The sequence below is a fragment of the Lycium ferocissimum genome, chromosome 2 (genome assembly GCF_029784015.1).
Source record: "Lycium ferocissimum isolate CSIRO_LF1 chromosome 2, AGI_CSIRO_Lferr_CH_V1, whole genome shotgun sequence".
In the NCBI taxonomy this organism is placed as follows: domain Eukaryota; kingdom Viridiplantae; phylum Streptophyta; class Magnoliopsida; order Solanales; family Solanaceae; genus Lycium; species Lycium ferocissimum.
Window position 1 is genome coordinate 67,779,802 of NC_081343.1, and position 71,111 is coordinate 67,850,912.

A 71,111-nucleotide genomic window follows, 5' to 3' on the forward strand; every position below is an offset into this window, starting at 1 on the left:
AAATAGTTACCATCAAAATGGTTTATTTATTTGGAATCATTAATAATTCGTGAAGTTTTATACATGTGAGATTATATCAATACATGGATTGAAAATTATGATTAATAAATAGGGTCTACGAAAGTAGTTTATTTAATTGAGGTCATTAGAATATTCTCAACATATCTTGTGAAAATTATCCTTGAATAAGTGTATATTAGTAATGAAGGTTTATTTACTTGAGAAAAGAATTACCTTTAGATACTAGTAAAATTATATTAATTCATGAGAAGAGATATAGAAATTTTCACCCGAAAGGGAGAAACATAATATCTTGGATTCTCAGGTGTATTAATCGAGAGGTCAATTTGTTATAAGTAAGTGTGGTGTGTCTTATTCAAAGAAAGGACACAATGTATGCCTTGTGCTCATGGATAGTTATAGAAAGAGAATAAAAATATAAATCAGATGATTTAATCCTTAACTATGCCTAAAGCAATTACTTTTCAAATTCGGTCATAGTTTGATGGTCATGAACTTCACTATCTTTGATTGACACGAAATTTGATGGATTCATCGGAAACGACTTAGTAAGCAATATATAGTCATTGCTGCCTTGCAGTGAGCGATGTCGTTTGTTTTCGGCATTTCAAGGTCGTTTAGATGAGTTTTAGATAGTTTGTAGGATTGAAACTTGATTTAAGTACGAAAAATGTTATTCTTTATGTCGAGTTTTATTTATGTTAAATGGAACATGATTACACATGATGATTCAATGTAAATTGATATATGATAAGGATATAGATCAGTATTATGTTTTCCTTAAATCGCCTAAATCGGTTATTTTTGGTTGGTCATAGTTTTGGAGATCAACAATTTTACGAACCCGATTGACCCGAAATTCGATAGAGTTCATCGTAAACGGCCCATTAAGAAATACTCTTTGCTATGCAGTGATTCATGTCGTTTTTCGGCAATTTGCGGTTGTTTAGATGGTGTTTTGGGCATTTTTTTTGTTTTCTGAAAAATTAGTTTTTTAGAAAAAATTACTTGGCTATGATCTAATGGTGATAGAGATTCTTCCTTATGGTTTTCATGACTAAATACTAGTGAAATAATAAATTTATGTGTTGACTTTAGGTCTTCCTTCCCCATCGGATAGATTTATTATGGGTTGTCACTAGGTATAATCACTAGTTATTGATAACTTGTATTCACTCTCCATCTAAGCTACATGTTGGGTCAATGGAACTAGAGATAATGATAATGATATTCACTTGGCTTAAATTAGCAGCATACTCTTAAGATTTGAGTTAGCTCTGGTTTTAAATTTATGGAGTGAATATCTTGCATCACATGTATATGTTGCATGAATTGTTCTCATATATTGAAATTTGTTGTTCAAGATGCATGGATATCTTGTGGTGTGTTTTGAATTTTATATTCAACGATTACCTAAAATGCTAATTTCGAAAGCAACACGAAGATTATGTAAACATATTTTAAAATTTGTTCGTTGTTCTTGATTCATGTATATTAGTATGCTAATGATGATATGTGATAAGAACTCTTGAACAAATGTATATGTTCTTAAATTCTATTTTTTTGAAAACAAAACGGAAAAAAAAAATCGAATTGGTCATGGTTTCGGAATTCGATTTTGACGAACTCGATTGACTCGAAATTTGGTATGTTCATCGGAAACGACTCACCGAGCAATACTTACGGATATCTTTGTGACCAGGGGCTTTTTTGACCATTTGGGGTCGTTTAGATGGGTTTTTGGGTGTTTTTTTTTACGGAAAAATTTTGTTAACTAATTTTTTTTATTTTAACAAATAATGGTGTTAGGGTTCATTCTCTATGGTCTCCATTGTATATAGCGATTGATATAATGAGTTTATGTGTTGACATAGGTCTTCTCCCCGTCGGATAGATTCATTATGGTTAATTACGTGATTTCTAGTCCTAGTTAATTGATAGCTTGTCTTGACTCTCCAGTGAGTTACACGTTGGTTCAATGGAACTAGGGATAATTAAATGTGATATTTACCTAATATAAATTAGCAATTTACTCTCCATCTGAGTTGGTTCTGTTTCTTTATGGGGTGATATATCTAGCATGACTCATATATTTTGCATGAATAGTTAAGTTTCCCTATCGAATCTAACTGTTCAGTAAGCATGGTCATATGTGTGATGTGTGGTTTGAATTTTATTATTCATTCAGCATAACTAATGATCTATTTAATGATTATATCTCAAATTCTCATTAGATTTTATTCAGCCCACTTACTACTAGTCAGGAATTTCTTCTGATAGAAATAAGACCTTAATTTAAAGGATGCATTATATGTAACTACATTAGAAAGAATTTATTTTCAATTTCTAAAGAATTTATTTTTATTTCTAACCAAACAAGAGATGGATAGTTAGTTTATTTTTCTTGTAACTCTTGTGTTATTGAGTTTGATAAACATTTTATCTCTTGTGGTACATTGATGCGTGACCTTTTAAACTAATAACTCTTCTGAACTGAATAATGTTAATCCGTCCCATCAGAGAATTTTTTTTTTTTCGTGAATTGGATGAACTTATCTGTGACACTTGTATCTAGGTCATTTTAATCTGAATAGAATTTCGAAGTTGGTCAAATGATGAACTTTTGAGGTTCATTGAAAGTAGAGGCACTACCAACTTGTGAGTCTTATTTAGAAGGAAAAATGACTAAGAGACCTTTATATTAAAAGGAAATAAAGTTAATGATAAGTTAAGCTAATCCATTCTGATTTGTGTGGTTTAATGAACTTCAAGGCAAGAGGTGATTTTGAGTGATACGTGACATTTATAGAAGATTACTCATGATATGAATATATTTATTTGATGCTCTATAGGCCCGAATGTTTTGAAAATTTCAAGGCATTTAAGCAAAAATGAAAAGCGTCAAGAAAAATATATTAAGTCACTGCGATTTGATCGTAGTGGCAAGTACCTCTTTGTAGAGTTCATTAGTTACTTATTAGATAGGGGATTGCATTTTTAATTGTCTACACCAAGTATTCTACAATAGATTGGTGTAGAAGAGAAAAGAAATATGACTCTTTTGAAGGTGGTAAGATTAATGATTGACTTATTTATATTTGCTTTTCCGTTTTGGGATATGTCTTAGAAACTGCGAGTTACATTCTTAATTTAACTCCTTCTAAGTTAGTACCTCTGATACCCATAGAATAGCGGATTGGATGTAAGCCAAATCTGCAACATGTTCGGATATGAGGTTGTCTAGCACATGTGTTCAAGGGGAAAACAGACAAGTGGGAATCAAGAACGGATGTATGCATGTGCATGTTTATTAGATATCCAAAGGGAACGAAAGGAGGTTAATTCACTGTCCTAAAAGAAAATAAGGTAATTGTTAATACAAATGCTAGATTTTTAGAAAAAGACTATTTAATAAACCAAGTTCCTAGAAGTAAACTAGTTTTATAGAAACTGAACAAAGAAATAGCAAATGAGTCATCTAAAAAATTCAGAAGTTCAAGAACATCTAACCGACAAGTCAAGGTTGACGTTCCATTGCATTTAAGTAGTGGGAGAAACGTTAATAGGCGTAAGGAAATTCACTACCTGTAAGTAGTGGGAGTGATGTTGAGCAAATAACCGTGTATGAAGTCGTTAATATTTCAATGCGAAAGGCAATGAAGATAATATTAAGACTCAAGAATATGTTAGTATGACTATAATAGTAGTAGTACTTAGTCGTAGTGGGAGAATAATAACCAAGATCGGTTCGGTGTATACTCTTGGGAGAATTGCATGATAGGATTCCCGAAAAGAAATACATTTTTTTAGAGTTTCATGATAGGATCCACAAGAACTTAGTACGGAGGCCGGTCGATTCTGACGAAGCCTACACTACTAAACGAAGTGCATCGAGAAAACAACTTGGTAAGTTAATTTTTGCAAAAAGCTTAGTCGCTAAGACTTTTGGTAGTCGTGCAAAAGGAATATATGTGAGAGTTGTAAATGCATGGTTAAAAGTCTAAGTGGGAGATTGTTGGGGTATATACCATTAACCATGCGTTTAGACATGGTATATTCTAACAATTGTCATGGTTAAAAGTCTAAGTGGGAGATTGTTGGGATATATACTATTAACCATGGGTTTGGATATAGTATTTATTATAGAACAATTATTTATTCATTGTTTAATAAAGAATTAAATAGATCATGTACTAGTATGTGTGTCCTTTACTTATATAGTAGATGATTTAGTGTATAGAGTTTAGCTTATACACGGAAGATTAAATCATCGGTTCTTATAAGTATAAAGTTTATATTCACAATCTAAGATGAAATTTGGACAAAGCAATCGGTATGATTGTAGCACAAGATTAATATAATGTATCTTCATTATGGGAACGGTATAGTTCCGTCTTAACTATGTTAGTACATTTTGTATGTATTGAACGGACCAAGTAGAGATAAGTGTTTTTGTCTTGAATATATAAAACAAATTCTCTAGTTCATTAAATGTACTTATACTCTTAATCTTGATATAATTATTATGATCAATGTGATTTGTTCATTATTTTGATTTATTAAAAGGTACGACTCAATTGCGGGTCTATGTATTCTGGTAAATTGGATAATGGAAAAATACATTTGTGAAATAATAATTAGTTGATAGAATCCATGTCTCGACTTTGAGATTGATGATACCCCTTTATGGATGCTTATAAGTCTCATGTGAAAACCCTGCGAGTGGATTTTGTATCCGTCACATGATGTAAGTTAAGCAGAAATATAAAGGATTAAATTAGTCAATGAATTAAATTGTCGGTAATTTAATTTATTTGATTGGTGTACGTAATCTTAACATGGGGAGTTAAATAAGTTTTCAATGAAGGATTTCGAAATTAAAGCAGAGAGTGCAATTACGTTTTCTAGTGGAATAAATTGTAATTTATTGTGGTAGGATTAATTTATTCATATTCCGAATTAATACCACAATAGGATGCCTCGTTATTAAATACGTAATTGGTCCATCTTTGTGAATGAATATTCTAAAACAAGGAAAATAAAAGGAAAAATAATATCCTTGGTGGGTTAGGAAAGGGCTACACATTTTTGGCTAGGGTTTACCCTAAAAACGTGTGTATATAAAGAAAGCCATTGAACCCTAAGTGATGATTGTTCCTTTAGCCGAATACTTGCCGCTCGCAAAGTATTACGTTCGTAGAAGTTCGGGATACACAAGAGAAGACGCGTGGGTGGAGGATGAACGTGTGGATGGTTTTTGCTCGTGCTTGAAGGCTAGATTCGAGGTTGCTTTCACGCTGCAAGAGATAAGTATCAATTTTATGTTTGATTAATATCTTAATTGTGTGTTGTCTATATTACATGCAAGTTCGATCCTGGCTATTTGCTTCCGCTGCGTATGCCTCATTTCCATCACTAACATGTATCTTGCAGAGTTAATAGCAGGAAGACTTAAAAGAGTCTGACAAGCTTGCCCGGATTCTGCTCTACGGGTTCAGGGCGTTTAGTCAAATTAGCCTGAAATTTTCATAGTGCTTTTGTTTCTTCTGGAAGTGAAATCAATGTACGTCCAACTACTCTTCAAATGTTAAGTATGTCACATATTCTTTTCAGCCTTTATGGTTGTTATTTATAAAACAACGACTGATCTTTCAAATGGATAAACAAATTAGTAGGGGCGAGAGTGAAGTTGGAGACTTGTCCCAAGAAGGCGTAAACACTAACCAAGTAGACTTTGTTCTGCTGCTAATTAAGTGGGAGAATACATGAGATTTTCCTACCCAAATTAGAGGACTCGTTCTCAAGGCGTTTCGAATCTTGAATTATTTGTGGTGTTTTATTTTATTTAATGTGCTTTAAGATGGGCGAATCTGTTTTAGTTGAGAGAAAAGATTAGGCTTTGTTCTTCCATATCTTGTTCAACTCTGCATAAGTTATGGATTGTGGCTACCGGCTACCGTTGAACGGTGATCGCTCTTTGTTCCACTGTTTCTTAAAGTGTGTTCCATGTGATTATGTGAAAGAGTAATTGTAGATGACGAATTTTCATTAAAAGTAAATTCACAAGATATATTAGTCCAAACAAATATTATGGGCTAATATAATTGGATTAATTGCTTAAGTCCAATTGGTATGGATTTAATTGAAAGACCAATTCAATTGGGCTAGCTAGTTATCTTGCCGGACTTTGTGAACTTTGACCAACGTACAACGTGTCAAATTTTCGTCAAGTCGACCAATAAAATCATGCCACGCATTGGAACGTAAGCTGTCGTCAATTTCAATCAAAGTTTTCAAATGACATTTCAACCAATCATATACAAAGTGGTATTATACTATAAATAGGAGTCTTGTAAAGCTAAGGAAAAAAAAATACATGGAAAATATGGTCTTAATACTAAGAAGTTTCGCTCCAAGTGTTTTGTATTTTGTGATTAAAGCTCACCATCATTCGAGTGAAATGTCAACAACAAGGATCCGTCCATTCAAGAACAAGCAAAGCCCTTGATTGACGTATCGTGAATATATAATTTTCTTCTTTCTTGTTATTTAACACGAGGTAAAGATTGTAACCCCGCACAAATTCTTGAAATCAAATATTATTCTTTGTCGCTATTTTTCTTGGTCTTGATTATTATTTTCAGGAACGAAAGATTAGTCGTTACAGTAATATAAAATGTGTCTATGGCTAAGTGATCATGTAACCAGCTTCTGGCCCATGACTGGATGCATGAATCTCATTAATTTGTTCTGATCTACAAGTCTTATCTTCGTTGATATTTGTGAACTTGACCAGCTAAAGATTTTTGCAAAGTCGAATTTCGACAAGGTGTTGGAGCGTAACGCTACTTTTCAATCAAGGATTTTAGCTAGATTTCGGTATTAGAGTGGTATTATCTTTTGCGTGATTGTCTTTGGGAAGTGGATAATATGGCTAATTACGTTATGTGTTTTTGTATTTTTGTTTCACTATCTTGGAGAATGTAGGAAAATGGTATCCGTCCCTTCTACGTCGTAATATATAATTTTCTTCTTTCGGCCTGAACACGAGGTAAAGTACAGGATGCATCATTTTTTTCATTCACTTCTTTTTACTCATTTACAGTAATGCGGTAGGTGTACTGACTCAAGTGTTAAGTAGCTGGCTAATAAATATCTATGCTAACTGTTCAAACCTGAAATGAGTGATACCTGGAGAAAAAGCTAAAAGTTGATAGAGCTACTGGAAAGTGAAAGAAATAGGGATTAGAAACAAAAAGATGGAGCTAAATTTGCTTCTATTTTTCATAAAGCAGGCTCTTCAGCAGAGATTAAAAATTAACATGAAACAATTTGTTTCTTAACCGATTGGAACGTATTTATGCATGAACATTTCTTGTCTTACTCTTAGCGTATTCAGGGCCTAAATCTAATTGTCACGCTAAGTGTTGGATTAATGTAAGACATAAACTTTTTCCAAACATTGCGGAAACACTTCAAAAACTATCTGATACTTCCATTTTATAAGGGTGGTACTTAAGATACGCAGTTGAAAGGGAACAAACAACAGAGATTAAGAACTGAAAGATGCCATATGATAGATTTAGATCTATGCATCGAAAAGATTCATGTGTAAAGAAAAATGTGAATCTAATAAAAATTCCGGAAAGTCGATATTCTTAACTGTTTGTACGTGATGATTGCTTATGATAGGACGTGCGGGCTTTAGCCTTTATGTTTAGATACTATGTCTCTTTTTTGCGATCTGATCAAAGGCACAAAATTGGTGTTTGCCCAAGCTTGTGGACTACAAATCTTGCAAACAATTGAAATCGACATCAGAACTACCTTATATATGAATTTTTCCGACAGTGATAAATGTTGTTCACAGGCTGCTGGGTTTATGCACATCCCTCTATGTGTTTACCCTTTTCGAATTGTTTTTATGGATGACTTACCTAAGAGAAAGTGTATAGACATTTACACTGATTTTGCATCTAGTGCTACGAAAATATAGTACGTAGTAGCTAGTAGTTGGCACTTTGATAGGGAGTGGTAGTTCACTTATTTCTGCTGTTTTTACGTACAGTTGAAGTATGGTTATACGAGATTATTTGCCGCATACGTTCAAAGGTGGCATAAATTCGAACATCTATATTTAAAAATGACATGATAAATAGAGTATAAAACATGTAGTAAAATATGATTACTGAAAATGGAGCAGTGGAACGGTGAGTGTTATGAGATTTGAAGATACGAACATAATGAAATACAAATTTTAGAGGACAAATGCAATACATAAATTTTATATAAGAGTGATATTGGCTCTACAAGGATCAATACATCCATTTGATGAGCATCACATTAGATAATACCAGAAAAGATTACATTCAACACAAAGTTCAAATAGTATACGTGGAGGTTTATAATAAGAAATGGTGTCTGACATAGTATTTAGTCATTTCTTATATATTTCTAAATACATTTCCAGATAAATTTGAAACAATTATGATAATTGAATATGCTTAACGTTAGAGATAGATCTACATTTTGTGAAGCAAAAGAATTCACATTAATTAGTCAACTATAGGATTTACCCACGTCAAAACACTTTCAATTATGTATATGACATTTTTAGGAATCCTTTTATTGTTTGCTCAAAAGATTCGTTGGGTGAAAAGTAGAAAACTCCTAGTTTGTGTTTAATTTGATGTTGACATGAAACAAATTGGAACCAAATCACATAAATATCATAAAAAAAAAAGTAATAATATAGATATTGAAAATCCATTTCACTAACTCCATTAATTAGTTAACTTTAGGATTTAGCCACTTTAAAACACTACCATTATGTGTGTGACATTTGAGGTATCCTTTTATTATTTATTCTAAAGATTTGTTTGGGTAAAAACATAGAAAACTCCGAGTTTGTGTTTCATTAGACGTTGACATAAAACGGATTTGAACCCAATCATATACTCCCTCCGTTTCAATTTATGTGAATTCATTTGATTGAGCACGATATTAAAAAAAAAGTGAAGACTTTTAAAACTAGTGGTTCAAAATAAGTCTTGAATATTTATGTATTAGAATCATTTAATAAAGTAAATTTATTTAAATTAGAAAGGATCATTTATTTTGAGGATTTAACTAAAGAAAATAGGTTGACATAAGTTGAAACAGAGGGAGGGAGTACAAGATATTATTCGAAAATAAGAAAATAAGCAAGTAATAGCAATAATATAGAGATTGAAAATTCAGTTCACTAACTCCATTAGTTTAATATTGGTAAGGCATCGTAATGATGTAGCATTGGTCTAAACAATGAATAAATATATGACACAAAATTTCATAGGCGAGTGGGAAAAGGAAAAGAAAAGGCATGTTGTCTTGACCGCACTTCTACGTTTGGGACAAACTCTGCATCTTTCTCCTCTTCTTCTGCTACTTTGTTCACTCACTCACTAAACCTTTGCTTGATCTTCCTCAACAACTACATTTTAAAGGGATTAAAAAAAAGTATCTCAAATTTACAATAATTGCATTATTAGGGCAAAAGATTTCGAGAACCGAGACGATTCAATCCAATCAACCATTCCAGATCGAACGGACGAACATTGATCGCATTTCAGATCTGTATCTCCTCTCCAGCTTCTTCTACTGGTAATGATTTCTCTTTTTTATTCTTATTTTTATTAGTTAAACTTTACGTGCTTCAGATGCCTACATTATTGTTAGTAGTAATACTTATTGGAGTGTTATTATTATTTTTTTCCTGAATTATGTTTTTGTGTAATTCACATGCTTCCTTCAGAGATAAGTTCTTTTATCATTCATTTGTAGTTCATATGCTCTGTTTTAGCTTTGTTTTAATCTCGTACAACTTTTAATTAAACGCCATTGCCTGTAGGTTTTTGAGAATTTACTTATGTGCTTAGCTGTGTGGATTATATTCACTATTCAACATTGGAATAATGCTGATTTGGGCTCACTGTGCTGTTTATCATTAGTTGTTTGAAGTATATGCCTAGTTTCTAAGTTTCACTTACAGAAAGTTAATTAAAGAAAAAAGTTTCTAGTTGAAGTTGAGGTAGCTACCAATTTTGGTTCGTAAATTTCTACATTTCATGCTAATTCCATTCTCAAGAGTTATAAGAAACAGTAATATCTGTGTGTCTATTTTACTCAAGTTGTACTTTCTGGATACTAAGTTACTAGCAGACGGCTCAGCCCTTCTTAAACCCGGACTAGCCTCTACGCCATTAACATGTCTCTGAATCTTCTTGAGGCAACCAGATTTCGCTGGATAATTTTGTTATTTTGCATTTCATGCACTGACCAGATGACATTATTCATTTTGCATGTAATTTTCTGTTTGTTCACATCTAACCATTGACTGACTATAGACGTACTCACAAGTCATATATAATAGTAGTTGCTTTTGCAATCTGTAGCTGCAGTAATTGTGTTTGTTTCCTTATGTCATACCTGTTTGCTCTTCATCACTAAGTGTGTTTATTTCTTGTTCTAATTGTTTTGTCAAAATGAGAAGTTCTTATAATAATTTTTCTTAAGAAAATGTTCCTCACTTTATCGTATATTTCCAGATTCTATCAATCCCAGTTATGACAACAGCATATTCAGAAACAGATTTGGCTCATCATAAATCATCTTCTAATGAATAAACAGCAGTTGAACTGAAGGTGTACCTCTTATCTGCGAAAATATCACGGACTTGTGTTGCTTGATTTTTGGATTGGAAGGCATCTGTCAGAAATTTAGCTAGATTGGTGGAGGCCTGCTAGCCAAATCGCAAAGTGGCAGAGAAGAAAAGATGAAGATCAGCAAACAACTTGTGTTGACGTATATATATCTGCTTGTCTATATACTGCTTTCCTCAGGAGTTATTTTGTACAACAAGGTATATCATTTTCTATACTATTCAGTGAGTTTCTTTGGCTTCATTTTTTTTACATCTTTTTTGGTACGGAACACTGTTTATTGGTTCGGATATTCTCATATTTTAGAGTTTCAACTCAATAGAACATGTTCAGAACTTAAAAAATGACAAGAGCAATTTAGATTAACACTGTGGTTCAATTAACCTACGAGAAGGACAACCAAAAGTGACAAGCTGTTATGTCACCTATAAAAAACATAGTGACAAGCTGTTATCATTTACTTCCTCTGGCTTGCAAGGAGTAATTAAATTAAGTTTGCATGTTGTTCACTCTTGGTTGAGGAGTGAGCAAGAAAAGTAGGGGAAGTTCTGATCAAGCCATTTGCTATCCATAATCAACTTTTACAATTAATCTAGATTGAACAAAAATTGGAAAATAGTTTCTTATGTTCCATCCAATTACACCAAAACACATGGTGAGAAGAGAAAATATCTTGGCGGGGAACCGACCACAATGTGAGTAATCATCTAACTGTCTCTTTTGATGTGAAAACCAGTGACGTCGGCTGATGATTAAATATACTACATGTTTGGTCTATGTTTCATTGAAAGATAAACATTTTTCTAATATCATGGTTATTGAAGGTACTAAATGGGGAGTCTATCTCTGCATATAGGAATAGAGACTGTTCACTTAAAAAATATATAATACTAAAGCAGTTGTTGTTAACTTAAAAGTATAGAGGATAGGTTTCACTCTAACATTTAGTATTATAGCATTTTCCTCTAATTAAAAGATAGTCCCGCTTATCTTGTGTTATAAGATACTCGTTGCATCTCAAACTTTCAGAACTGTAGAAACCTCGACCCTCCACTAACATCAATGTTAAAATTGAAAGCACCCGTTTATTTACTCCTTTCTAAGTTTTCTTTTTCCTCCTTATTTCCCTCTTGTTCTCTTTTTTCCAGCCTTTCCCATTTTGCTGGGTAAGTTGCAGGGAAAAATTTTAATCAGGGGAAAAAGGGACTGACTACATTTAAGAGCTTCAGTTTTCTGGTAAACTGGTTTAGAAGGAGGGCGTGGGAAGGGAGAAGTAGACGAGATATGATAGATGGTCTTGGGAAAGCCATGCTCTAGGATAAGTGACATGTTACTAACTTCCACTTTCTCGCTTTTCTCTTTCTGTATGGTGTCGTTATTTCTCCGCTGCACTTACGCAATGTAGTTTTAGGAAAAAGACAATACTGCTGTTCAATTCATTTTTCTGTATCATTCAGGTTTTATTGTGTATCTCAAGTGCCATTAGTATGCTAATGAACCTTGGTCTGGTTTCTTTTTTTTTTTGCAGTGGGTACTTTCACCAAAATATTTCAATTTCCCGTTACCAATAACACTTACCATGATTCATATGGGCTTCTCAGGCTTAGTAGCTTTCCTTCTTATCCGTGTCTTCAAGGTATTGTATTGTTATTGGTAATTACAGTAAATAATTTTTTTTTGGTAATTACAGTGCTATGTTTCTTGCAACATTTCATGCTCTGCTCCTCGATGACAACTTCTTGCTTATCAATATTAATTGTCGACTTTGTTGTAGAATGTTTTCTTGTTTGGATCATTATGTATCATTTTAATTTTACCAGTGTCGCGGATTTTGAAACGACTCACCACATGTTAATTTTCAACCTTCGTCACTTTTGTGCTTTTGATGCTATATGCTTTTGATGCGACTTTGTCTTTGGGCTTTCTTCTGAGCAAAACAGTTGCTATTTAATGATTTATCGTATTTTTTAACCCGTTGAGGCCTGAAGAGAGGTTTTTGCGGTGATTTCTTTTTTTTTTTTTGGATAATCGTGGTGTTCGGGCCAGCTTTCGCGCACCTTGACTAATTCCACGAGGTACTTGCTACCTCCCACCAGCTGAGATACCGGGTAACTCTAAACTCGCTGCAGTGATTCTGAAGAACCACTTGTAGAATTCCTCATTCTAGATCCAGCTGGGCCCTGTGGAGGGCTCTCAGCAGATATATTCATTTTTATATTTATTCATGTTTAGATATCTAACTTGGCATTTGGCTGTCTTTAGCTTCTGAATTTTGATTATGGCTCACTTTTCATCCACTGGAGGGAAAATTAATATATATAGACAATTTTTCATTCCCCTTGATGCATAAGACTAGGGATCGACTGATTTCCTTCCGTTCTTGTTAATTTTCTGCAGGTTGTATCTCCTGTCAAAATGACGTTTGAAATGTAAGAGTTTGCTCCTTTGGATCCACATTGCCTTCAGATGTAATGTTATCTTATTTAACTGTTTATTGCTGAATCTGCAGATATGCGACGTGTGTGATTCCCATTAGTGCTTTCTTTGCTTCAAGTCTTTGGTAAGGTTCTACTTTGATGAACTGAAAGTCCTTGCTTGCCTTTGGTTAGAATGTTCAAGTGCCTTTTCTATGGTGTTATGCGACCTCATAAATAGTAAATGGTTCAGTGATGGGTTAGCATGAACTGTGATAAATGGATTAGTTATAAATGCATGTTGGTGATAGATGAGAATTGTCCTTTAACCTATTATGAATGTCTAATGCCTACTTATCATGCACTAACAACGAAACCATTTATACCTTTGAATCTAACCTAAAAGAGTACTTTTACATGATATTATGTTATCTGCTCTTATGTTAAAAGAAAGATATGTTAGATTGGCACAAATTTTGCTCATTGTGCATGTGTCCAACTGACCAGGCATTCTTTTGTAACTAGCTACTGGAAAGCGCCAAAAAAGAAGAAGAAAAGAATGTACTCTACTGTTCCTGTTTCCAACGACACAGGAGACCTTGACTTTTTAGGATTATCTGATTAATTGTGTTTAAACTAGTCCAAGCAGTCTGGACATTTGAGATTAATGAACTAGTTTTGAGTCAAATTAAGCATGTATTTAACATTGTTTGCCATCTACTATGATGGGTTTATTGATTGGTTTCAAGTATATTGGCAAATGCTTTTCCTCTATTTGACTAACTGTCTCGTAGAACTAGCTGTTTTGCTATGACAGAGGAAGAGTTTTGGCTTGTTAGATTTCCTTTTCTCCTCCTGGACACTTTTTACTTCTCTCTGGTAAAGTAGAAATGGAGTTATAACAAAGCTATGAGACTTGGGGTAATAAGAAAATATGGACACTTTCATGCATAATTGATGTTCTCTGTTCTTCATCAAAAAAAATTGATGTTCTCTGTTTTGGCTGGGTAACTGATGTTTTTGATGTACTTTGTCTACTTGTTTGTCAAAAGAACATTTTCTTTGGAGTGTGTTTTCCTGTTTGTTTCAGTTGCTGAGTTGCTATATGTTTCATTACTTGCATGAACATGAGGTTCTAAAAATTGTTTTTCTAAAAGCAGCATATGTTATTTTATTGCAGGTTTGGAAACACAGCTTATCTGTTCATTTCTGTAGCTTTTATCCAGATGCTCAAAGCTCTAAGTATGCATGGGTAACAATTTTCTAATTCTCCATCCTATGTTTGCGAATGTACTGATTGGCTGTAGTTTTGTGTTGAAATTACAGTGCCAGTGGCCACCTTTGTCATGGCTGTTATTTGTGGAACTGACAAGTTACGATGCGATGTATTCTTGAACATGCTGTTGGTCAGCGTTGGTGTCGTAGTATCCTCCTATGGAGAAATTCACTTCAACATAGTTGGTACAGTTTATCAAGTCACTGGAATATTTGCTGAGGCGCTTAGGCTGGTCTTAACTCAAGTTCTACTTCAGAAGAAGGGATTAACTCTGAATCCTATCACCAGCCTATATTACATAGCTCCATGCAGGTATGTAGTAGAGGATCCTATCTTGTGGAGTTGAGTTATTAGCTCTCATGTGGCGGAGGTGAATAGATGATCCTATGTTGAGGTCTATATGGTTCCAGTTAGATCTTATGCCTTTAGAAAAACTAAATCTAAAATAAAAAAGAGACTCCAGTTAGATCTTGGCTTATAATGATTCTAAACTTCCTACCTTGCTCATTCCACGCTTGGGGAAAGGGAGAAAAGTAAACAAAGAACACATACAATAGGAAACCTTTCCCATACATTTGGTTCTTGTCATACATCTACCTTTCCAGATGGGCTTGGAGCTAGTTTTTCATCTTTTTATTCTTTAGCATCAATAAATGCTCATTTTTTTCATGACACTATGATTGCAATGTACCTATCAGTTAATTGCTGATATAAAAAGTGAAAGAGGCACTTCTGTATCACATTTTTATTAAATTTGTCGTCATTCGAATTGTTTGAGAGTATGTGCTTCGAAATTTTATAGCTCAAGTTGGAATGTATTTCTTTTGCATGCAATTCTACATATATATAATAAATCTTTTTGGAAACAAGTGACCATACTTTTTATTTCCGTTAGCATGTAGTCACGTGTTAATCTGTGTCCCGTATCTGGCATGATTTATTAGTTATTACTGTGTCCTGGGCTGGTCTGATGAAGTGAAAAGAAATAGAAATGATGCCAGGGGTTGGTATTTGCTTGTTAGTTCTTTTACAGAAAATTTGTTCTCTGCACACATGGATAGACACATACTCTGCTATGCATGAACTCCTCTCCGTAGTTATGTTTATCTCACTCAGCGAGAGATTTTCTGCAAAGTGGCAATTGCTGCTGTATGTCACCTGGTAATAAGAAAGTACGAGAGTGATCTCTGTACTCTTAACTGTCTGTCTTTTATTTGAGTTTTGAGTCTCATGCAAGTGCTGTCATACTGTTTCTTGGGGTTACTTATGAGAACTTGTTTCAACACGCAGCTTTGTCTTTCTTTTTGTCCCGTGGTATCTTCTGGAGAAGCCTGAGATGGAAGTCTCACAGATTCAGTTCAACTTCTGGATTTTCTTTTCAAATGCACTTTGTGCTCTTGCTCTGAATTTCTCAATCTTCTTAGTGATTGGTAGAACTGGTGCTGTAACCATCCGAGTTGCCGGTGTCTTGAAAGATTGGATACTTATTGCCCTTTCAACTCTAATTTTTCCAGAGTCGACAATAACCACTCTTAATATTACAGGCTATGCCATTGGTAAGCTTACTATTCCTTCTTACTTATGGGAGCTTTATCCATCATCATCTTACTGAAATATTTCTGTTTTTGTACAGCATTATGCGGCGTTGTGATGTATAACTACATAAAGATCAAGGATGTTCGAGCTGTTCAACTTCCTGTAGATAGCGTTACTGATCGAATAGCTAAGGTCTCACCTAATGACTTTCAAGTTTCAATTTCAGAATTTGCACCTTTTTGTTTTTTTTTGAGTTTGTGTTCTTTTTCTTTGTTCATCATTTTCTCATTCTCAATTTTTCCCAAAAGGTTTCCAATATCAAGTTCCCAATATGAAAATCATCCTTGCATGTCTAGAAAATAGTTTCCTAATGAAGAGAAAAAGAAATACGACAGGAGCTCGAGAATAGGCTAAATAGATAATCAACAGTTAGTTTCCTTTTCTTTTAACACAGTTTGAGCTTGCATGGTTGCTTGATTATGTCTATCTCAGTTCATCATGGAGTCTTTAGCTTGCATGCAAAATTTTCTTCTAGTAAAGATGGTTTTTATTGCAAGCAGCGCCAATTTTTTTCCTTTCTGCACTTTGCCTCTGACAGGAACTTAAGATGGAGAAGAAGTCATCTGATCTCTATGTGCCAGACGATATTGCTAAGAACAGTGGAGGAAAAGGTGCAAGGAATGGGTCTCCCGATTCAATAGTGGATGAGGAAGCACCCTTTATTCCTTCAAGTAGGGTCTCTCATCTTGGGCGAAGCCCACTTAGCAGCTACTCAGCGTGAGAACCGTTATTTCTTTTAGGTGTCATTTCGGGTTCATTTTTTAGAATCACAGTATCAAGCAGATTGATGAGATCGTGTCTTGTTCATACGCCCTCCACCGTTTAGTAAGAATTGCATTTCTTTGCAGGGTATCACTGCCATTAAAGTTGATACTAGTTATTTATTGTAATATTGTTTTAGGCTTGTTATATTCAATGAAATATTGATAGGTAGAGTGTATGCTTATGCACGGCATCCATAGTTGAGTTATTTCTCACTATGCCTTGGCAAGGAAAATCTTGATCATAGATTTTAGCTGAGGCAACTTTCTGGGACTCTGGTGTAGAAATTGACAGTACTTCAGGTTCTTTGTACGGTTTTCTCACTTTAAACTGATTCATGGATCCAATTCTTTTCTTTGTTTCCGGAGAGACTTAACTGCTAATCTGGGTTAACGTATAATGTTAAATTTTATTTTGCTAAGTCATCTATTCTATTTATTGTTGTATGATTGTATCAGCTATCAGCATTTAGATACCACCACGAAGGAAGTCGATAGTAGATACTGAAGTGAAAAGCAAGACTCAGCTTGCATATCAAAATTGTATTTTTGTAGAGGCTTGTAACCAGTGGCGGCGGATCCAGAATTTTCACTCGGGAGTTTGGAAGAAAATAACAAAAGCTAAATATAAAAAATAATGTTGTCCCTATGAATCGAACCTATGACGCTAGAGACAATTTTGAATATCCTAGACCACTTGAACCATTTGTTTAGGGTATTCAAAAGTTAATATATGTACATAAACACAAAAAATTTATTCTATATATACAATGTAATTTTTTGTCGTAGGCTTTTGGGTGAACACTCTTCTCACCCTCTAAATCCGCCCCCGCATACAACCGCTAATACATAGCTCTCGGAATAATCCTTACAAGGGTTTTCAAATAAAATGACGAATAAACATATTACCAGATAGCAAGCTTGTTTTGTTGTTCCTTCCGAAAGACGCATATAAATACCTCAACTACGCATTAATCTAGTTATATGGTAAAATGTGGATTTTCAGTATCAAGATACTGTTTGGTTGTCAGGAAAAGAAGTATAAGCGCAAGAAATCACCTTTTTCATATTTGCAGCTATTTTCTTATGAAAGAACGTTTTTAGCTACTTTCATAGCATCCAAACAATGACTGAGGTATCAAATCTCGTTGATTTCCCTTTTCTCAAATTTTGGGTGGAAATTGATGTTATTAGCTGACTAAACTTGAATTTATCTTATCCGTAAAAGAGGTGCATTGCTATTTTGATACAGCTCAGAAAATTAATAGGGAATTTGGGGAAAAATGAGAGAATGCTCCTAAAGAGTAAGGGATTGACTTACTCTTGAACAGAGATTCAAATGTGCTCGAAAGCTATGGGGGAATGGGAGAAATGTAGATACAGTTAGAGAAAGAATTATATTGATTCAAAATACTGAAATTGAATGCCTTACAAAAGTGTTTGGGATCAGATTATATGCTATGGAAATGGGCGGGAAAATTTGTTATCACCGTCAACTAACTTCCGAAGCATGTGCCGATCACGTGCCTATTTCTAACTAACTAACTCCTTAACTACTTTCTTGAACCTTAATAGCTACTAATTGCCAGCTAATACAATTGAACTGGAACAGAAATTACAACAGATTCTCTTTGAATTACAATTAGGATCATATCAATACCCCAACGTTAAAGACAATCCTTGTCCTCAAGGATTAAACTGAGGAAACCTGTTTGTAAAGTCCCGCAACTCCTCCCAAGAACTGTCTTCAAGTCTTTGCATTAAGCCACTTAACCAAAACTCTAGTGATGGCTCTACCATTCTTCTTAGCCAATCTCCTCTCTAAAATAGCTTCAAGTGTCAACAATAGATGACCAGAGTCAGTGTGAACAACAGGCAAGGACACAGATGCAACATGAGAGCCTAGTTTCTTTTTTGGGTTGAGAGATATGAAAAGTAGGATGAACCTTAGAACCAGCAGGTAAAGCCAATGTGTAGGCAACAGCTCCCACCTTAGCAATGATTTGGAAAGGACCAAAATACTTAGCAGACAGTTTTTGAAAAGAATGATCTTTCAAGGATAGTTGCCTATAGGGTTGTAGCTTGACAAATACCCAATCACCAACAGCATAAGATCTCTCAGTTCTGTGCTTATCAGCTTGCTCCTTCATTTTATTCTGAGCCTTTTCCAAATGGAATTTCAACTTCCTGATAGTAGCATCTCTAGCTTGGAGGCTTCTGTCAACTAACTCCAATTGAGAATCAAAAGGAAGGTAAGGAAGTAGAGAGGGTGGTTTTTGACCATACACAACTTCATAAGGTGACATCTTGATAGCAGAATGGTATGAGGTGTTGTACCACCATTCAGCCAGACCCAACCAATAGGGCCAATCCTTAGGCTTATCAAATGTCATACACCTCAGATAACACTCTAAACATCTGTTGACAACCTCAGTCTAGCCATCTATTTGAGGGTGATAGGAAGTAGAAGTTAACAAGGAAACTTTCTGCAATTTAAACAGTTCCTTCCAAAATTTACTGAGGAATACAGTGTCTCTATCAGACACAATTGTCTTAGGCAACCCATGCAATCTAAATACACCATCCATGAATGATTGAGCTACTTCAAGAGCAGTATAAGGGTGCTTCAAGGCCATGAAATGAGCAGCTTTACTGAGTCTGTCTACCACAACAAAAATAACTTCCTTGCCAACAGCTTTTGGAAGACCCTCAATGAAATCCATTGAGATGTCATGCCAAACTTTATCAGGAATTGAGAGAGGTTGAAGCAACCCAGGGTATGCAACATTTTCACCCTTACACCTTTGACAAACTTCACACTCTTTAATGAAGGAATATATATCTTGCTTCATTTTCTTCCAATAAAACTCTTGCTTCAATCCATGTAAGGAAGCAGTAATACCTGAATGACCCCCAGTGGAGCTAGCATGAAATAAGCAAATCAATTTTTTCCTCAAGGTAGCATTAGAACCCACCATGATCTTCCCCTTCCTACTAAGAATGCCAGCTTGAAATCTGTAGTAAGGTTTGTGGTTAGCTCCTAACTGAATGGACTACAGCAACTTCTGTATGTGAGGATCATTGAGCCAAGATTGTTGTACTTCAGTAATAATGTCAGCTTGCACACCAGAAATGCTCAATAGCTTAATGAGCTCCCCCTTCCTAGATAGAGCATCAGCAGCTAAATTCTCTTTGCCTTTCTTATACATGATTGAGTAATCATAGCCAAGCAGTTTCACAAGCCATTTCTGCTGACTAGGAATAGAGATTCTTTGCTCAAGTAAATACTTGAGGCTATGATGATCAGTTTTAATAAGGAAATGCCTGCCTAATAAGTAAGGCCTCCATCTCTGAACTGCTGTTACCAGAGCTAATAACTCCCTTTCATAAACTGAAAGAGCTCTATTCTTACTAAACAACCCCTTACTGAAGAAAGCAATAGGTTTACCATCCTGGGCCAACACAGCACCAATGCCTCCTCCTGAAGCATCAGTTTCAATAGTGAATTCCTTAGAAAGTCAGGCAGTGCCAAGACAGGAGCAGTAGTTAATGCCAGTTTTAACTTTTCAAAGGCTGCATCAGCATCCTTGTTCCAATGAAAACTCCCCTTCTTTAATAAATCTGTCAATGGTCTAGCAATGACACCATAGCTTCTGATAAATCTCCTATAGTATCCAGTTAGGCCTAAGAACCCTCTCAAGCCCTTGAGAGTTTTAGGTGGTGGCCAATTCATGACAGCTTCAACCTTAAGCCTGTCCATTGCCACTCCTTCTTCGGAGATCACATAACCTAAGTAGTCAATTCTAGTTACACCAAAATCACATTTGCTCTTTTTGACATACAACACATTAGCCCTCAAAATTTGAAAAGTCTTTTCTAAATGGATCAAATGGTCAGTCCAATTAGAACTGTATATTAAGATATCATCAAAGAATACAAGAATGAATTTTCTGAGATGGGGGTGGAAAATTTTGTTCATTAAACTCTGGAAAGTAGAGGGGGCATTTGTGAGGCCAAAAGGCATAACCAAGCACTCATAATGGCCATGATGAGTTCTAAAGGCAGTTTTAGGGATGTCACCTTCACACATTCTGATCTGATGATAACTAGATCTGAGATCCAGTTTTGAAAAATATCTTGCACCATGCAGTTCATCCAATAGTTCTTCAATAACTGGAATAGGAAACTTGTCTTTCACTGTGCAATTGTTCAGTTCTCTATAGTCCACACACATTCTCCATGTACCATCCTTCTTCTTCACTATGACAATGGGTGAAGAATATGGACTAGTGATGCTCCTAATAATCCTAGAGCTCAACATCTCATCCGCCATTCTTTCAATCTCATCTTTCTGTATAGTAGGGTACCTATAAGGCCTGATGTTTATAGGTGAAGTGCCCTCTTTGAGAATGATTTTGTGATCATGATCTCTAGAGGGTGGAAGTTCAGTAGGAGGTTCAAACAAATCTGCATACTTGTCCAATACCCCTCCCAAGGCTTGTGTTTCATCCTCTCCCACTGCCTGCCCTTCTAGTGAGAATAAACTTGCCTCTACATCTTGTCCCTCATTCAAGAACATGCCCAAATTAATCATACATAGTTCAGCAGGTTTAGCCAAAGTTTTATCCATTTGTGCAGCTCCAATCATCTTTACTTTAGCAGGTTGAATGCCTCTTAGTGATACTTTTTGACCCCCTAAACTGAATTCCATCTTGAGCTTCCTAAAATTCCACATTATATCTCCAAGAGTGATTAACCATTGGATTCCCAGAACCATGCTGCATCCCTCAATGGGTAATATCAATATATCAGAATCAAACTGCACACCTTGCATTTTCCATTCTAGTTTCTTGCATATGTAGTGACTCTTGACCTTATTACCATCAGCAATTGACACAGAAAATGGAGTTATAGCTGTTAGTTTGCACCTTAATTTCTTAGCAATGTTAAGATCCAAGATGTGCACTTCCTGTGTCTATCAAAACTTGTACAACCTTGCCTTTTACTGAAATTGTCACTCTCATAGTCCTAAAGTCATACACACCAATCATAGCATGCATGGATACTCTAGGTAATATTGATCCTTCAGCATCAGTTTCTAATTCTTGTGCCATGAGAGCTAGCAATTCACCAGGATCTACCATTAATTCTTCCTCCACTTCTAAGGGTTCTTCTGGTTCCTCTAACTCCATACAGAATAGTTGCCTTTTTTTCTTACACACATGCCCATATGTGTACTTTTCATCACAATTATAGCACAAACCCTTGCTTTTCCTTTTCTCCATTTCAGTAGGTGTAAGTAATCTGGGATTTTTGTAGGTTGGCTTAGAACTACCAGTCTGAGGAATGAAAGGTTTTGAGGTTATGTTAGATTTGTTTTGTGGTTGGCTATAGCCTTGTGAGGTTGATGGTGTGAATCTTGTCATATTTCTGGGATTTGCTAAGATAGGAGTTTGAGTGAATAACTGTTTTTGCACTAAAATAGTTTGCTCTTGAATCCTGGCTAAACTAATGGCTTTAGCTAAAGTTCTAGGACCTAGCATCTTGACAGTCAATCCAATCTCAGGTTTTAATCTCTAACGAAACAACTAACTTCATACTCATCTGATAACTCCACTCTAGTCAATAGTTCATCAAAGATATCCACATAGTCTTGAACAGAATTTACCTGTTTAAGCTCCTTGAAATCCCCCATTGGATCATCAAATAATTCAGATCCAAACCTGGAGTATAACCACCTGACATATTCTCCCCATCTAGGCCAATCTCTGGTCAATCTTTGCTTCATATAGGCCTGATGCCATTGTATTGCCTTCCCTTCCAACCTACAGGATGTTATCTTGACCTTTGAATCATCAGGTATGTCTTTCACATCAAAAAATTGCTCACATTTATACAACCAGTCTCTCAAACCAGTACCATCAAAACTGGGGAATTGTAGTTGATAATTGCGAGTGAGTTCTTTGGTTATTTGCAACTCTTTCATTTCTTCTAGCTCTTCCTTCATTTTGTGTTCCATCTGCCTCCAAGTTAACATGAGGTACAGGACCATTATTGGTGTTTAGAGTTCCCAACAACAGCCTTTTGATTTCCTCCATTGCTTGAGCTACCTTAGCATCAACAGAATTCTGCATTTCTGTGACAGAATTCACCACACCTTCCATAGAACCTTTCAAGGTGTCAACCTCTCTTCTCAGTTCTTGCATATGAGTATTATGGTCACCCATGATTTAGGTCAGAGGATCGTACGCTCTGATACCAATGATACAGCTCAGAAAATTAACAGGGAATTTGGGGGGAAAATGAGAGAATGCTCCTAAAGAGTAAGGGATTGAATTACTCTTGAACAGAGATTCAAATGAGCTCGAAAGCTATGGGGGAATGGGAGAGATGTAGATACAGTTAGAGAGAGAATTATATTGATTCAAAATACTAAAATTGAATGCCTTGCAAAAGTGTTTGGGATCAGATTATATGCTATGGAAATGGGCGGGAAAAGCTGTTACCGTAGCTATCAACTAACTTCCTGAAGCATGTGCCAGTCACGTGCCTATTTCTAACTAACTAACTCCTTAACTACTTTCTTGAACCTTAATAGCTACTAATTGCCAGCTAATACAATTGAATTGGAACAGAAATTACAACAGATTCTACTGAATTACAATTAGGATCATATCATATTTCAAAAGTTATTTATGGTTTTGTAGTCCATCACAAATCTTCTTTCCGTAAAAGATTATTAAAGAGTAATATCGGAGATTTATGAATAAAATAGCATAGAAGATCATTTTCTCTTTTTCTTTATATGATCAATACAAATGTTCCACGATGAGTATAGTTTAAATTAACTTAGAAATGTGCGTACACTATTCTAAGCATAGTAGGCAGGAGCATGTGCTCTTATTTTATACTATTAAGAGTTCACATTGCTCCCCTTAAGTAATACAATAAGAAGGAATTGGAAAAAAGAATTATCAAATCTCCTAAAAATCTGCGTTTCGATTATTTGCTAAGAATGTTGAGTAAGGTATGTTGAATGCATAATGTTAAATTTCAATATGCATACACCAAGCGATAAGAACAAACTATTATACGGAAGCAAGAAAGCTACTAAAAGATTTATTTCTAAGTAAAAGATTTGAGATATTCGGACAACTACTTTCATATATTTGATCAATTCAAAACGTCACACAGTAAAGTCAAATTGATGATTCATATACATATTCAACAGTTTATAATGGAACATAATCTGATTGCATGATAATTCAAACTAATCCTAAAAGAATTGATGTAATCAGCTATAAATTGCATAAATCAAAAGTGATACTACTAAATTAACTGGTATTTAATATTTTGTTAACTTATACATACGTAAGTAGCGGTAAAAGAAAATATTAAAACATTAATTTGAAAGAACAAATCCTTACATTAGATAAGTTAGAAGACTTAAAATCTAAAACTCGAAAAAACTCTATATCATTAATTAATGTCGTTGGTATTTTAAAACAATTTGTGTCCTTATGCTGAGGGTCTAACGGAAGCCGTCTCTCTGTAGAAGTAAGGTTTGTGTATACTTTATCCTTCCCAAACCTCACTTTGTTGGATATATCGTTGTTGTATTATTTTAAAACAATTTAAAAAATGAAAATACTGTAATATAAATTCGGTATAATGAAATATATCTGCCCGGTTATAAATCCACTTGCAGAGTGGATGTCCACTTGAAGTGGTGAATATCAGATATGTCTTGCCATGTCTAGAATTGGGTTGGTTTTGAGATTCGTAACATGCTTTTGACAAGTTTTGTAACAAACCTTTTGTTGCTATAATAAATAAGTTAATTCAATAAACTATTGAATACACCAAGAAAGATTTCTTTCTAAAGCTTGTTGTTTAATTCTCTAGCATTTTACTTATTTTATAACATGCTCTTTTATTCCTTGTATATTTTCAAGTAAGTTGGAAAACGCGCCCATATATTGTTAAAACGGAAATCAAATATACGGCCGACCAAGCTCCCATATACAAGCCGAAACAGGGCATTTGGGTAAAACACAAAGAACGATAGTGGGAGCAGTTCAAATTCAGTCTGTAAGTGCTAAGTGAGAGAGGCATAACAAAACAGTTAAAAAAAGAGAATCATTTGAACAGCTAGTTTAAATGGCAGTAGAGTGAGAGAGAAGAACCCTTACGGCGTGTAGTTAGATGGCCGGTGCCGGAGACGGATTGAAAGCAGCGGCGGCGGAAGCGCAGTACGAGGCGGCAAAAACATCGGTATGGTGGGATATAGAGAATTGTCAGGTGCCAAGGGGATGTGACCCTCACGCTATCGCTCAGAATATAAATGAGGCATTGAGGAAGATGAACTATAATGGACCTGTCACTATTTCTGCATATGGAGATACTAATGGCATTCCCTCGTACATTCAACAAGCTCTTAATAGTACTGGAATCGGTCTCAATCACGTACCGGCCGGTATAGTAAATTAGTAACAAACACTCTTTTATACTTGCTACATTTGCTATTTGAAGATAATTCCTTTTGGTCCAATATTTTTAGTAGTCGTTTAGCCCTGTGAGAGACTTAACTTCGGTCTTATTTGTTTTCATTAAAATTAAGACGTCTGAATCTGAATGATTTGAATAATGTATTTATTTAGACATAATAAATATATAATCCAAGTAGGCGTTTGGCCATAGATTCCAAATATTTTTCACTTTATTTGCAATTTATGGAGTTGGAGTTGGAGATAGAGTTGTTTTTGGTTATACTCTTTGCGAAAAATAATGTTCATGTTTAAAGGCACTTCTCAAGTTTGAAATACAACTTCAAAAGTGAAAAGTGAGTTGGAACAAGTTATAAGTTGTTTTTCAATTTTGAATTACTTCAAGTTGGATTTGGAATTTTCATGGCGGAACACTTGTTTCAAATAAAGTGTAAAATTATTCCAGAAAAAAATGAATCATTTTTATGGCCAAACAGGTCAAACTTGCTTAGTGCTGGTAGTAGTTGTTGACTTGTTGGTTACATCATTATTTAGTGTTTGCATGCGAAGTACAAATTCATTCATTAAATTTTGTTTGATGAACAGGGGTTAAAGATGCTAGTGATAAGAAAATATTAGTGGATATGCTATTTTGGGCTGTAGACAATCCTGCACCGGCAAATTATTTGCTCATTTCAGGAGACAGGGATTTCTCAAATGCTATTCATCAGTTACGCATGAGGAGATATAATATTCTTCTAGCACAACCTTTTCAAGCTTCTCCTGCTCTTGCTGCTGCTGCCACGAATGTGTGGCAATGGACAAACCTTGCTGCTGGAGGATCTCCACGAGAACTTGCTTTTGGTACTAACACATTACGCCAAGAATCAATACCAATACCGACTCCAATTACTCAACCTATATCCGCAAACACACCTGCTTATTCCAATGCAAATGCAAATGCGGATGCAAATGCCAATGCCAATGCCAATACCAATACTATTGCTTCCGGGCCCCAAAAGTTATCTAATCCTGTTGCTTATTCCAATGCAAATGCCAATACCAATACTAATGCTTCCGGCCCCCAAAGGTTATATAATCCTGGACGCAATGTTAATACTAAAACTAAAACTATTTACGTACCTAAGAACTTGAATCAACTGAATATCACTGGCATGTCAAGTATGCCAGCTAGAATTGAAGAAACTAGTAGCAGCCATTGCTCACAAAAACCAGTTGTCGCACCAAAGCAGTTTGCACCACATCATTTTTTTGCGAAGTCTGATAGTTCAGTGAACCTTAGCAGTAAATTCATAGAAAATAAGGATGCTCAGCGTACTCAATCTCAACCTCCTCTTGTTCCAGATAACTTTGTGAAATTAGATTCTCGCCAGAACAGTTTGCAGCCTGCACTTCCACAACCTGAAGGTTCTGCTGATTTTTCTACACCATTTGTACGCCATCCTAATGCTGGCATGGGTAATTTATCTGATAGCCCCATAAACTTGTATTACACTCCTACTTTTAAATTGACAAAATATTGAAGTGTTGTGACCGAAACTGAAGTTTATTAAGTCAGATAGTTTTCTTGAGGCAACTAATGGTGTAATTTGATTGCAGGTAGGGGTGATTTATGTGGTTCTATGAACAAGAGTGATATATGTCCTGACTTTTCCTTACTTCCATCCTCGTCCGGGGTTTCTAAATCTGTGTGTGGTAATTCAGATTTGGGTCTCCAGCTGCCTGAACACATTCAAGTTCTTATAAGGGTCATCTTGCTTGCATTGAATACTTTGAAGCTTGAGAAGCTTGTGCCTACCAAAGAAAACATTAGTAAATGTATACGTTTTGGTAACCCTAAATATTGTCATATTGATGTTACAGTAGCCTTAAAAACTGCTCTCGAGCAACAGATGATATTAAAGTTAGGACAAGTTGATTTTGAGCTATATGTTGGTAGGACGGAGAGGATTTGGAAATGTGAGAATCCCCTTGGTGGCAATCCTAACCAGTATCGAGATGCAACTTGGAATGCAATTGAGAAATATCTTTGTTCAGCTGCTGGACGTTCAGCACTAGCAGCATCTGAATGCAGGTAAACAATTTCTGCTGCATGGTTTTTAGTGATTCTCAGAGCTTTTTCTCATGTTCTGTCTGCCTTCCAGGTATGAAGCCGCTTTGATTCTTAGAAATGCATGTCTTAAAGACCTTACATTGGGTGAAGTATTTCAAATCCTGAATATGATTATCAGTCTGAAGCGTTGGATTAAAACTTCTTCACCCTCTGATTGGCAACCAATTACCATCACTCTTCCAGAAACTAATAATGATAAGGAAACCAGAACAGGTACCTAGTTGACAGATGCTTCAGTATTTTAGCATGTCGTAGTCAGAGAAATTTTCACAAGTAGATCAGATATATCTTGGAGTTATGGATTTTAAAGGAAGCTCAATTTCGTATAAGATGGTACATTTGGTGCCTACTTGATGACACTAGCATAGGAGTGAGGTCGTTTTTACTTTTGTGGGCTGCTTTTCCATACACTATGCAGCTGATATAGCGGGCAGATTTCTGCACCATGGCTAACCTTATGTTAAAGGGATGGAATTGTTATCATGCTTCTATCCACCTGACTATGCTGATGGATCTCTTAATCTTTCATTCCAGCTGCATGGTTGCTACTATCCTCAATTTCTTTATCTGAAAATTTCCCTTTCGCCGGAAATTTTGTTTACATCAGAAAGTCTACTACTGCTTTCACCTTACTAGATTTGAAGCACTCAGGAAGAATGTATTCTTGGTTCCCTGGTGAGTAGAAAACTGGCAAGATTGGGTTGCAGATTGACAAGAAATTTTGTAGTCACTGTCGTTGTTCTAGCTAGAATATAAATCTAGAAGAGCGGTTTAGAATACAGATCCAGTAACCTTGTTTTTGGAGCTTATGATCACAAAGAATAAAGAACTTTGTCAAATGGAGTATGTAGATTTACTTGACAGGGATTTTCATATGTTTCCATAACCTTGCGCTTTCGGCTCTTCTTTTTGTTTCTTGGAGCTTATGACTGTAAAGTGCTTTGTCAGATAGAGCATTTGTAGATTACTTGGCAGGCACTTGCATTTGTTTTCGTATCATGCTTCCCCTTCTTCTCTTCTGTCTCATTTGTGTGTTATTATAGTTAATAATTTGTTGGGTGGATCATGTCGTTGGACGGTATCTATTTTCGGCAATCATCCTCGATAAACTACTGGGTTAAAATGTTTCTGTAAGTTTCTGACAGGTGACTAAATCATTGTTCAATTTGCTTTTTTCCTGGGGGCACCAGCATTCGTGGTATGGATTGTTGTCTTTGGTGTTAACACTATAACGCGGTTGGGAGCAAATTAACCTGCATTTGGAACGAATAATTTATTAACATTTTTGAAAACGCATCAAGTTATTGTATTCCTTAAAACAGCTCATCAGTGCATTTTGTTGCTTGGCAGAGTTATCGGAAATCTACGTTTCTGCTATACTGGAGCTTTAATTGCATTCCATTAATCCAGCCAGTAGAAGTGTGTGTTATTGATCTACTGAAATTTTTCACCTTGGACGAAGTAACTTGTCTTTTCAGGGTTTTGTTTTGCTACGGTCCTCGAGGATGGATCCTTTGTCCTTCTCTACTTAAATAGGTAGGGGCCTATAATTAGTCCCAGCAACATGCGAATTATTTCTACTTTGTTTTATAGTCAGTGCTGCGGTTGTCCATGGATCATGGACTAGCATAACCTATATATTTATATTTAGTCTATAGTTTAAAATAATTATTCATAGCTAATAATTATATGTTTACAACTTATACTATATATATATAAAAGTAAAATACCCCATCATCAGATTTTTATTTGTGGTAGCTCTCTTCCCTCTTTCCTCTCTCGCCCATCTCTCTTCTCCCACAATTTTCTCTCCTTTTCCCTTCTTCGCCATTGGAGCAAAGTGAAGCTAAAATCACTTTTTCTTCAATCAAAGCTTGTAGGAAAGTGTTTTTTTTTTTTCTTCACTTTTTCTTCAATCAAAGATTCGACATGGTGGAATGAATCCATGGCCACCGCCACCATCGTCTCACCATCGTCAAATCAGATTTTTTAAGATTTGAGTGTATTTTCTCAGATCTAAGCATATTTTATTTTTTGTATCTTAGATCTGGATGTATTTTAAGGGTTGTTGTTGTTGTTGCGAAATTTCCGGCAGATCTGGCGAAAATCGTTGTCATACCGCCGGTGGCTTTTCCGGTCAAAAATACCGGATCTGAAAAATCACGATTCTTTTTCAGTGTATTCATTAATTTTTAGCATACAATTCATTGTATTCATTAATTTTTTCGTTGTATTTGTTGTTTATTTGTCGTGTATACAATGTTTTTCGCTTGTATTTGTTAATTTTTGGTGTATCTATGTTGTATACGATATTTTTTCGCATGTATTGTATACATATCGAGAAAATATGATGCATTTGTGTAATTATTGGTGTATATGTATTCAGTTTTTTACTTATTGTATTCATGAATAAAATAAGCCAATTTATAAATACAGATAAATATTTCATGAATACACCGTCCAACTTAAATAAGTAAAATGTTGCTATGTCGTATTTTTAACCTTTTAGTCAACATTGGGTAAACTGAAAAAATATCGATATTTTTTTATTGTAAATATTCTTTTCAACATTTTGAGAAACTAAAAATATCAATATTTTTTTGTTGTAAATATTCTCTTGCTCATGCTTTTTTAAATAAATGGTGTTTTGAAAATCAAATTTAAATAGTTTTTGAATATAAAAAAAACCTCAAACGTATTCTTTTACTCAAAGTAATAAAAAGTAGTCACTGTAAATATTTCCTTATAAGTTATCCCAGTACATAAATTATATTTAAAATTATTCCGAAAAGTAAATCAAAAGAAAATTAAATGTTCATTGACGTAATGAATAGTGATTTTGTCAGATTCCTCTCTTTTACCCCTTTGTCTTATTTATATATTTTTATGTTTGTCTTGTACATAACTAAGAGGGGCAAACTTTTGTTGGATATGGGTGAGTCTAAAATAGGTTAAACAAAAACGGAAAAGCATAGACCCTCAGGAAAAAAAATTAAAACTTAAAAATAAAAAATTACTAGTACAATTTTTTTAAATAAGGAAATAAAAAATTAAAAAAATTAAAAACTAAAATAAAAATATTTTTTTCTACAAAAAATTAAAAAAATAAAAATTTTAAAAAAATAAAAATAATTACAAAAACAAATTTATATAATAATTAAAAAAGAAGCTAATCATGTTTTGTAGCTTTTGTTCTTATAAATGGAGGAAAATTGATTGGTCTGTTTGGGCTCATTTGATGGGCCAGTTTGGGTTGAGAATTTGTCATTTTTTTGCGCGGATTTCCCTTCATTTGGGGTGGTCTTTAATTTTTGCCCTTCAAATTGGTAGTCTTTAAGTTTTGGCCTTCGCCTAATACCCCGAGGTTGTGGATTCGAACCCCAGCTTAACCAAAATATATATATATATATATATTCTCAAGGTAGATATTTGAATTCGCAAGGCAGACTTTTGCTTCAAAACTCTTAAGGCAGAATTTCTAGACCCAGAGTTTTGAAGGCAAAACTCACTCTAGCCCAAACCCATTAAAGCTTGAGCGGGTCAAATGGGTTTGGGATTGTTTTGCCACCCCTAGTTCAAACCGTGACATACAGAGGACCCACTTATCATGCATTGCGCACTTGCCACTAAACCAAAGCCCTCGAGCGTTAGTACTCCACCCTATAGGGGCTATTATGCACCCCCAATATTGTCGTGCTTAACATCATTAAAGACTGAACTAATTCGTTAATGCTATTCACCCGTGTGTAATATATGTAACACCGAATGCCCTCACATGTATTTCACATGGCAAAAGAAAATTTACAATTTACCGTGAAGACAGTTCTAACTTCTAGGAGTCCTCCTTGATCAAGACCAAATGAATTAGTATTTCTTGCATACATACAAAGGACAAGGATAAAGCCTGTATTAACAACATCGAGGCCAGCAAGAAAAACAAGAAAACCAAGTGGTCGCTGCCAGTTTAGGCTGTGACTCTGGTTGTTTTGACTCTGGCTTCGAGTGTGGCTGTGATTGTACCGGTGATTGTGGCTGTGACTTTTGAGGTGATTGTGGCTGCATTTCTGGTTGAGGTTGAGGTCTCTCCATTTTCGCAGAGGGAGCTTTGAGTGAGCCAGTTTTCCCAGCATCGTTAAGCAGTCTGCAACGAGCCAAAAGTAATTATATACAGTTCAAATGCTTTCATGCATGGAACAAACTACTACCAGAGCAAATTTCATCCAAACAACCAACAAGATAATCTCAAATGTGAACCCTTAGCAGAATGAGAAGTGAATAAATCTACGTACAACTTCTAGATCATTGAGCACCAAAATATCTATAAATCATGAAGCAAGTCACATGGTCCATGAAAGAGTTTGTGTTTGTTTAGAATCGGAACATACAGAAATGATATGTAGGATAGTTTTAGATGCAATCTGCTAACATGATACCCCAACACATATAGAAGCAAAAAAGAAAACCATAGTGCATTGCATGCCCCCAAACTTGTTAAGGGGGAAAAAGTATGTATTTTGGAGCATATTTAGCACATATGGAAGTGGTGAAAAGGAGATCTTACACCGGAAAAGCAAAGGAACTGCTGCTGTTTCCACTCTCATTGGAAAGGCGGGGCGAGGTAGCATGAAATGCCTCATGAGTCGGGGAAACAACTTTACCATCTGACTTGTTGGGCGTTGACGGTGCGGAATATTGAACTTCATCTACATTAGATGTCTTCTTCTCATCGACACTAGATGTCTTCTTCTCTTTGATGTTATGTTCATGATCATGATTTTCTGCTAGGACTATTTTGGGGGATTCAACAATCTTTTCTTGCATACGTGGAGTCTCCAGTGTAGTTTCACTCTTTACCTCTTTATCTGTTGCCACTTCGACAACAGGGGGAAGGTTCGGAGGAAGGTTGGGAGGGAGGTTTTTCTTTTCATTGGATTTAACTTCAGGTGCATTATATGGAGAATTACTCCATTCTTCTGGCTTTATAAGTTCTCCAGATCTGTACATCATGTTGAACTGATCTCTAGAGAAGCTGTTGTTTCCCATATGAATACTAAACAATGACTCATTTGAAGCAGTACTCCATTCCATACCATTATTAGGCTTGCTTGAAAATATAGACGATGGAATACGGTTTGGATCATAACCCGGAGGATGACCCATGTTATGCGTTGGAGGGACTTCATCGCCATAGGGTTGTTGGTTCCATTCCATTCAGGAAAATCAGGAAATGGGTGGGGCTCTGGTTCGCCACGTGGCGATGCACTTATCATGCTCCATTGTGGTGTCTGATTAGGAGCATCAGGAGAAGATGAAGATGCTTCATTGTCCTTTTGACTACTACTTAGTTCCAGTGATGACTCGGATGAAGAAGGAGACGATAAAGATGATGAAGGATATAAACCGGATGTTTTCACTTTCATAAGAGGTTTGCTATCATCATGCTTCGTCTCAGGTTGTTGCATTATAGGCTTATTATTACCACTACTCCAATTCTCCATTTCTTTTTTTTCTTGTCCAATCAAAAGGAATTTTCAGTGCTTAATGTAGTTCGAGTAATAGTTCTCCTGCAGAACAAGAACAATACAACAAAAAGCATACTAGTTAAGCTATGAGATCATACTTTTTCAAACCACAATTACCTGATTTCAAAACAAAATTTGACTGATCATGAAAGGGTAGCATCAAAGAGAGTCATTTTGACATTCTGGGAAGTTGGAAATGCGTAAAAAGCTTAGACATTTTATATCTCGAATTTTTTTGGAGGAGATAGCAACACAATTATTTCCTGACCTGAATCTGGCTAAACAGAATGAACTTAATAAATCCTTAGATTGGATTGTAACCAACATAAAGCAGCAATTCTTCGAAACGTGAGCAATTCTTCGCGCGTTATTAGGCTCGTTAAACAATCATCTCAACAACACCTCTTTAAAAAATATCATTTCAAATTTACCTATCACAGCAGCATCAATCATAAACTAGTTGGGGTCGACTATATGATTTATATATACATTCAGCTCTATTTTTGAACCTGTTTCATTCCAACCATCAATAATTTGTCTCATTCAAATTCAATTTTACCTAGCCAAAAGAAAAAAGATCTTTCAGTTCATTTTACAGGTTCAAGTTTTGGTTGAAATTTTGTTTTCAAATGAGATTAACTCGAAAGAAGAAACAGAAGATCATGCTAATTGTGAATAAAAGAGCCAAAAGCAATTGAAGTTACCTAAATTTAATGGAATCCCACCAATCATCAATGATAACTAGCTGTATCCTTTTTGCTAATGATAATCCTAAGATAAAATAATTATATTTAAAAAGATACAGCTACTTACCCCTCAAGATTGTGAGGTAAGTTATTGAAAATTCAATGAATTCGAATTTGGATAAAAGAAGAAATTCTGTATTTTTTTTTTTTTAAGAGGATGATTAACTTGAATAGTAAATGCAAAGCGAAAAAGATTTAGGGCTCAGAAAAAAAGTATTGAAAACCAAAGAAAAAAAAAAAGAAAAAAAAAGACAATTTTAAGGGTTTTATTTTAGGTAAATTGTTGCTTCAGAAACGGGAGGCTTAGCGGCCATTTCGGTGACGTCATCTGTTTCTCCGTTTAACCAACCATTGGCGCCATTTTTAGCTGTTCTTGGTATTGGGTCGGGTATGTATACTTGGGCCAATTGGGCCTACCTGGCCCATGTTTTCCTTCTATTTTGACTTTCGGGTAGAATCAATTGATTTTGTAATTTTTCTATAAATTTGTATTTAGTTTTACATTTGTTTTTACACATAAAAAGTTGGAAAAGAACAGACAAGAGATCTTTGTAAGGTCATTTTCCTTTACTAACGTTCATGGAGAAACCAGTGGAATTAACTTGTATGCATTAACAGTTTAAATTATTTTTGTGCGTTGAATTTTAATAATCCCATTTTATGTACAGGTTCAGTAATTATCATTGGGTGACATGATAATATAAAGATTATTTTTATACTTGTTGACATATAGAAATTAAACTCTAATCCAAGAAGTGCTTAATTATCATTGGGTGACATGATAATATAAAGATTATTTTTATACTTGTTGACATATAGAAATTAAACTCTAATCCAAGAAGTGCTTAAAATTGTGGTCACCTATGTGCAATCTAAGCCCAACCAAAGTCTGGTTTGGCAGAGCTTGTAATTTTAGCCTAAAAAATTTGTTTTTAATTTTATGTCTTTTTACAATGTAACATATCTAATTATATTGGATATGTTCACTCATCCCTCTTTGTGTTAAATTCACTTTTAGTTTAGTCACTTAAGTGTTTCTAGCTGATTAATGTGATGTATTCTATGAAGTTGGTCTTTGAATGTGTGAGAGAAAACTGCAGGGCTTTTAGAAACGGAATACATAGAAGGAAGCAAAGGGAATGCATAAATATAATTCGTAGTAATTGTTTACTACTTTCTTGGAGGGGACAGAGACAAGGAACATTCCTAATCAACCTCAATTTAGAAAATCAGAAATACGAAGCAATATGTTTCAGTCAATTCAGTATGCGCAGTTGGATTGGGAATTATGACGATTTGCTGAAGCATCAGAATTATCAGAAAGATGAGCTACGAGTCATCCATTTCCTAGACGACTTGGTAAGATCAAGTCTGGTGATTTATATTTATATAAAGTAGAAATAACAGTGTACTCTTTTACATTTGGAGGTTGATAAATCACAAATGAAAGGGAAAATAAGCATAAACCCCACTAGTAGTAGTTTATTGAAGTAACAAAGAAATAAGAACTTCCTAACATCAGCAATTCAAACTTTGACAAAGACCAGGCTCCTGAAGTTTTAAACCTTGAACCTGCACAAGGTAAGGTTGCATAAAAATCACATTTTTCAACTTAGATATAGAAAAGAAATAGAAAATGTGAAGGCATATAATACAAACCATATGCTGATGAAGAGGTCGATTTTTGGAGGGTGGCAACAGTGTGCTGGCCTTTCTACTTCTACCAATTAGAAGCCTCTTCGAAACAGGGGACATCATTTGATCTGTTGGACTTGTGTACCTGCACTAACCCAATTGTCGTTATTCATCAAATTAAACAACTTCCTAGTCTCTAATTGTTATTCACGCACTATTACTCTATCACGGACTGATGGTAATGAGATTACATGAGCAAATGCCTGAATCAAAATATGTTACTGCTATGGGAGCCTATACAATTGCAGGGGCAAATATTCAGCATTATTACTTATTAGGGGAGTTGATAAGCTAATGTCACTATTATAATTCTGAGGGGCGGAGTCAGAGGGGTGCAAAGGGTTCAAATTATATTACGTAAATCTTTTTTTTTTTTTGCATATATATAAGTCAATCTCCTCGGCATAAGAATTTTTGTTTACTGATGACTCCTGTCTATGGAATCTGAATGACTGATTCCGTGAAGCATGGGCGGATCTTAACAGATTTGGAGAACTACTAGGACTATACCATTGTATATAACTTTTGTTAAATTATACCAGCTATTCAATTGTGCATATATAGTTCAAATAGAAGATCAGAAGAAAAGTAAGTATACCTTTCAGGGTATTTGAATGGCTTGGGGACCTTAAGGCGATCAGGTGTATTCCCACTTCTGATTGGAGAATTCGGAAGAACAATCGTTGGTCTATTTAGCGGTGGTGTTTTTGGTTCTGCTTCAACAACAATCTTTTCAGCAGCTTCATTAATAGGAGCATTTGGTACAACTATTTCCTCTAGGGATTCATTAACAGGAGATTTTGGGACAACTGTTTCCTTAATTCCCTCCATTGAAGAAACTATTGTACTAGCAGAGAGATTTTGTGAATTTAATCTGTATTTGAATAATGGAATTGGAGAGATTATGATTGGATTAAGAAGGAAGTGGAGTGATTTTTTTTTATATTCAGAAAGACGACCGTTCAGCATTAAGGGTTTCAACGGTCGAATTAGTGGGGCTGGGTCAAGTGGAGACAAACCAAATTCTGCTTTTTCTATTCGAGTAAAAAGAGGACAACTAGACTACTCTAGAATGTCTTTTAAATCCAACGGGAAAAAAATGGCTCTTTTGTTTTTTACTCTCTTTTTATTTTAGTGAAAAATGAAGTGGGGATGCAAATATGATACCAAGGTTTAATGTTTCATAAAGACAAATATTACTACTACTAGCAATACATGCTGTACGATGCGATCTGTGGCCGAATACGTTTATTCACTTTAATTAGTGATCTTTAAGGTTTGTATTTTGAAAATAACTTTTAAAAACATTCTAATTGTTATTATATATACAAAATGTATTTTATGTACCATCACTTTAGTTGTAGTTAAAAGTCTTTGAGATGGAAAGAGTCGGACTTTTTTATCATTATCATGACAATGAAAGTTGTTCATTGATGTAATAGAAAATTAGTAAGAATATGAGGGAAATTAATATTTTGATTCTAAAAAATTTTCTTTTAAATTCTTTAATATTTTATATGTATACCAACAGGTTGATATCCATTTCAATTAAGTAACTATTCAGATCCAAACATAAAAACCATTTTGTTGTATATATTGGATTAAAATATTTTTATTAAATTAATTAAAAATATATTATAATTTTTTATATTAATTGTTACAAAAAAATCAAATTAGAGAGATATATGTTATATCATTAATCACCAAATTTTAATTCTGAAATGAAAATATAAAGTTGTTCATTGATGTAAAATAAAATTAGTAAGAATATCTAAATTTTTTCTTTTAAATTCTTTAATATTTTATATGTATACCGATAGGTTGATATCCATTCAATTAAGTAACTATTCAGATCCAAACATAAAAACCATTTTGTTGTATATATTGGATTAAAATATTTTTATTAAATTAATTAAAAAATATATTATAATTTTTTATATTAATTGTTACAAAGAAATCAAAATTAGAAAGATATATGTTATATCATTAATCACCAAATTTTAATTTCGAAATGAGAATATAAAGTAATACATTTTATAAATGTAAAGAAACAATAATCGTAGATCGCAATGGAGAGTAAATAAGTAAAGTATTGACAAGTGAAGGAAAACGGGGATAAATGTCACTCCCTACCTTTACTTTTACTTGTCGATGTTAACATATCAAGGAGGGAAAAAATCTTCTTCTTATTTTACCCTCCACATTAATTATTCAATTTCAAATCATTTTCTGAGGCTATTGAGACTATATACCAATAAATATGGATATTATGATAAAATATATACTTGATTCATTAATTTTCAAAGAACGTGAAAAGTCAAAAGTGAACAAGTTATGTGTAGGAGCATTAAAATAACTTTTGGTGCAAATTTGCATTGCTATTGTTCGTCCTCTCTTAACGTTTAAAGTATTGACAAAAAAGGAAAACGGGGATAATAGAAATAGAAAAGAAGATAAATATAGAATAGAAAAATAGATATATATTTTAGTAATGTGTACAAGTAATATGATTTAAGGAGTACTTCATTTTTATTAATTCTTAAAGAACGTAAAAAGTCAAGATAAGTAATGGCCAAGTAATATGGATCGAAGGAGTACTTCATTTATTAATTCTTAAATAACGTGAAAAGTAAAAAATGAACAAGTAAAAGTGCACGGAGGAAATAAATATGTGTCGGAGAATTAAAATAGAAGTGCACACGTGTATACATGAGAAGAGAATAAATATTTAGTACTATGGCATATATCCACGTGAGATTTATTAATTGTCAAAGAATGTGAAAAGTCAAAAATGAACAAATTAAAGTGCACGGAGGAAATAAATTTGTGTAAGAGAATTAAAATTGAATTGCATATATCTATAAATGAGAAGAGAATACATATTTAGCTACAATACGAAAATCAAAAGTGAACAAGTAAAAGTGCACGGAGGAAATAAATGTGTCGGAGAATTAAATTTAAAGTGCATACGTCTATACATGAGAAGGGAATTAAATATTAAGTACTATGACACATGTCTACGTTAATATGGACGAAGGGAGTACTTCATTTTTATTAATTCTTAAAGAACGTGAAAAGTCAAGTATAGTAATGTGGCCAAGTAATATGGGACGGAATGAGTACTTCATTTATTAATTTTTAAATAACGTGAAAAGTCAAAATGAACAAGTACAAGTGCACGAAGAAAATAAATGTGTCGGAGAATTAAATTTAAAGTGCATACGTCTATACATGAGAAAGGAATAAATATTAAGTACTATGACACATGTATACATGGGATATAAAAATAGTTGAATAAAGTGTACAAATTATATAGCTCATGGTACAAGAATTTAATGCGGGTACAATTCGTGAAGCAGTGGGTACAAGGAGGGACTGCTGTGTTCGTCCCTCCATGGCACTTAGTAGGCGTTTGGCCATAAATTTTCAAACCATGGTTTCAAATCAGTGTTTGGTCATCAATTTTCAGTCATGGTTTGAAACCTGGTTTGAAACCATGGTTTGAAACCTGGTTTGAAATCATGGTTTGAACCCAAATCATCCAAAAAGCATGGTTTGGGGTTTGAAACCATGGTTTCAACTTTTTTAAATATAAAATTTAACCCATAAGTTAATATTTTGTAAAAAAAGACCCATAAGTTGGTAAATATTTTTAACAATTACTCATCAATCATTTACCAATCTCATTAACTTCCACCAACCTTTATTCATGTCTACCAACCTTTAATTTATGTGGGAAGATTTTATTAAATAGTAGTTACATTACTATTCATGTTAAATTTTCAATTTTATTGAAGTAAAGTTTGATTAATTGATGTTGCATTTTTTAGAAAAGCCTTTTAGTAGTGTACTAATTTTGTTATAAACTATGATTTGCTCATTTGGTAAAATTGTATAAGAATTGAGAATGTTTTGATAGTTTTCACAATTTGTGGGGTTTTTATGTCTATAAGATAAAATACAACTTAAAATATCCAAATTATATGCCCAAACATGATTTCAAACCATGTCCAAACGGGGCCTTATTATATATAGAATGTAATTTCTTTTATCTGTTTAAGTTTTAGCGGACACTGACCAAAGATATCCGATAATTATAGTTGTCAAAGGTAATATGTATTTTAGTGCATAATAGAGATATGTACAAGTCGACCCGAACAAATAAAAAAAAAAAAAAACACTCTACTTGCAGCCTTCTTGGTAAGGCCGAGAAATAGCAGAGGTATTGATGAACCAATTTTTAGTTTCTATTACTTTCTTAACAAATATTGAATTATTTTTTTTAAAAAAAAAAAAGAAAAGAAAAGAAGAACGAATAATCTTTTTATGGCATACCATCGTTTGAATGGCAATGTTGGTAGTGCGGCACTTTTAGAAGTGATGTTCATCTGTTTTCCTGTTAACAAGTCAATGCATAATGGGCATTGCATTATTCTTGAGGGGAAAAAAAATGTTGGACCACGGACCATAGGTAACAAAAATTGTTTAAGAAAAAAAAAAAACAGAAATGTTCAATTTCTTGAAAATAATTACAAACGTTGTCATATATCATTAATTTAAGTTTGATGAAAACGATATCGATATTGAAAAATGAGATGAAATCACGAGAATAAATCACAAGTTTGAACACGCATTTAGATTTCTTAAGTTATAGTTTTTTTTATAAACATAAAAACCTCACAAGTTGTAAAACCATCAAAAAAATTTCAATTTTATACAATCTTACCAAATGAGTAAATCATAGCTCATAATAAAATTAAAGAAGCCACTGTAAAGCCTTTTCCAAAAATATAACATCAATTGATCAAACTTTAGTTCAATAAAAAGGAAAATTTACCATGAATAGTAATATAACTACTCTTTAATACAAGTCTCCCACATGGTAAGATGATTGGTAAATATATTTTACCAACTTGCAGATTAATATTTAATACAAATGGTTGGTAAATATGATTGGTAAATATATCTACCAACTTATGCTTTTTTTTACAAAATATAAACGTATGGTCAAATTTTACATTTATATTTTTGAAATCGATGATTTCAAATTCCAAATCACGCTTTTTCGATGATTTTATTTCATCTGAGATAAAATCGTGTCACAACGCTTAATTTCATCTAATGTGTCCAAACGCCTACTAAGCAAAATAATCCCTTCAAGCAAAGGCAGATGCACAGCGGTGGTACCAAGTTCAATTGAACTCATTCTTTCGCTACAAAATTTAACAAATAGTACTAGAGATATGATTCAATAGCTTTAAGTAGGTGTTTGGACATGCGATTTCATCTCTGATTTCATCTCAAGAGATGAAATTCCAAATCATCCAAAAATGCATGATTTGAAATTTGAAATCATGATTTCAAAAAATATAAATGTAAAATTTGACTCATACATTTATATTTTGTAAAAAAAGACCCACAAGTTGGTAGATATATTTACCAATCATGTTTACCAACCATAAGTTGGTAGATATATTGTTTATCCACGTGGAGGATTATATTAAAAAAGTATTTACATTACTATTTATGTGAAATTATCATTTTTATCAACTAAAAGTTTGATCGATTGATGTTATATTTTTTAGAAAATAGGCCTTCTAAGTCACATTCATTTTATTAACTATGATTACTCATTTTAGTAAGACATTTTATAAGAATTGAAAAAAATTTGATGATTTTCACAACTTGTGAGATTTTTATATTTATAAAAAAATTGTAACTTAAAAAATTCAAATTGCATCTCACGATTTCATCTCATGAGAAGAAATCATGTCTAAACTGCTACTAAAAATGTAATGAGTTCAATATTAAACCTTCTTGAATTCTGAATTCTCATCGCCCTTCGAGGCTGGAAATTGAGATACTATTGATCCTGCCATCACATTGGTTCAATCTTATGATAGGTCAAAGGAGATTCATAGAAAGAGTGAAAGAAGAGTCTTATCAATCAAATCTAGCTGTTTCCAATGAAGAAGAAAGGGACCACTGGTTTTGTCATTTACTACAATTTCTCGACTTCAACTAATTGCAGCAGTCAACAGAACTCAGAAGGCAAAAGGGGCAGGTAAATGTAGCTGTTTACACCACCAAAATCGATGAGATAAAAGAAGGAGAAGGGCTACCTCAAATTGGCAGGGCACCGTCAGAATCAATTTACTAGGCTATTGATTAGACCTTTTTTAGTGTGTTTTTTAGTCTTCCAAAGTTTCCATTAGAAGAAGACTGACCCAGAGAGAGCGAGCGCATTAACAATGAAAAAGTATTTGTTGCAATTCAGTGTACTGTTCTATACACTAATTCAAATAGTACATACAATTATCATAGTTAAGTACTAGTACAAACTATAGCGAGCATATAGGTGTTTGGCCATTACTTCTGTTGCTGATATTGACTTCAATATTTGCAAGTTAAAGTTTTGGCATATGTACTTGCGAATATTCACCTGCATTATTTGAAGTATTGATGAATATATTGAAAAAGATACTTTTTGGAACAAGTATCTCCAACGAATGGTTTTCATGTGTTTGAACATGAATTGGTATGTATTTTAAAAGATAATATTTAAAATTAAGTCAAAAATGGATAATTGAACTATATCCTTTTGTCCAAATATATTTTGTTTGGCTACCAAATCGTTTCAGCTTTTTTCAACTTGACTTGGCATAGAGAATTTGAAAAGTATATTTTAAGAGCTTTTCAAGCTTCAAATTATCTATTTCAGATATAATTTTGACTTCCAAATTTCTTTTTAACTTCAATTCAACTTTCAAATACTTCCTTTCTCAAACTTCAACCAAATCATGTCTAAGCGTCTAGGCGGCGTGATTTTGTTGAAATTTAAAAAATGGGGTAACTTAAAATGAATTTAAAAAGGAATATTTGGAAGTTGACATAAGAACACAATGGAACTTTACTGAATGAAAATTAAAATATCTAAAAACTCCTAAAATCTATTTTTCGAACTTCAAGTTATATATTGAAGTTTGCATGATGAAAAATTATACAAATTTCCGCAGTATAATTTAGTAGTAGTAGTATAAGTAGATACATTACATATATACACTCATATCTTTTACTCATTGAATTTGTATAATAATTGTTTTTTTCTGCAGCAACAGTGTGTTTTCGTGAGGTTGGACATGGTCATGATGATGCCAAATAATGGGCACTACTCTACAACTGTGACCACAAATTTACTGTTGATGCGCACACTTCTTTGAGCTGCACAAGCTTCTGTCTCTTCATGGATTACAATCTTTTAGACCTTCTAGAACGTTTGTGTTTGCCAATCATCTATATTTTCCTCCTCATACCCCATAATTTAATGATTTGGTTGGAACGGCAGGAAGTAAGTGTAAGATAGAGAAAATAAAGGAAAGGGTAAAGATTATTCTTATTATTTTCTTGTTTCGTTGGAAATGAAAATGGATTCAGGAAAAAGCTGTAAACGAACGTGGAAGAGCAGGTGTCTGAAGAATAAATAGTTCACACCACCAAATTAATCCAATTCAAACCAAGTTTTTTTTTTTTTCAATTTGAAAATCTTTAATACTAAGAAAAGAAATTATATGGACTCTCCAAATAATAATATATAACTATTCTAGTCTAGTAAATATAAGTGTGTACTGTCCCAGCCAGGACAATGATCACCTCTAATTATTTGTGGGCTCAATATAGTTCCGCAACGTACTGCACTTGAGCCATGTCCATCATTAATATTGCTTGACTATCCCAAAAAAACAAGTATTAATACTTCTCTATCTGGCGCAATTAATGACAGAGTTAAAACTTTTGCTTTTTTTTTTTTTTTTTAAAAAGAGTGCCAAAATATAAAAAAGTATACTCACAGAAAAATTAATGGGTTTCAACATTTAATTTGTACATAATTGATTTTTCTTATATGCACAGTGTAATTTTTTCAACAAAGGAGTGTCAATTGACACCCGTTTAGCAAGAGTGGCTCAGCAATGGGCTGCAAATTAGTTGGTCATTTTTTTTTTTTAACCTGTCCAAAATACCTAAACAATTTTCTCCAATTGCAAATCTCGTTTACAATTACTAGTCTTGATTTATAACCACATTACTTTTCACGTTTTAAACTATCAAGAAGTTTGAAAACTTATCTAGTTGATCCTTATGCATGTACTAATCAATTCAAAACCTTATTCTTGTAACTTTTCCCGATAGTCAACCGTGGCCCCCTAGCTAGATTAAATGAAATAATTATAAACAGAAGGAAAAAAAAAAGAAGGAGAATGTAGATAGATGATATAGAACCGTTGGTCTCCATTACATTAGAAGCCAAATGATGAAGACGTAAGAAAATTGTAAGTGAGGTGGATGACGAATGGGCTCACGACTACGATTACTGAACAAGTGATGTTAGTCAATCCTTTCATCAACAAATATTGCTAAATTTAGGGGAAAAGGAACCCCATATGAATTGGTGAGTTTATTCTCATGACATTCCGTTTTAATCAAACCATATATTGTTATAACATTTTTTTATAATTATAGCAATGCAAACCCAAAATTGCTATTATCATGACCCTGACCACTATCCTTTCTAAGATTGAACCTTTTCAGAATTCAGTTAATCCAACTGCCTATGCATGCATTATCTGTGTGGTCATTACTGGCACGCAAACATATACTAGTACTTCATTCGGTTCATATTAGTATCTATCTACTTTTACGATTTTGTATCCTCTTGAGAAAAATATTTTATAACTTGAATTATAAGAATATTTGTTAAGTTGCCTTTTTATCTCTTCTTATACATCTCACTTGATTAACACTCTCATCCTCACTTGAAATTATTAAAACGTCAAATATTGTGAAAAGAATATAGTTTGCCAAAACAACTACGTAATATAATTAGAAATGGGAGAATTACTATTCCAATATGGAATTATCATGCAGCTAAAATTAATAACATCCTAAGCTAATATGTTGAGGAGGACGCAAGAAAACTTTCACATTATAATTTTTTTTCGACATTATAAATTGGAAAGTTGTAAACTTACAGTTCATGATATAATTTGTGACTAACAGATTTTTACAGATTGAATGATTTTTACCTAAAATTAGGAGTGAAAGCACCAGTCAAGTTTCACTCCTTGCATGAAAACCGAATATCACATGGTTTACGAAATTATTAAAGGTAAAAGAAATTCGTCAATTGAAGAATCAAAAGCGCATATTTTACTAATTCATGAAGGTTAACTTTCAGTAGATATAACAATGATCAAAATTAAAATTTGACGATAACAAAAGGACCAAATTAAATGTGAGAGACCTTATAGATAACTTCAGCATGTACTAGCTTTTGATTCATAATTAGTTTTCGACAATTTAATTTACGGAATTTATTGATGCTACTTCCAAAGCTTCACGTGTAGTAAGTTGAAAAAGAAAATTTACTAGCCAATATAGTACCAACAATTAAATTCTCTTTTTATCTCTTTATTTTTACAAATCAATCGAAATTAAGTAATTTGTTTTAATTTTACCTTTATTATTAAGTAACCACTTTATCTAAATTCATTGGAATACTAATTATCAAATTTAGATTTATTGTTACTAAGAAAAACTTGGTAAAGTTAATATTACGTAATATTTTTTAAGGAGAATATAATTAATACTGAACCAGTAAAGGACTAAAGGGAATGGAGAGTAAATCGAATAAGTCTTTTAGCCTAAAAGAAAGGGAAAAACTCAAATTATTAGAGTTGGGAAGAATTTTGACTATTTGCCCCGGCGGGGGGGGGTGGGGGGTTTCCAATAGTCACAAGAGGAATGGACGCAGGATCTTCGGCGCTATTTGACCCTCAGAGAAATATAAAATATAAAACCATATGATAAGCATTTGTGCAAAATCTACTTCCTTATTACTAGTACTAGTACTTTTTTCTTCTTTTTTTTAAAAGTAATCTCTTTGTTTGGTTCACTTGCATCAGACAAGAGGAGAGAAGATATGATGTGTTGTGTGATGTGAATTCAAAATTTTTAAGTCGGTTAATATAAAATACTACCTGTTTTGTGACAATAAACGAATACTTATTACTTACATATTAGAGATAGAAAATATAAAAATAAATTACATATACAGTTTGGACATATGCAAAGTGTTAATTATTTTCTATAATTAGAGGAGGGGGTGGGTTGCGGCCCTTCATAAATACTCCCTCCGGATCAAAAAAATAATTCACTTAGCCATTTACACACCCCTTAAGAAAATACTAACTCTTAGATAAAAATAGGTAATTTGATTAAACTACCCCTAATTAAATAGGCATTGATTTGATCATATAACACTTAATAGAAGCAAATATGGAAAAACAAGATTAATTCTTTCTTGATTTTAAAAGAACTTTTTTTTATTCAAAAAAGAAGCCGTTTAACCTTTTTTTGATCCCATGAAAGTAATAGATAATGAAGTTTTTGGACATGAAAGAAGCGTGCCCACAATAAAAACAAGGAATGCTAATTTGGTTTATTCATAATTTCAGAACCATAGCTAACCTACTAAAACCAAAGTCCAGCTGCTTTTTATTGTAAATTACCTAACTACGTAATCAGTGTTATCATTATATGCAATAATTGTATGCTCAGTCATCATGTAATCGGTGCTTGGACTTGACTCTGGTCCTCAAAACGGAAAAAATGACATTCAAATTAGCGGGCCAGAAGAATCATTAGGAAAGAATTGCGCCCCACATGAGCAAGGATTTAGAGGAATTTAACTTATACCAGTCTCTATGTTCGCACAAAATCTTGCTTCAAATTCTATGAAAAGCTTCTTTCTTTTTTAATTAAAACCAAATTCTATGAAATACGTACTTAAACTAATAAAACTTTTATATATATATATATATATATTCTATAAATAATTATCAAGTATTTCAATTTCAATGTAATGTTGAAGGGCATAAAAATTGATCAATATTATCAGACATTTTTTTTTACCTATGTGCAATGTCATTAAATGTGAAATGGAAAGGGTAAAAAAAGTCACCGAACATATTGCAAATGGTTTAAGTTTGTCCTGCTTCTACCTATTGGAATCCTATCATCCTCAACGTTAGTTTCGGGTTAAAAATGTCACTCCTTCCACCTATAGGACCCCAAATGTCTTTCCTGTTAAAAATGCCCCTCATTTTAATGAAATTATATGTCGTACGTATGACTTTAATTAAATAGGTGGCACAGATTTATTGGCGCACGTAGATATAAGACCCAACCCATAAGTAACCCGACTCATCCAAATTTATTATGTAGCTTAATTTAGAAATAGTATTATGTTATTAGTTAATTAGAAATTCAAAGACCTAGATATTGGATAAAATTCTCATAATTACAATTTTGTTCAATATAGTTATATTTATTTTACTCGTTGTCTTGAAATAAATACTTTAGTTTAATGACTCTTATTTTATTTTTAAATAAAAAATAAGAGGTAAAAGGTAAACTAAGAACACCTAAACCTATTAAAATGAGGTAAAAGGTAAACCAAGAATACCTAAGCCTACTAGAATATTGTATAATAATTATTACCTGCTCATGTGCAAAGGAGTATATATTTTCGTAGATGTGATTTCTAACTTCCTAGTAGAAATAGGATTGTAACCTAAAGAAAATTACTAATGTGATTTTAGGTTTTTTGGTTTAATAAGAAGTATTTTTAAAAGAAATAGAATTAGAGCTCATTAAGGGTATAAAAGTCGTTCAATATCTAAAAGATATTTTGATCAACCAATATTTATATTCATGCTTTTATAATAATATAGATAAAATGACGATATAAATAATTAATTACACTATTAATGTATATTTCCTCCGTTTTTTATTAGTCGGGTAATTTAATTTTTTTTTTCTTTTATATGCCCATTTATGCGAAGCATGAGAAATTTATTATTTCTTTCATTGTTATTTTTGTCATTAAGTACCTACACTTTCAAATTTATTGAAGTTACAACTTTATATTATCATTAAAAAGGCTATATAGTAAAATAAACGCATAATAAATATTTTTATTTTAAGGGAATATAAAATTAATACCGGACTAGTAAAAAAATGTAGGGAGTATTAACATATCATATCAAGCTATTGTCTTATTTTTTCCATTATTAATTGGAATAATTTTTGGATAGTTATATGTAGTTATTAGCGAATTTGTGATTTGAGCTAATAGTGTTTTGAACTCTTTAATTAATTTTACTACTCCATTACTATTACCAGATACGCTGGAATCAGCTTATCTGAATATGTAAATTATGTAATTGATACGATAACAAATAAGCCTTTTCTTCAGCTAGCCAATTCTTCTTTCATATGGGACATTAATGCAGTAATTTTGAAATTTTCCCTTCATTATATTGTTCGACTTAGAAGCCGTACATCTGTCCGTGTATAGAAATTAAACTCGACAAACAACATCTACGCATGCATAGTGTAGTAATAGCAACTCGCTTTCTCTATCTCTCTCTCCTATTTATTCCAAGCTGACCATTAGCATTACACCCTGCCCTTGATGACCTATATCATCCCATCACTATTCACACACTACTAGGACGACCACCCCATTCTAATTTTCCTTTTCTTGCTTCTTCTTCTTCTTTCCTTAAGGGCCAAGTACAACAATATGGCCAGAGGAAAATTAGCTTCGCTTTTGTTTTTGGTTGCAATAACATATGTGAGTGCTGCAAATTTAGACAAGCATAAGGAAGAAGAAGAAGCTGATAGAATAATATCTCTGCCAGGACAACCCAAGGTGTCGTTTCAACAGTACTCAGGGTATGTCACTGTCAATCAAATTGCTGGTAGAGCTCTCTTTTACTGGCTTACTGAAGCTGTTGATGAACCTCTTTCTAAGCCTTTGGTTGTTTGGCTTAATGGAGGTCAGATCTCCCCCCTATCTTTCCCACTACATAAGCATTTTAAGTTTTATGCACCGACAGTCACGTCTTTTACGATAGATGTTAGTTGAAACATCAATTTGTAACTTCATAAAACATAACCAATCTTTTACACTGTCTGTATATATTAGCACTTCTTTTGTTGGTATATATACACAATCAGTATATCTTACACTTTATATATTTGCACTTATTCCTTCATGTGACTTACACTAGAGGTTTTTTATTTTTCCGCTAGTGTGCAAGAAAATTTGGGAGGTCAAGGAGGTATGGTTTGTTTGTTTTCTAACGTGGGGTCTTATTCTGATAACAATGAGCTCAATTTTTATTTTTGTGATTTTTTTTTTCTATTTTCGCACGTACGCACCCACCCTAAGGGGCTATATTGTCTGACACATATAAGCTCCTTCGGGAAATGGTACACTAATTATGATTACTTGAACTTCTGGATTAGTTTTATTCATCATTGTTTTTTCTTTTGTCACCTCTCTTCTTTTCCTGTAACTTAAAGGAAATCTTCAAAAAAAGGTTCATATTTCTCGTATACGAGTGAGATATAGCGAGCTTTATTCTCACTTTACTGCACAGTTGTCTTGAATTGTACATTTATTCCTGATGTTATTTGAAATTAATCATGGCATTTGTGTTGCTATTTAATTTATTTTCTTGGCTCATACAATAGACCTTTGTGGGTTGCCCTTCTCCACACTGGGCTGCCATGCATTATGTGTTTATAAAATGCTTTAAAACTCATTTTGTGGCTTATTGAGGATTTTAGCTTAGGTATGATAATGGAGTGGGAGGGACCCTTTTGTTTAGTCATGACTAAACTGTCGACTGATATGGAAAAATCCATTATCCATGAACAGATAAGACACTAACTTTACCAGTTGCTCTTTCTCTCTCTACATTAATATTTGCACGCAGGAACCAGTGAAAATCAATGCTTACAACCAACCACTCTTTTAAAAAAATACAGTCCTCATTTAATTTTCAACTTCATTAGGTGCCCAGTCACAGATAGATGCCCATACCAATTACGCTTCTGCAACCACCTTCCCCATGTCAGCTACCTAACAGACTCATTAGAAACGTATTCAGAATTCAAATTTGATGAATTCAACCTTTAAATTTCAACCATCACTCAACACACTTTGATTATATATACACGTTGAGAGTTTAATAAGTACTTAACATTTAAATGCTAACACTTCTGGTCGAAAATACTGAGTTTAGTTGAACTTAATAAATTGCGAGCTGCATAAGCTTATAGCTGCAATTTCATGACATTGCGTAATTTTTAAGGATGGTAATGGTATCAACCAATAGTGTACCGTGGCTTTATGGTGACCTCAGAGATCTGGTGTCTTCAAATCAGAATAAGCAAGATTCTTTACCGTGAATTCTGTTCAAAATATTAAAGTCTAGCCAACTAAGTGTCTATTTGGGATCTGTCGTCATTTTCGTGTAAATGGGGTTTCAATTTCTTGACCATATGGTTCATAAATAGATACATGTGCAGATCTCAACCGTCTGTGATAATGGACAGAGCTTCCTGCGGGGACCCCTTATATATATCGCAGTAGTTTCTGGTACTTAAGTATGTTTCGTGTATGCTGACACTTGCAAATTTTTACCTCGTCATGTTACAATAGGTTAATTCATGATATAAATGTGACAGGTTCAAATTTTGAACTCATTATTTGAAATTATGCGTTCAGAAATATTTTTGTAGTTTCTCACATAATATATTTATATCTCTAATCGAAAATGATTGATTCAACTGAACCATCAGCTTATAAGACATATCCACCTTTGCAGATCAAATGACCTATAACAAGCAGTAACTCTTCGTAACAGGGACGACCTAGAGCTTGTGTTACGGGTTCAGCTGAACCCATTAGGTTTAGTCTACACCTTGTATTTGTCGCAAAAAAATTATTAATTATGTCCAAATTATTAACTGAGCACGCAATAGCTTAGAAGACTAGAATTCCGAACTCATATATTTCAAATTCAGGTTTTGCCTCTCCTTCAAAATAAGCTTGATATAATAATCTTAAAAAAAGATAAAATAAGTTCTTGTAATCTACATTAAATTGCATTGATTGTGTGAAAAATAAGTATTTACAGCGTTAGTGTATATAACTTAAATTTATTTATTTTTCTGTGTCAATTGGGAAAATCAGGTCCAGGATGCTCTTCAGTGGCCTATGGCGCGTCGGAAGAAATAGGGCCATTCAGGATAAACAAGACATCTTCAGGGCTGTACCTGAACAAGTTCTCATGGAACAAAATGGCCAATTTACTATTCGTGGAAACTCCAGCAGGAGTTGGTTTTTCCTACAGCAATAGGTCCTCTGATCTCCTTGACACCGGGGATTATCGCACTGGTAAATATTGTTAACTCATATTCATTTAGGCCCTCTCCCTTTTTGTCCTATTGCTATTCAATTATTTTTCTTGGCTTGGATTTTTCTTATCCATCCATAGTTTTCATGAAGTGTCTCAATCTATGGACTGATTGACCATCAATTTGTGGTCATCTTTGGGTCCTTGTTCTAACTCCTAATGTGTGAACATGAAGCGATGTTCGCATGCTTGCTTCTGACTAAACGTGACAAATGAACAGGTTGCGTTAAACTTAAGCGAGTCAAATTGATAAGTGAGGCATAACTCAAACCGTCCAAAGATTTTTCCGGTCAAAGTAGGTTAGATAACGGATCATAACCCAACTCGCCCAACGTCACCCAACCTTCCCTCTTTTTTGTGTTGCTTTTGGTGGGAAAATGGGAAGTTAATATATTTTTCTTTAACTTATTAACTTTAGTTCTTCCAAATTTACATAATTTTCAATTTCCATGGTTGATTTTCGATCTCTACCCCACAAAGGTAGGGGTAACGTTTGCGTACACCCGCCCTTCCGCATCCCACTTATGGGACCACACTGGGTATGTTCTTGGTGTTGAGTTACATTATTTTGATCCATCTTTACTCAATAGTTTGATGGGTTATTTCAGATCAACCATGTTCGGTTAAGTCAACAAACAAGTCATAATTCAACCCGTTTAAACCTGGATGGATTGGACAGATTACTAGATAATGGATTGATTTTGCCACTCTAGTGATCATGTTAGTAAGTTTATTCTAATTCCTAATCCAGTAAACATAAAGTGATGGTAGTATGTTGCATTTAGGAGCACAGAAAGTGCATATCAGCACTCAATAGCAATGTGGCCTACCTTGAGACTTTTGAAGTGAATGCTGCAATTGCTAACTACCTTACATGTTGCTGTCCAGACTCATCTTTCACTGCTATTCAATCAATCAAATAGCTAAATCTTCGCCATAGATACAAAAATCTTCTCCAAGAAATAGATACGACTTAAATCGTTGAAACGACCTTATTAGTACTCTGTTCTGTCTAGTCCTATTGATTTGGAAAAACTTTAGCCCCACCTGATTTTCGCACTAATTTTGTTAATTCATCGTAGTTAAGTGATTAATTCATGTGGCAATATACATTAGTTAATTAATCATGATTAAATTGATAAAGATGATGACTCTTTTTTTGTATTTTTTTTAGCTAAGGACTCACTACAATTCCTTATCCACTGGATGGATCGCTTCCCACGCTACAGACATCGTGAAATTTACATCACGGGAGAGAGTTATGCTGGCCATTACGTTCCTCAGCTAGCCAGAGAAATTGTCCATTACAATGCCAATTCTAAGAACCCAATAAACCTCAAAGGATTCATGGTAACCTGTCAATATCTACAATTTGGAGTATTAATCGCAATAACATCTTGAAACTTGTTCGAGATAATTTTTGATATTGCATTATGAAAAATGCAGGTGGGAAATGCAGTGACAGATAACTACTATGACAACCTAGGAACAGTGACGTATTGGTGGAGCCATGCTATGATCTCTGATAAGACATACAAGCAATTAGTGAACACTTGTGATTTCAGGCGCCATAAAGAATCAAACGAGTGCGAATCATTGTACTATTACGCAATGGATCAAGAATTTGGGAACATCGACCAGTACAACATTTATGCTCCTCCTTGTAACAATTCTGATGGTAGCACCTCAACTAGGCAGACCATGAACTTACCGCATCGACCCTACAAGGTACATACATGTAACACAACCTTCAACATTTTATAACATTTACAAGGCAGTTAATAATTGTATACTGATGGATTTTGCTGGTTGATTTATTTGCATTTCCATCAATTTAGATGTTCAAGCAGCTATCAGGATATGATCCTTGCACGGAGAAGTATGCAGAAATTTACTATAATAGGCCTGATGTGCAGAAGGCTATGCACGCGAACACAACAGGAATTCCTTATAAATGGACAGCCTGCAGGTAAATAAATCAACTAAATCGACCAGTGACTAACAAAAAGGAACTTAGTCTGAAAATTCCCATTAATAGCTGTTTCATGTTGCAAATGATTGATCTTGCAACTATGTTACAGTGAGACTCTGAATCGAAACTGGAACGATACAGACGACTCGATTCTTCCAATCTACCGGGAATTAATTGCTGCTGGTTTAAGAATTTGGGTTTTCAGGTACGTGACATTTAGTTGAGTGCTTATTCTCAAAATTCCAGGCAACTTATTTGACTTTCTTCTTCTTGTTCTCTTCTTCGTTTTTTTTTTTTTTTTTTTTTTTTTTTTTTTTTTTTTTGCTTTGGAATTGTCATATTGCAGTGGTGATGTAGACTCAGTGGTACCTGTCACAGCGACAAGGAATTCACTAGCACAGCTCAAGTTATCCACCACAATTCCATGGTACCCTTGGTATGTCAAGAAACAGGTCAGTATATAAAACCCAACTTCCAAATTCCAATTTGTACCCTTAACTATGTGACGAGAAATGTGAACAATAAAAGACATAAGAAACTAGGATTTAACTTAGGGAAAAGATGCAAGTATACCCCTCAACTTTGAGATTTGGAGCAGGTATATCCCGTTATAAAAGTGGTGTAAATATATCTCTGCGTTACAAAATGGTGCAAATATACTCTTTTTGCTGACGGAATTTTTTTTAAAATCACTTAGTTTATTTTTTAATTAAAAATATACCACGTGGGTTTAAAAAAAAGAGTCTACCCACTTTTTTTGAGTAGATATATTTTTCTAAAGCCACATGATAATTTATTTTTTCTGGTGGGTTGGATCTGGTTCGTTTAAAAAAAATGGGTACACTTTTTTTTTTTTAAAGTCACGGAGATATTATTTTAAACCAACTAGATCCGACCCACCACAAAAAATTTACCATGTGACTTTAGAAAAATATATCTACTCAAAAAAAGTGGGTAGACTCTTTTTTTAAACCCACGTGGTATTTTTTTTAATTAAAAAATAAACTAAGTGATTTTAAAAAAAAATCCGTCATTAAAAAAAGAGATATTTGCACCATTTTCGTAACGAGGGTATATTTACACCATGTTGCTTGAGGTATATATACATTATTTTTTTAATGGGGGTATATCTACTCTAAATCGTAAAGTCGAGGGATATATTTGCACCTTTGACCTTTAACTTATATGCGCCCTCAACGTATTTCAACCAGTTGCTACAGGCAACTGGCCATATTTATTTAGGTTATTAATTTGACTTTTTATGAACAATCAAGTGCCATAGGAGTATCTTTTTTGAATTTTTTCATAAATAGCCGGTCGAATTCACTGTTTACTTTTCCAAGCCAATATACACTAATTATACATGTTTATATACATATTAAACATGAATTATACATATATTATATATCCGCGAACTGTTTTTAGTTTAAGTGATTGGATAAGCGGCTATCTGGATTACATCATCTTTTTGTTTTCTGTGACCTAAAAATATGTTGAATGTTAATTTGTTATATTATGTTATGGCTATTGTAAGGTGGGAGGCTGGACGGAGGTATACAAAGGGCTAACATTTGCAACAGTGAGAGGGGCAGGTCATGAAGTGCCATTATTCAAGCCAAGGGCAGCTTATCAACTATTTAGCTCATTTTTAAGAGGACAGCCACTTCCCAAGTCATGATAGTGATGACACTAAATTCTTGTCTATGAGTCAAAAATGTAATTTTCTCGACTCTTGGCTAAGAATGCCAAGTTGAAAAAAAAGAATTGTTTTCAACTTTTTAAAAGAGAATTGATGGGAAAGAGGTAGAGGGTGCCAGGGTGGGGTTTACAATTAGGACTTTGGGATGGAAAAAAAAAAAAAGGGTATCAATTTGTTGTAACAATATTAGGTAGATGGGGTCTGAATTCTACTCCACGAGTTTTAGGAAAACGAATTTTCTTTGTATTTCGAATGCCAAGTATTTCAATAAAAAGGGGTTGAATTCTTATTAGTATCTAGTAGGTACTTGAATATGGGTCTTCCGCAATTGTCGTATGCCGTATGCGAACTTTTTGTGTATTCATCACTATGTGGACCCATTATGGAGTCCGGCACTTGTAAAATGGTACAACAACAACAACAACATATCCAGTGAAATCTCACAATGTGGATCTGGGGAGGGTAAAGTGTACGTAGATCATACCCCTATCTCGGCACTTGTAAAATGGTACTGTATTTAAATTCCATCCCCACTAAATAATGAGCAAAATTTTCTACAAAAAAGAGAAAAAAATCATTCAACTACTATTTGTGAAATTTTCGGCGGTTGTCTCTTCTTGGATCACAACTATTTTGTAATGGTGATTCTTTTATTTCTCTTGTAATATATGTAACTGTTAGATCATAATTTAAAGATCTTTTGGTAGTAAATTAAAAATCTTTTAGAAAATGTTAGATCACGGTTTAAATTTTGTAAGTTATTATAAACACTAGACACCGTCGTCTAATGTTTTGTTGTATGGTCGAGCAATATATAAACAAACATTAGACCCATATCTAACGTAATCTGAAAGGGTAATTTTCAAGGGTTTATATTTGCAAAACTTTTTTTTAGAAAAAATGGTAGCAAACAAAGAATATTTGTGTGAATCAACTCTACTATTTAAGGTGAAATTTAGCTCGATGGACTGACGAGACAAATCACACAAACCCCGAAAAAGGTAATACGGTACAAATAATACCTATGGACGGGGGCGGAACTAGGTTATAACAAAGGGTGTAATTGAATCCACTCATCGTTTGAAAATATCTTACTAAAATAATGCCGAATTTAAGTAAGCGTTTGGACATGCGATTTCATGTCATGAGATGAAATCACCGTTTGGACATGCGATTTCATCTCATGAGATGAAATCCCAAATCATCCAAAAAGGCATGATTTGAAATTTCAAATCATGATTTCAAAATTTTTAAATGTAAAACTTGACCCATAAGTTTATATTTTTAAAAAAAGACCCATAAATTGTAGATATTTTTAACAATTACTCCCATCAACCACTTACCAACCTCATTAACTTCTACCAATCTTTATTTATGTGGGACTATTATATTAAAGAGTAGTTACAGTACTATTCATGTTAAATTTTCCTTTTTATTGAACTAAAATTTGATCAATTGATCGTATTTTAGAAATGCCTTCTCTAGTAAAGATATTAATTTTGTTATAAAATGACGACTTGCTATTTGCAGAAGATCGTATATTAACCTTAAAGTTTTAATAGTTTTCACAACTTGTGGGGTTTTTATGTCTATAAGAAAAAATACAACTTAAGAAATCAAAATGTCATGTCCAAACATAATTTCATCTCATGATTTCAAATTATTATTTCAAATCATGTCCAAATGGCTCCTTAAAAAGAAATTGTTCACGTTCGCTCTCCAAATTAGGAAATTGCGTGTGAAAGGTCAAGAAATTAAACAGTCAATGCACTTGATCATTTGCCTTCTTTTTTTCTACATTTTGGCGATGAACTTGATGTGTCTCAAGTCATGAATTGCACTTTGCTGCCTACTTTTGGGCTAATGGAACTTTTAGCAAAATTCTTGCTGTTTCTTATTGACTTTTCTATTTTAAGTACATTTTTTGTAGTCCAAAGTTATGTTTACTTTACCGGCATGAATTTTTTCCTTCAACGCTTTTATGCTAATTCATTATTGTGATAACAAAAAGGTACTTTGAGAATTTATAATCCAAACTATGGTAAATATTTGTAAAATAAATATCTGCATCCATGAGAAGAAAATAAAAAATTAAATAAGGAATTTTGCGTTTTATTGGTCGAAGTGGATCGTGGAGATCTTATTGTACCTTCTTTATCAAACGAAAGAGACATTTTAACAAATTAGAAGAGGACAGAACGATCAAACATTGTGGTCTTCCTTCATATAATTTAATTGGATCAACAACGTGGATCATTGCTTCTTTCTTTTTCTTTTTTATTTTTTATTTTTTTATATATACTAGTTTATACCAGGATACAATTACTTATTTTAAAGTGTAGTTTAAGATTAATTAAACTAATACGGAATCCAAGTTGGATTGTTGTTGTGTTGGGTTGATAGAAAATTAATAACAAAGAATTACCACATTTGTGGCAAGAAGAAGAACACCTGTAATTAGTGGGGGAGTCGGGAATTCAAATAAAAGATTTGACAAAAATATCTTATATCAAGGGATTCTATAACTTATATGTTGCAAAAATATTTTTTCCCGATTTATATATCATAATTTTTCAATAAAAAGGGTTCAATCGAACCCCTTGCATCCCTGTGCCTCCGCTTCTAGCTGCAATTTGCAAGACTCGTCTCTCTAAGTTAATTACTCTCTCAGTGATGAAAATTGATAAATCATTGTTTGCAACGTGCAATTCGTCTCCAGGATACCCTTTTTGTTCTTTCAATTACATTTGAAAAATAAACTACTTAGATTACCAAACATTGACTTTATAATAATAATAGTTTTGTTATATTATCACGGCTGCTAAGTACTAATTAATTATCTTCATTTCAAACCTGATTATCCTGGCACTTTCCTTTGTAAATTTGTCAGCTATTACGAAGCTGACAAGAATGACGTGTTATTGTTCACACTATGTTGGCAACATCGTGACTCGTCCCTCGTCATTCATGAATTTATTAATTATCAGTGTGATTCAACATATTATAGTGTATTATTGTATACTCTTATCAGGTTATTAGAGTTGATTCCCTAGATGATCACTCAAGTTTCGGAAATTACCTCCAAATATCATTTTTGTTTCTTTTAGGACAACAAAGTCACTAAACTATTATTATTTTCCTCAAAATATACTAAACACCTCAAAAGCATCTTTCTCTCCTAGTTGGCATGCCATGTCACTAAAGCCAACCCCCCCTCCCCGCCTCCTTTTTTTTTATAATAATAGTCCTATGTAACTCATCAAACCCATTTAACCAAACTCATGTTTTATACCCAATCAAATATGATCCGGTTAAAAAGCAGCAAAGGAATCAAACCATACTTTTTATTAAGCCGCTTTTTCAAATCTAAAATGCTTTTATATCAATTCAAATGTATTATCTTTTAATTTAAATTAAAATTTAGGTAGTTTTATCTTTCTATTCAAATTCAAATATTTTTAAATATCATACTTTTTTCCATATTAAAGACATACTCTTTCCACATTGAAATGAAATTACACATATAACACAGTTTATTTTCGTATAAGTTTAACTTTTAAAAAATCTAATTGAATCTTATATTTTAAGAAATATTGTTAGTGTAAATTTTTCCTTTATATTTTGAGTTATTTATCTTCAAATATATAGTGTGTAATTTTTTTGTATTTCCATCATCCGCTCGTGATGGTTACAAATACTCCTTTATTGATGTCCATAAATCTTTTTTGAGTTATGCAGTAGTTTGTGTGAAAAAATGACCTTATGTTAGGGAACAACAAACTCAATAATGTGCCAATAAAGAAATTATAATAAGCAGGATCTGACATAAATCAAATATCAATAGACAATTTTTATAAGCCTCGAATTGAGGTTTCTTGGTTGTTTATACTTTGTAACTATTGAATTAGATGCTTATGCATACTAATAATTAAATTTGTAATAGTGTAGAAAATAAAATACCAACAAGTTATAAACAAACATATTTAAGGATAAATAACTCAAAATACAAAGAAATTTTTTTACACTAACTTTATTTTAAAAAATATAAGATTCAATTAGAGTTTTTAAAAGTTAAACTAATACGAAAGTAATCTTTGTGTTATCTGTGTAATTTCATTTTAATTTGGAAAAAATATGTCGTTTAATGTGGAAAAATAAGATATTTAAAATATTTGAATTTGAATGAAAAAGATAAAACTACTTAAATTTCAATTTAAATTGAAAGATAATATACTTGAATTGAGATAAAAGAATCTTAGATTTGAAAAAGTGGCTTAATAGAAAATATGATTTAATTCTTTTGCCGCTTTTTAACCGGGTCATATTTGATTGGGTATAAAATATGAATTTGGTTAAATGAGTTTGATAAGTTAAATAGATATATTATTCAAACAATTGACCTTAATGACATGACATGCCAATTAGGAAAGAATGAGACTTTTGAAAAGTTATAGTATATTTTGAGTAAAATAGTGATAGTTGAATGACTTTATTGTCCTAAAAGAAACAAAAATGATATTTGAAGGCAATTCCTCAAACTTGGGTGATCATCTAGGGTAGGGGAATCAATGATTTTCAAAAAATCGACTTAACCGACTGAACCGTGCTATACCGAACCGATTTTTAGGTTTTTTTAATAAAACCGACGGTTTTTATTTAAATTTATAACCGTACCGAATAATTAGGTGGATTTTTAATTTTATAAAAGCAAATCGTAAAAATACCGAACTGTGCCGAATAAGTTTATATGTGTAAAATATATTCTATATAGTAAATTTAAATATAATAAAAAATTAATATTTTTGCCTAGGGTTAGGGATGATGAAAACGACTACAAGCCGGCAGCATAATTAACACCTAAAGTTCCAAGGCTAAAACCTGTTATACTATTCCTATTGAAATTAAATTAGATCTAACATCTCGAGTAGTAACTAGTTTGTAAGCTACAAGGTATTCCAACAATTTTGGATAGAAAGTTACAAAGTATTAGATATCTTTCTTCTCGTATGATTTTAAATTTATCTTATTGGATACGTAATCTCAGTAGACTCCGTTCTTGAATGCCGTCTTGATTGATTTTTGTCCCCTCATGTGATTTAAACTATATTTTTTGTCGTTGCTGAACATTGTTTTACACTATCGTAAAATAGTGAGATCAATCTTTATTCTTGTCGTCTTTCATGTTTTCTTGATTCGTCACCCTTTAAATAGTAAAAATGTCTAGAGAGTTTTTGCCAAAGTCCTATAGAACCGAAAATTAACTGTACCGTACCAATACCGAAGAGAAACCAAGATGATGGGAATGTTTCAAAAAATCTAATTTTGGTTCTACAAAATCAAATAACTGAAAAATTGGTATGATATAAATTTTATAAAATAACCGCCCGAACCGTACCATTGACACCCTAATCTAGGGAATTAACTCCAGGTTATTAATTGATATTTATAATAAAATTTATCTGTAATTTTTTTTATGGATAATCTGATTATATAAACATATTTTACAGCCAATAGATATAATTTAAACTCAATATTAAAAGTAGTCTAAGGCCTCGTTTGTTTGCACTTAATGGGGTTATGAATCTGAATGATTCAGACCTTAGGCCATTAAATGCATTTGTTTACATTAAGATCAAATCACTTATTTGGTTTGAATAGGTCTTATATCCTGTTTGGCCAAGCTTGTTTTTCCCCAAATGTACTTATTTTTAAAAAATGAGGTGTTTGGCGCCTTTTGAGAGAAAATAAGTGCTTTTGAGTAACAGTAAAGAATTTTTCGGTTTCAAAAAAAAAACTTTTGCCCAATTTTTTTTTTTTTGAAAAGTAGTTTTGAGAAAAATACACTAAGAAGCACTTTTTAAAAACTTGGCCAAACACTAATTGCTGCTCAAAAGCACTTTTTAAATTAATTGGCTAAACACAAATTGCTTTTAGCCAAAATTACTTTTGAAAAAAGCAATTTTTAAAATAAGCTGATTTTAGAAGCTGATTAAGATCTTGAACAAAGTCTTAGAGCTTGTTTGGCCTAGCGGTTTTGAGGCCAAAAACGCTTTTTTTTAGAAAACACTTTTTTTTTTTTGGATATTTGAAATGTTTGGCCAAATAGTAAAACTGCTTTTAAGTAGAGGCAGAAGCAGTTTTTCTGTGGTTGCGGAGAAACAGAAATTATCTTTTTCAAGACAAAAATACCCCTCCCATAGATATATATTTAGCAAGTATATCTCTCATCAATCCATTAATTTCTGATTAATAATTCTTTGTGTTGAGTTTTAATTTGTGGAATGATTTTAAATTTTATTTTGATTGTAGTTTTTTAGTATATTTAAATCATCGTGTTGATATTATATCAATATTTAACATTTATTTTTTTAGTTATCTATGTATTTCATTGATAATTTTAATATGTACGGTTAATTTGTAATTAAATAAAAGTAAAAACTCAATTGAAGTCTTCCATAATAGATATTTAAAATAATTTATCTCTGTAAAACAATATTGATGCTAAACGTTCATTGATACTTGTTATTTTTTCGTAATTTGACACTCAAAAGCACATTAAGAAGATTAGCCCAACACAATCTGCTTATTAAAAACAATCAAAAGCACTTTTCAAATTAATTAGCCAAACACAAATAGTTTCTCACCAAAAGTACTTTTTCGAAAAGCACTTATCAAAATAAGTTGTTTTTAGCCCCTAGGCCAAACAGGCTCTTAATGTCATTAAGAGGTATTTTGTATGAATAATTTTTATCACTGACTCTAACCCCACCCAACCCCCAAACTCCCACGACCCAACCCTCCACTACCCACCCCCAACCCTACCCCTTCCCCCCACTCCCAACCTTACCCTTCCCCCCACTCATCACCACCCCAACCCCCTCACCCACCTACCTTACACCCAACTACCCCCTCGTCACCGCCCACCGAACCCACTGCACCATACAAAAATAAGCAGTTTTTAGCCACTAAGCTGAACAGGCTCTTAATGTCATTCAGAGGTATTTTGTATGGATAATTTTTATAACCGGCTCCATCCCCCCCCCCCCCCAACCCAACCCTCCATTAATCACTCCCAATCCTCTACCCCTCCCTCCACTCACCCACCACCCCTAACCTTACCCCTCACTCACCCACCACCCCCAACTCACCAACACCACCCCAACCCCTTCACCCCTACCTACCCCATCACCCACCCCCACCACCACCCATCCAACCCTCCACTACCCATCCCTAACCCCCCACCCACCACCACCCACCTACCTTACCCCCCAATCACCCCCTCGCCACCACCCCCCACCCACCGTATCATCACTACCTACCAACCCCACCGCCCACCACCATTACAAACATCTCAATCATTACTAGCAAACATAAATGTTTCATTTTTTATGAAATAATATTATTATTTTATTAAATTTGTATTTATTTTCTAATATTAGTTACTTTCTTATTTGAATTGTATATTTATTATGTTTAAATAAATGCATTATGCACATTCAGATGTTGAAAAATAAAAGTCTTAATCATTCAGTGTTCAGATCTAGGGACAACATTTTAATCATTCAGATGTGCATTCAGATTCAGACTTTTTAATCATTTATGCGCATTTAAATGTACTTCTTAAATATTAATGAAAACAAATGAGGCCTAAATGGGGGATTTGTTTCCTTCCTGTTCTCATCAGATCTCAAATTCTCAATAATTGGAGATCTTTAATTTACGAAACCAATTGAACACACCTCCATAAAAAATTCTCAATACAACCAACTTGATGTCTTATTTTAAATAAGTTTACCGTCCATTTGATCTAATTTAAAGCATTAAGAGTTTTGTTGACCAACATCTTTTCCCATTTTTTACTATGTATTTATATGACATGCATACAAATCAATTGATGTTTTTCATTAATCGTAGAGAATTGACTAATATTATGATATAGAAATAATATGACAATTATTGAAGGAATTAAACATACCAAGTGGATAATATTTACCAATAAAATGTAAGGGCTGATAATTAGAATTCCACCAGGAATCAATGGTATTATAGTCTTGCAGATACTAGAAGTTAAATGCCTCCGCTGACCAAAAATATATCAAAGAACGAAGTTCCAAGTTAGTTAAATATTCGAGATTGTAACCAAATTGACAAACTTTTAGAATTTGACATTTCTAGAGTTCTTGACTTTTAATGCAACAATTCTATTCCACTCTAAATCTTGAGGTCTCAGATTTTAGTCATCATGTTTGTATTGGAAAAGGATAGCAAAAAAAAAAAAAAAAAGTCTAAACTTTGATTATGAAATAAGATGAAAGAAAATTAGTTTATTTGAACAATTATGAAATCTCAATCATTAACAAGAAATAAGTTGGTAACGAGTAACTATTATACAAAAAAACAGGGATTAAAAATAAGACTGCTACTCTTGTCAAAGTTGGAAAAATTTGCTCCAGTATTGGTCTCGTGACTTTTCTTCCCCTAATTCCTTCGTCAAAGAACTTGTCGAAAAATAAATAAATCAAAGTACCTGATTTTTGATGATTTCGGCTTTGTTCAGCTTATCATGCATCTGTTAAAAAAAACCTAACAGCTATGTTTTTCCATATTATTGCGTTAATCTATAAGCAATTAACAAGACCAACATTGCTGATAAGATTTCCCCAAGTTTTACACCATCAGCGTAAAGTCTAAGCTGAATTTATCGTCAATTTAAGTTATAAACTTTAAAAAGTATTTAAAAAATAAGTTTATTGGTTGCTGCAATTACTTACTGTCTTTGCCTTTTATAGGCTACTTTCGTCGTTTCAAATTATTTATTGTTTTTTTTTTATTTTACATGCCTTTTAAGAAATACTCCCTCCGGATCAAAAAAAGAGTAATCAATATTTTTTACACAATTACTTTTTTTTGCCATGCCTTTTAAGAAATATTAATTAGGAAGGGTATTTGACTCACTTTATCCTTATTTACATCTAAGTTGTAATCTCTCTCAATTAAATATTTACTCTATTTATGTGTCATCTCCATTAATGACAAAATTTTACTACGGGTAAACTAGAGAAAAATAATTAATTATGCTTTGAACTTTTGAAACAATAAATGATTTGAGATAAATATTTTTAATAATCATGACAAATAATTTGAGACGGATGGAGTACCTATTTTACGCTAAATTACAAGCAATTACTTCTTGCTGGCTCCTAGAAAAAGTAATCGTGTAAAAAATATTTATATTTTTGGTACATAAAACTTTATCTTGGTCATGTTATTTCTCTTTGGTGCAAGAGTACTTGTACTGTCACAATTCCATTTCATATACTCTTTTATTAATGCTTCAATTAAAAAAATTAAAACCTTTTTATATTAGAATATTTTAACTTGAATACTTCATTCTTTGTTTAATCACATAACTTTATAAAAATGTCATGACATATTAAAGATCACAAAATTTTAATATATAGAACTAACTGGTCAAAAAACCTTTTTTCTATTTTTCAACGTAACGACCATACAAATCTCACTACAGAATGCAAGGCGTCGTATTAAATATTAATTATAAATTGTAAATATAAGAGTTTTACACGCAAGGACCACTGTCAGGTAAATTTCTCAATATATTCCTCGAAGACTGAAGGTCAAAGCAGCACTGGTCATTCTCCAAAGCCCAAAATCGAAGTTACTCCAATAGGAAGCAGCTACCCACATGATGCACATATATTTTTAGAAGGTCGGTTTTCTGTGCAAATTTTCAGCTTCATTTCTCCTAGGAAAACACCCTTCTTTTTTTTTAACATTTTTTGTCTGATCATAAAACCACTGTGCTAAAAAGGGTCAGTTCATTTCATCTTTTGCTCTTTCCTTTACTTTGAGTCCCCTCTGCTATATATATGGATCTTGTTTGCTAATTTGTTCTCTTTCTGCATATTCAAGATTTGAGCTTTGAGGTTTGTGCATTTTCAGCTTCCTCTAATTCTTGCTTCTGTCCGTTGTTTTGCTGATTCTGAAATTTCCCACTTTAGTTTATACCTAAAGTTTGCTACTTTTTATCTTCTTATTATACCCTGCCGCCCCATTTTTATATTTCCTACATACTTTAGTTTTTTTTCCTTCAAAAAGAGATTTGGGTTGATTTTAAAGTATTGATCTTTGTTCAGGTATATCCATATTGATATCATTCTTGGTGAAGTTTCTTGCTGATAGTAATTTCTTAGCTCTATCTTTGGTTTCCCAATTGGACTTCTAAAGTTGCAATTTTTACCTGTTTGGGATTACCCTTGAGCTGATTTCCTTAGTTCTTGGATTATATGGGAGACTGTGAACCTTCAGTCCCCCAAATGGAAGAAGAAGAAGAAAACCTAATAGCTGCTGCACAGAACATTGTGAAAGCATTAGGGTCAAATAGGACTTTAACCGATGATGCTAGAAAAATCTTGGCTGATCTAGGCACTCAATTGTCTTCCATAACTAGAGTGAGTGAACCCCAAGATGAGGAAGCTGATGAAACTGAGGAGCAGTTTATTGAGCTAGAGGAGGAGTTTAATTTAGTGCATAGTAAAGTTATGAGCTGGGAAGTGGGTAAGTCAATGATATGGGATTGTGGCCAAGAAGAAGCATATGAGTATTTGAGATATGTCGATCAAGCTCGAAAATTGATTGAGAGATTGGAGAGTTTGAACTTGGTTAAAGGTAGCAAAGAGGATGAGCTTCTTCGTAGGGCTCACGATCTTTTGCAAACAGCGATGAATCGTCTTGAGGAAGAGTTTACGCATTTGCTTGTTCACAATAGGCAGCCTTTTGAGCCGGAGCATATGTCTTTTCGTTCAAGCGAAGACGATACATTAGATGATGGCTCTATTGTTTCGTTTGGGGATGACTCCGTTGAGGATAATGTGGTTCAAAGAGATAGTATGAGTAGGAGCTCGGAGGAGTTTATTATTGAATTGGTCCATCCAGATGTTATTCCTGATCTAAGATGCATTGCCAATTTGATGTTCGATTCAAATTATGGTCGCGAGTGTTCTCAGGCATTTATTAATGTTCGAAAAGATGGTTTGGATGATTGCCTCTTTATTCTTGAAATAGAGAAGTTGAGCATCGAGGATGTGTTAAAGATGGAATGGAAGTCATTGAACTCCAAAATCAGGAGGTGGATACGTGCTATGAAGATCTTTGTTCGCATTTACCTTGCTAGTGAAAAATGGTTAAGTGATCAGATTTTTAGTGAGCTGGAATCAGTTAGTTCAGTTTGCTTTGCTGAGGCCTCGAAAGCTTCAATCTTGCAGCTTCTGAATTTTGGCGAAGCTATAGCTATTGGCCCTCATCAACCGGAGAAGTTGATTCGGATTCTTGACATGTATGAAGTGCTTGCAGATCTTATCCCAGATATTGATGCTATGTACTCCGATGAGGCAGGTTTATGCGTTCGAACAGAATGCCAGGTAATCCTTAGAAACTTGGGAGATTGTGCAAAGGCGACATTTCTGGAATTTGAAAATGCTGTTGCTTCCAGCATATCGGCCAATCCTTTTCCGGGTGGTGGAATACACCATCTCACAAGGTATGTTATGAACTACATGAAAACTCTTATCGATTATAGCAAGACACTTGATGAGCTTCTGAAGGGCCATGAAAAGGAAGATTCAGTGGACATGACACCCGATAGAGATGAAGATAATGCAGAGAGGGGGTGTTATATTTCTCCGCTGGCTCAACATTTTCGATCCTTTACTTCGATTTTGGAATGCAACCTTGAGGATAAGTCCAGGTTATACAAGGATGAATCACTAGGTCACCTTTTCTTAATGAATAATATTCATTACATGGCTGAAAAGGTGAAGAATTCCAATCTAAGAACAATACTAGGCGATGGTTGGATCAGAAAACATAATTGGAAATTCCAACACCATGCAATGAGCTATGAGAGAGCTACTTGGAGCTCTATCCTCTCTTTACTTCGAGATGAAGGGCTAACGAATCCAGGCTCGAATTCTATCTCGAGAACTCTTCTCAAGGAGAGACTATACAACTTTTATGTTTCATTTGAGGATGTTTACAAGAGACAGACAGGATGGTCAATCCCAGATAGTCAACTTCGTGAAGAGCTTCGAATCTCAACATCACTCAAGGTTATTCAGGCATACAGGACATTTGTTGGAAGACACACCAACAATGTAAGTGATAAGCACATAAAGTATACTGCGGATGATTTGGAGAACTTCCTTTTGGATCTCTTTGAGGGTTCTCCAAGATCTTTACATGGTTCCTACAGGAAGTGAGCTTAATATGCTAATCAGGGGTTTCTGCCAGAGGATGTCGAGGATTCTTAATTCTCAATCATCATACCTGTTATACATTTAGATATATCTATTTTTGTAATCTAATGTATTCATAACTTTTTGAATTTAGAAATTTGGTGTTATTTGCAAAAAGATCAATTACATGGTACTTGTGAAATGCATAGATTAAGAGTATCTGTTTGCTGTTTGTTGCTTGCTAGAATAAATTTCACGGCTAACTTCATCGATATTGGCAAAACAGGTTTGTTTAAGATTGTTAATAACTTTGTTATCAAGATTCAAAACAAAGTTTGTTTGTTAGTTGGGTCCTGGAAAAGCTGCTTGTGGTTGGAGATCTGATATCTTGAATCTTGATTAGCATGGCAACATTCTTTTTTAACAAATGCAATCACCTTGTTCACAGATATTATGTCTGAGACTGATAGAGACCATGTCTCTCTTTGTCCATTAACTATTGTTTCATCATCCTGTAAATTTGATCAGAGTTAGCAAAGCTTTCCCAATTCAGTAACATATTGCATTTAATGCCTTGAGTTATTTATTCTGCATTAAAGTTCCCCATGTGCTTGACGGCTACACCATACACCCAAGTGTGGATTGGATTGTTGTTATATTCATTGGGCCATAAATGAGATCAGTGCTTCTCCTGCGACCCTAGAACAAGTCGCTTATCTCGTTTTTTTTTTTGTTCAATTGTGGTTTCCAGCCACCTCTTTTGCTTAGGAAAAATAAAAGATATAAATACACCATTTGCAGATTTAAACAAAAAGTTGCAGACTTTTAAACTGCACTAGCAATAAGGAGATGAAATAGCGCTCACTGCCTACTTTCAGCTTCCGTCTTTGAATAATAGCCGTTGTCATAGAGTGATGGAATTTGAAACTTACCATAGAGTGATGGAATTTGAAACTTACCTAGTTTTCAATTTACAGTAACTAAAAAGTGGCTATTTGTGAACTCTACCTCAATGAGGAGGATTATTAAGCCTTCTAGCATAGACCGCACTTTTTCAAGGTATGATCTTATCGGAAGACGACCTTTATCTTGGACTGTGAAATAAGAACAGAGACATTACAACGTGATAGTGAGTTTTGGGAGTCGAGTAAGTCAAAAGGGGGGGTCACAGTCGTGCTATATACAAGATTCTTAATAGTTAACAGTTGTATGGCATATATTTATCCAATTTGACCCATGATATGATATTTTCAAATTTCAATTAAAAGATTAAGCAAAATGATTGAATCGTCAAATTTTACCATAATATAACGCTGATGCAGATCATCTTTAGGATACCTTTTCATTAAACGAAATATCAAGACATGCTTTTAATTTGAACTTTAAATTACAGTTAGAATAAGATATAGTAACATAAATTATAAGTAAAACACCAAGGTGAAGTAGAATAAATATTACATAGAGGGAGGATTGTAAATATCAAAGACAGCTAAAATTACTCCTACTACTTAGGATAGGAGCTTCCATCACTATCAGATTCGACAGATTTTACGTACAAAAAGAATACCAAAAATGATGTTATTTTTCTTTTTACTGCACCTGACATCAAAACGAGTCTATTTTTATTTTTTATTTTTAATTCCCCTTTGATACCCTGGGGTTGTAGGTGAGGTTGCAGGCCATCTGAGCAACCCCTCTTATCGAGCCTACTTATTTTAAACGTTAATACAGCCAGTAGATGGAACTCATGCTTGATGATTAACCACCAAAGGATGTGATGCAACGGATCGGTTTGTTCCTCTCTTAATCAGAAATCTGGCGTTCGAGCCCTGAATATGAAAAAAATACTTGATAGGTAGCGCTTCTCCCCAAATGAGGCCCTACGGGCAAGGGCGGAGTCAGGTATCGACGAAAAATTACACCATTTATACATGATTAAAGTTATTTTATATATATATATATATATATATAGTAGACGTTGACCTCCTTTGACTTCTGCGTGTGTTTACTTTTTATATTTTGAACCCTCTTAGTGAAAATTCTGGCTCTGTCACTGCCTAAAGCGGCGGAATCTGGATATAGTCAGACTCTAATGCGAGTACCGGACGTCGGGTAGAAAAAAAAAAAAAAAGGCTTGATGACTAGGTGTACATATAATATCATCTTATCTTAGGTTAAAAAAATCCCCCCAAAAACTGCTCCGATTTTGTGCCTTATGGTTAAAATGAAAAATATAAAAAGAAACACAAAAAATGCGCCTTAAAAAAAAAAAAAAAAAAAAAAAAGAGAACAGGAAGAACCTTGAACCCATGTTTGTTGACCACCGCCTCTATTTCATCCAACGGCCAAGAATGAGCAAGTTGTAATCGCAAGGCCGATATGTTTTTGGGATATTTATTGGAGTTACCCTTCATCTTCTAAAACCCTCCGTGGCGAACCAACAAGTGTGCTTCTGTGCATCATTCCAGCAAAGGTAAGTTTCTTCTGCTACCTTCACTTCATATAATACCAAAATATTTGTTAGCTTGATATTTAAAGGATTAATCAGGTTGTTTAGATTTTTAATTTTTGCATTTGTTTCTTTTATTGAACTGATTCTTTAGCTTTTACAATTGGTTAGGGTTTTACCCATTTTGATATGTGTTGCATGATCATGATTGCTATAACGATTTCGTGGTTTTTGGGTGTTTCCGATTCGCTGTAAATGTCCATTTAATCACTTCTCTATCGTTCTCCATGGGCTTGATCAGGGTTCTAACAGAGTTTTGGAAATGCCCATTGCAGACTAGAACAAACCCTTATTTTCATAACAAAGTTTAGGGAGCTTCCCATAGTTGGTCCCAATTAGCATGACATACTCAAAGTATGATGAATCGTCATAGTAATATAGGCCTGAATAAGAGCAGAATGTATGGAGGATTCGTGTTGCATATCTTCAACTAGTTTCGGATAGAAGCTTATATGGTTGATCCATTTACAACTGATTCCTCACAATCCGTTTACTTTAGGATTAATACATCGGCTGCCCCTTAAACTTGCTAGTAAATTTCATTTAGACGCTTGAACTACGGCTTGTTCCAATTGAACACCTGAATACATGATAAAGTGTTCCTTTTAGACACTTTCGGCTCAAATTCTGGAACTTCTTTTACGTGTGTTTTCATATGCCCATTATGTAGATAAGTTAACCACTTAAAAATATGTGACCTCTTTTAACTATACGGATTAGTCTCAATAAGCCGTAAAACCTCAAGCATTTTCCGATTGAGGATGATGTGTCTAAATAAAATATGCTGACAAGTTAAAGGGGTTGTCAATATATTAAGCCTTTATTTTATGCCTTCATGTTTTCATGTTTTATGACAACTGTTGGAGCATAGATGTAAATGAGCTCAGAGAAGAATCCTTTTTTTTATTTTTGTTTTGAAACTTTCAATTAATGCTTCTAGTATTGATCATTGAAGGAAAAAGGATTCTTTTGAATATGGCTCCTTAATGTCTATCTACATTGAATTTGTGATACTGACTCTTTACTGTTCTGTTTTACTAGGTTTAAAGATGGCTTTTCTCAATAAAATTGGGAACATTCTTAAACAGAGTGTAGGCAAAAACACAAACTTGGACCTCTCTGGCTCAAATGCTTCACTTTTCCAGGCTATAAGAAGCATGTCTTCGTCTAAGCTTTTTGTCGGAGGTGAGAAGATATTGTCTGTGTATGAAGCTTCTGTGATTTTTTCACTTCCTTTGCTTACTCTATAATGCCGTATTGTCTGCTGCAGGTCTCTCGTATGGCACGGATGAAAGTTCTTTGAAAGAGGCATTCTCTCAATATGGTGATGTAATCGAAGGTACTAGGGGGTTACTGTTTTGCATATGTAGATTTAGCAATGCACTTCATTTAAAAGAGATGATTGCTGTGTAGTTGCAGCATTAACTAATACTCCTAGCAAAAGATCATCAGAGACGGAGTAATGCTGCTATGATTGCGAATAGAAACGAGCTAGTGCTTTCAGATGTTAAGGTAGTGAATATGTAGAAGACTCAATTCTCATTTTTTGTCTTGAATTAATTTTGAAGTTGGAGTTCAAATTCATTTCTCCTATTAATGAAACAAGAAGTCTTTGGTCTGAATTGGACATGTTTCCTTATCAGTTTAGTTCTTGGTGAAATGTCTCAATTCTAATGGCCTATGAGACAGGTTCGTGTGTGCGGCGTCTGTGGAGATTTCTCTGAAGTTGGCTTCCTTTGCTGTCTGTTGTTTAGCTGAATTTTTTAATAAACTATTTCCTCTCCCTTTGCAGCTAGAGTTATTCTGGATCGTGAAACTGGGAGGTCCAGAGGCTTTGGTTTTATTAGTTTTCCATCAAGTGAAGAAGCAACAAGTGCCATGCAGGCCATGGATGGTCAGGTATGATGTTACTTCTAGTGGAAAAGTTATCCTTGTGAACAAAAAAAAGGGCACACAAAGCATCCTGTGTTACACAGGGTCTGGGGAAGGGCCACACTCCA

General features: G+C 33.7%; 7 protein-coding genes across 12 annotated transcripts in view; 5 read left to right on the top strand and 2 right to left on the bottom strand.

Moving 5' to 3' along the window:
* The first annotated feature begins 9,319 nt into the window (after nt 1-9,319).
* Nucleotides 9,320-17,116, top strand: LOC132047015 (probable sugar phosphate/phosphate translocator At3g17430). The gene is made up of 10 exons (XM_059437886.1): nt 9,320-9,663; nt 10,690-10,921; nt 12,250-12,357; nt 13,119-13,150; nt 13,231-13,281; nt 14,316-14,377; nt 14,462-14,723; nt 15,702-15,967; nt 16,045-16,139; nt 16,546-17,116. Exons 2-10 carry the CDS (start codon nt 10,835-10,837, stop codon nt 16,726-16,728), a joined length of 1,146 nt encoding a protein of 381 aa, XP_059293869.1. The 5' UTR covers nt 9,320-9,663; nt 10,690-10,834; the 3' UTR covers nt 16,729-17,116.
* A 7,857-nt stretch (nt 17,117-24,973) lies between these two features.
* LOC132047887 (uncharacterized) lies at nt 24,974-28,400 on the top strand. The gene is made up of 4 exons (XM_059438864.1): nt 24,974-25,244; nt 25,861-26,733; nt 26,875-27,349; nt 27,420-28,400. The coding sequence occupies exons 1-4, from the start codon at nt 24,974-24,976 to the stop codon at nt 27,607-27,609; spliced, it is 1,809 nt and encodes a 602-aa protein (XP_059294847.1). The 3' UTR covers nt 27,610-28,400.
* A 2,718-nt stretch (nt 28,401-31,118) lies between these two features.
* On the bottom strand, nt 31,119-34,084 carry LOC132048354 (uncharacterized). 2 transcript variants are annotated; one of them, XM_059439263.1, is made up of 4 exons: nt 33,615-34,084; nt 33,342-33,469; nt 31,950-32,952; nt 31,119-31,529 (listed from the first exon to the last, which is right to left on the bottom strand). In XM_059439263.1, the coding sequence occupies exons 3-4, from the start codon at nt 32,597-32,599 to the stop codon at nt 31,298-31,300; spliced, it is 882 nt and encodes a 293-aa protein (XP_059295246.1). In that variant the 5' UTR covers nt 32,600-32,952; nt 33,342-33,469; nt 33,615-34,084; the 3' UTR covers nt 31,119-31,297. The 2 variants fall into 2 exon arrangements, with proteins under 2 accessions (XP_059295246.1, XP_059295247.1); XM_059439264.1 differs by lacking the exon at nt 33,342-33,469.
* An 851-nt stretch (nt 34,085-34,935) lies between these two features.
* On the bottom strand, nt 34,936-36,289 carry LOC132048355 (uncharacterized). The gene is made up of 3 exons (XM_059439265.1): nt 35,950-36,289; nt 35,316-35,436; nt 34,936-35,228 (listed from the first exon to the last, which is right to left on the bottom strand). The coding sequence occupies exons 1-3, from the start codon at nt 36,180-36,182 to the stop codon at nt 35,175-35,177; spliced, it is 408 nt and encodes a 135-aa protein (XP_059295248.1). The 5' UTR covers nt 36,183-36,289; the 3' UTR covers nt 34,936-35,174.
* Nucleotides 36,290-47,859: 11,570 nt separating this feature from the next.
* On the top strand, nt 47,860-54,646 carry LOC132047016 (serine carboxypeptidase-like 25). Its single transcript, XM_059437888.1, has 8 exons — nt 47,860-48,250; nt 50,458-50,661; nt 51,855-52,030; nt 52,127-52,408; nt 52,519-52,649; nt 52,762-52,857; nt 52,999-53,104; nt 54,187-54,646. The coding sequence occupies exons 1-8, from the start codon at nt 47,995-47,997 to the stop codon at nt 54,328-54,330; spliced, it is 1,395 nt and encodes a 464-aa protein (XP_059293871.1). The 5' UTR covers nt 47,860-47,994; the 3' UTR covers nt 54,331-54,646.
* Nucleotides 54,647-63,927: 9,281 nt separating this feature from the next.
* LOC132047017 (exocyst complex component EXO70E2-like) lies at nt 63,928-66,795 on the top strand. 3 transcript variants are annotated; one of them, XM_059437890.1, is made up of 2 exons: nt 63,928-64,078; nt 64,506-66,795. In XM_059437890.1, exon 2 carries the CDS (start codon nt 64,656-64,658, stop codon nt 66,624-66,626), a length of 1,971 nt encoding a protein of 656 aa, XP_059293873.1. In that variant the 5' UTR covers nt 63,928-64,078; nt 64,506-64,655; the 3' UTR covers nt 66,627-66,795. The 3 variants fall into 3 exon arrangements, with proteins under 3 accessions (XP_059293873.1, XP_059293872.1, XP_059293874.1); XM_059437889.1 differs by having other exon boundaries at nt 63,990-64,295; XM_059437891.1 differs by having other exon boundaries at nt 63,990-64,181.
* A 2,111-nt stretch (nt 66,796-68,906) lies between these two features.
* The window catches only part of LOC132047018 (glycine-rich RNA-binding protein 7-like), a 3,692-nt gene continuing 1,487 nt past the window's right edge, over nt 68,907-71,111 (top strand). For 2 of the 3 annotated variants that reach the window (XM_059437892.1, XM_059437894.1), the window contains exons 1-4: nt 68,907-69,075; nt 70,153-70,296; nt 70,382-70,450; nt 70,904-71,010. In XM_059437892.1, coding sequence (XP_059293875.1) covers nt 70,161-70,296; nt 70,382-70,450; nt 70,904-71,010 — 312 coding nt within the window. In that variant the 5' untranslated portion in view covers nt 68,907-69,075; nt 70,153-70,160. Of the gene's footprint in view, nt 69,151-70,152; nt 70,297-70,381; nt 70,451-70,903; nt 71,011-71,111 lie in introns of all 3 variants that reach the window. The other variant, XM_059437893.1, reaches the window with a different exon arrangement.

Bases quoted from the DNA above. Each gene is read 5' to 3' on its own strand.
- LOC132047015 (XM_059437886.1), top strand. From the start codon at position 10,835: ATGAAGATCAGCAAACAACTTGTGTTGACGTATATATATCTGCTTGTC. The intron at 12,358-13,118 runs GTATTGTATTGT...AATTTTCTGCAG, and splicing joins TTCTTATCCGTGTCTTCAAG to GTTGTATCTCCTGTCAAAAT. The intron at 14,378-14,461 runs GTATGCATGGGT...TTGAAATTACAG, and splicing joins CCAGATGCTCAAAGCTCTAA to TGCCAGTGGCCACCTTTGTC.
- LOC132047887 (XM_059438864.1), top strand. From the start codon at position 24,974: ATGGCCGGTGCCGGAGACGGATTGAAAGCAGCGGCGGCGGAAGCGCAG. The intron at 26,734-26,874 runs GTAATTTATCTG...ATTTGATTGCAG, and splicing joins CCATCCTAATGCTGGCATGG to GTAGGGGTGATTTATGTGGT. The intron at 27,350-27,419 runs GTAAACAATTTC...TCTGCCTTCCAG, and splicing joins CTAGCAGCATCTGAATGCAG to GTATGAAGCCGCTTTGATTC.
- LOC132048354 (XM_059439264.1), bottom strand. From the start codon at position 32,599: ATGGAATGGAACCAACAACCCTATGGCGATGAAGTCCCTCCAACGCAT. The intron at 31,530-31,949 runs GTAAGATCTCCT...GGCTCGTTGCAG, and splicing joins AGTTCCTTTGCTTTTCCGGT to ACTGCTTAACGATGCTGGGA.
- LOC132048355 (XM_059439265.1), bottom strand. From the start codon at position 36,182: ATGGAGGGAATTAAGGAAACAGTTGTCCCAAAATCTCCTGTTAATGAA. The intron at 35,437-35,949 runs GTATACTTACTT...GGGTTAGTGCAG, and splicing joins CCATTCAAATACCCTGAAAG to GTACACAAGTCCAACAGATC. The intron at 35,229-35,315 runs GTTTGTATTATA...TACCTTGTGCAG, and splicing joins GACCTCTTCATCAGCATATG to GTTCAAGGTTTAAAACTTCA.
- LOC132047016 (XM_059437888.1), top strand. From the start codon at position 47,995: ATGGCCAGAGGAAAATTAGCTTCGCTTTTGTTTTTGGTTGCAATAACA. The intron at 48,251-50,457 runs GTCAGATCTCCC...TGGGAAAATCAG, and splicing joins GGTTGTTTGGCTTAATGGAG to GTCCAGGATGCTCTTCAGTG. The intron at 52,858-52,998 runs GTACGTGACATT...GTCATATTGCAG, and splicing joins TTAAGAATTTGGGTTTTCAG to TGGTGATGTAGACTCAGTGG.
- LOC132047017 (XM_059437890.1), top strand. From the start codon at position 64,656: ATGGGAGACTGTGAACCTTCAGTCCCCCAAATGGAAGAAGAAGAAGAA.